This window comes from Papaver somniferum, chromosome 10, assembly GCF_003573695.1.
Source record: "Papaver somniferum cultivar HN1 chromosome 10, ASM357369v1, whole genome shotgun sequence".
NCBI classification, from domain to species: Eukaryota; Viridiplantae; Streptophyta; class Magnoliopsida; order Ranunculales; family Papaveraceae; genus Papaver; species Papaver somniferum.
Window position 1 is genome coordinate 67,447,787 of NC_039367.1, and position 72,089 is coordinate 67,519,875.

At 36.9% G+C, this 72,089-nt stretch overlaps 3 protein-coding genes, 1 non-coding gene and 1 pseudogene across 5 annotated transcripts; 1 reads left to right on the forward strand and 4 right to left on the reverse strand.

Annotated features, from left to right (window-relative positions):
- Positions 1 to 13,355: 13,355 nt before the first annotated feature.
- Positions 13,356 to 20,897, reverse strand: LOC113318351 (two pore calcium channel protein 1A-like). Its single transcript, XM_026566500.1, has 23 exons — positions 20,666 to 20,897; positions 20,364 to 20,507; positions 20,168 to 20,275; positions 19,952 to 20,047; positions 19,598 to 19,728; positions 19,339 to 19,399; positions 18,985 to 19,151; positions 18,574 to 18,679; positions 18,328 to 18,405; positions 17,750 to 17,811; positions 17,520 to 17,595; positions 17,232 to 17,297; positions 16,965 to 17,108; positions 16,462 to 16,519; positions 16,245 to 16,352; positions 16,073 to 16,133; positions 15,212 to 15,380; positions 14,974 to 15,038; positions 14,640 to 14,730; positions 14,300 to 14,386; positions 14,025 to 14,102; positions 13,766 to 13,794; positions 13,356 to 13,674 (listed from the first exon to the last, which is right to left on the reverse strand). The coding sequence occupies exons 1-23, from the start codon at positions 20,798 to 20,800 to the stop codon at positions 13,512 to 13,514; spliced, it is 2,283 nt and encodes a 760-aa protein (XP_026422285.1). The 5' UTR covers positions 20,801 to 20,897; the 3' UTR covers positions 13,356 to 13,511.
- Positions 20,898 to 31,469: 10,572 nt separating this feature from the next.
- Positions 31,470 to 31,937, reverse strand: LOC113315747. Its single transcript, XM_026564004.1, has one exon. It carries the CDS (start codon positions 31,935 to 31,937, stop codon positions 31,470 to 31,472), a length of 468 nt encoding a protein of 155 aa, XP_026419789.1.
- A 1,036-nt stretch (positions 31,938 to 32,973) lies between these two features.
- Positions 32,974 to 39,814, reverse strand: LOC113318014 (callose synthase 12-like). 2 transcript variants are annotated; one of them, XM_026566142.1, is made up of 4 exons: positions 34,692 to 39,814; positions 34,316 to 34,599; positions 33,507 to 33,577; positions 32,974 to 33,376 (listed from the first exon to the last, which is right to left on the reverse strand). In XM_026566142.1, the coding sequence occupies exons 1-2, from the start codon at positions 39,701 to 39,703 to the stop codon at positions 34,542 to 34,544; spliced, it is 5,070 nt and encodes a 1,689-aa protein (XP_026421927.1). In that variant the 5' UTR covers positions 39,704 to 39,814; the 3' UTR covers positions 32,974 to 33,376; positions 33,507 to 33,577; positions 34,316 to 34,541. The 2 variants fall into 2 exon arrangements, with proteins under 2 accessions (XP_026421927.1, XP_026421926.1); XM_026566141.1 differs by having other exon boundaries at positions 34,316 to 39,814.
- Positions 36,603 to 36,681, reverse strand: LOC113319832. Its single transcript, XR_003345814.1, has one exon. It is a non-coding gene; the product is annotated as a small nucleolar RNA J33 (small nucleolar RNA).
- Positions 39,815 to 61,398: 21,584 nt separating the features above from the next.
- On the forward strand, positions 61,399 to 61,498 carry LOC113319807 (annotated as a pseudogene).
- Positions 61,499 to 72,089: the final 10,591 nt, after the last annotated feature.

Below are 72,089 nucleotides of genomic sequence, written 5' to 3' on the forward strand. Positions count from 1 at the left end.
AATCTTCAACGTTCCCTAAAATCTTCGTCCTTCCAAGTACTCCAATGATCCCAAAGGTTGTAAGTTTAGCATCACCATTGTTGAAGATCCGTAGCTATAACAATGAGAGAAATCGAGATTCTCGGTCATTATTATACAGTGTCATAGTATTATTATGTAATATCAAAGTCCAATTGTATCACGACTTTAACAATAATACTACGGTGATATGTATCACTCCCCCTTAGTCAATACTCCATCTCGATCATGAAACCACTCCCCCTTACACAATGATCCGAAGACCATATGTATTTGTAGTGTGAACTACATTATTTCTCCCCCTTTTTGTCAATAAAATTGGCAAAGGTACAAGAACGGGATCATAATGAAACTTCCACAAGAGACATTTCATAGACTAAAACAAAAATACATACCAACTTAATTTAGATGCAATCATAAAGTCGAAGCTAAATGCATTCATCAAGGAGTTTTAAGATACAAGATAACCCCTATAAAATTCCACAGCCGCACACCCCGCAAGATATTACCATTAAGCACAAGTTCAAAAGAACTCTCCCCCATTTGATGTCATTCCCGAGAGAACAACAAGAGCGACCTTAATTTCGAAAGAAAAGAAGGATTTTGAAACACTAGAGAAACTAAAAAGCCAAAAACGACAATCCTACAGAAACTGAACTGCAATGTTCCTATTGGAGTTTCAGACTCAATTTCCCAAAAGAAAAGGATAAGCAAAGGGGCAAGAGTCAATGAAATGTTTTAATGAACCAAAACAACACCAATAGACTGTCGCAGGTGTTGAAACGTTGCAGTGTCTAGGGGTTTGGTGAGAATATAAACCAATTGTTGTTCGAAAGGCACAAATTCCATACTGATGATACCATTTTCATAAAGATCACGAATAAAATGGTACCTTATGTCAATGTGCTTTGTTCTTGAGTGCTCAACAGGATTCTCAGTAATTCGAATCGCACTGGAGTTATCACAAAAGATCCTCATTATTCCAGTATAAATTCCATAATCAGCAAGCATCTGTTTCATCCATAGGAGTTGAGTACAACATGATCCAACAACAATATATTCTGCTTCACATGTAGACAAGAATTGAGAATTCTGCTTCTTGCTATGCCATGCTACAAGATTGAGACCTACATAGTAGAAGCCCCCTGATGTACTTTTTCTGTCTTCTACACAAGTTGCCCAATCAGCATCAGAATAAGCAGAAAGATCAACATTAGTATCAAAAGTGTACGAGAGATCATACCCAGCAGTGTGATTTATATATCGTGTGATTCTCTTTGCAGCTGCAAGATGAGATTCTCTTGGATCCGCCTGAAACCTGGCACAACAACCAACACTGAAAGAAATATAAGGTCTAGTAGCTGTAAGATACAAAAGGCTACCGTTAATAAATCGATATAGTTTTTGATCTACTTTTGCTCCTTTCTCATCCCTGTGCAATTTACCAGTAGTAGGCATAGGAGTCAACTTAGAAGACGACTTATCCATACCAAATTTTGACACAAGGTTACGTGCGTACTTCTCTTGGGATAAGTAGATACCCTCCTTATGTTGTTGAATCTGTAATCCTAAGAAGCATTTTAATTCACCAACATTGCTCATTTCGAATTCTTTAGCAAGAGAGACTTGAAATTCTTTTGCAAATTTTTCAGAGGTTGATCCATAGATGATATCATCTACATAGATTTGAGCAATGACAACATTTTTCTCACTCCATTGGTAAACAATGTTTTATCAGCTCCTCCTCTTTAAAATCCTTTCCTAATAGGAGAGGTAGTGAGTTCTCAAACCAAGCTCTTGGTGCTTGCTTCAAACGATATAATGCCTTTTTGAGCTTCATCACATGATCAGGGAAATCAGGGTTTTTGAACCCCTTAGGTTGAGCGACATAGACTTCCTCTTTTAAAATTCCGTTCAGAAACGCTGATTTTATGTCCATATGAAACAACTTGATCTTGAGAAAGCAGGCATGATCCAATAAAAGTCGAATGGACTCAAGACGTGCCACAGGTGCAAAGGTTTCGTCAAAATCGATTCATTCAATCTGTGAATATCCTTGAGCGACAAGTCTAGCTTTATTTCTGACAATTGTGCCAAATTCATCAAACTTGTTCTTGAATATCCATTTAGTACCAACAATATTGACGTTTGGAGGGCAAGGTACACGTTCCCAGACATCTTGTCTTTCAAATTGATTTAAATCTTCATGCATCACATTTACCCAGAAGGGATCTTTCAGAGCTTCATCAATATTCCTTGGTTCCACCTGCAAAAGATAACAACCAAAATTGCATATATTTTGAAGTTGACCCCTTGTTTTGGCTGTAGAATCCCTTCCCCCAATAATACTGTTGGGGTCATGATTCCTTTGAACCCAAAGATGTCGTGGAGGGACACGTTCTTGTTCATCAGGAATGGCTTGATCAGTGCTCTTCTCCTCGTCACTATAAATGTCAGGATCAGTAACAGTAGGGATAACTTCAACTGATTCTGGAATTTCTTTGACTTTCTCAATCGTCTCTGTTGGAGGCAATTCAGCAGGAGGACTACCTTGACGAAAATTGCTAATGTCGTCGATGATAACATTAGCAGATTCCATCATGACTTGTTTTCTGAGATTATAAACTCGAAAACCACGACTATCAGAAGCATAGCCAAGAAAGATAACTTCGTCACTTTTGGTGTCGAATTTCCCTTTCTGTTCTCGATCTTTCAGAATATAACACTTACTTCCAAACACCCTGAGATAGTGTAGGTTGGGTTTCCTTCCATACCATAAATCATAAGGAGTGTTAAGGGTTTTAGACCGCATATACACACGGTTGATCAAGTAACATGTTGTAAAGACAGCTTCTCCCCAAAATCTTAAAGGTAAGTTTTTGTTGTGGAGCATTACCCTGGACATTTCCTGGATGTTCCTATTCTTTCTTTCAGCAACTCCATCAGTACCCCCAAACTTATTATTTGCTAGTCCTCGAGCAAAACTAAAAAATAAATAAAACCGAGTTAATCTCGGGAGGGTTTACCAGAGGTGTACCCACAAAACCATTACTTCTAATTGGTCACAAGTATCCAAAGAGCTATGAGGACATACATATTCTCAACCTATCTCCAAGTAACTAGAATGCCAGAGAAATTAAAGGTGTCAGCTCTAAAGCTGACTGAAGAAAAGGGGAGACACATCCGCAACACTGCTAGATAAAGAGATATCCGCTACACAGCTAGATAAACATTGTAAGATGTGTCCGCTGCTTTACAGCTGGATAAGATTAGGAGAGAGATAAAGATGAGAGGGACATCTGCTACACAGCTGGACTAATTACGTGTGATGAGTTAAACCAGTGCTAGAAAGATCTTGTGCCAGATTGAAAGCGGACTAACAAAGCAACCAAATGTATCTTTCTTCGACTCTCTCATAGTGCTCAGTAGAAACAACGTCTTCTTCGGTCTTCAACTGTTGATGATAAACTATCGAACCTCATAGAGCCTTGAAAATTAACTCTTCTCTTCGATTTCTTGCTTAACTTAAAAATTTCTACTTCCCTATGGCCTTATTGAACAAAAAATAAAAAACTAATTATATAACAAAAAGAACGCAATGATGATTTTCTTTTATTTTTTTTTCTTTTCTTTTTTTCTTTTCTCTTTTTTTTCATTTTTTTTTCATTTTTTTTTCGTTTTTTTTTTGTAACAAAACAATTACAAGACAAAAATTTATATGTCCATGAGAGAAGGACTTAGAACTTGGATCTTCGCAACTTGTGATGTCTTGGTATCATGAACTTCAACAACTTAAATCGTTTGCTCTTATAGCTTTTTGTAACTAAGTCTTCAACTTTGATTTTTGAATTATTCTCTTCTATTATTGCTTCTAAACCTTAAACGTGAACGTCTTCAACTTTTTTCATTGATTTTGATGTCGCCCTGCTTGTTGATGATGATAAGTTTCTACTGAGAGAGAGTCGCAATCCAGTAACTAAGACTACATTGTGAGGTTGCTTTGTCTTTCTGGCATTTCCTGACCTACTTGCCTTTCCATCTTGGATGGTTAGGTCCATCACGGTTACCCTCTAAAAGGAACAAGTTCTCTCCTGAATTTTAAAGATCTCAATGTCTTTTTCTCTAATGTCTCAATAGAATGTTATCCCTAGCAATTCCAATTTCCATCTTTTCGGTGAGAAACAATATGTAAACTTAGCTAACCGGATACTATGTGATGCTAGAAGTTTCTCCCTTACCCCCAAACTTAAATCTAACATTTTCCTCAATGTTCAAAAGATAAAATTAAAAAAATGAACAAGGATAAACTATTACCACTTGAGGGAAAAGAAATAAGGAAGAATATTACTGTGTCGCATGAAAATGGGTTACCTCCCAAGAAGTGCTATGTTTAAAGTCTTCAGCCAGACATTGGAAGAATTAGTCACCTCGTAGAATCGTATATCAGTAGACGAAATAATTGTGGGTCATCTGGATCAAAAAGTGTTACCCACAAGAAGAGGAAACTGCAACAGACCAAGAAGATACCGAACATACCCTTGCTTAAGACAACTACATCTAGTTGTGGTCCAGGTTCAGGCTCTATAAAAGGGTCTAAATAAAAGGTTTTTATCGGTTGGATTTCATCAAAGATAAGATCCGGTTCAGGTATTAGAGTCTGGAAAAACTCAACTAAGAACTTAGAAGCACATAACAACAACCTGAATAAATGGGGATCCTCTAAGTCAATTAGATTTGTCTGACAAAGTTGACCATAATAATGGTCATTCTTAAGAAAATGTGTCGACCCTAATATCCTAAAGTAATTAGGTTTAGTCTCAAAACTTAATAACCAACACATCTGAAAATCATATGTTCCCACAATTGGAAGACAAGTTTTTGGTGGGAAAACAAAGTCAATTTTGGTATCATAGCCTGGGTTAACCACATCAACCAGAGGATGGGTTTCTAACGACTGAGCTTCTTTCTGGACATCATTAGGTTCGGGAAAACACGTATGAAGATAATCTTGTAAGATGGTTGAGGCATAAATGTCAAGTCCTACACGAGGGAACTTTCTAAGAGTTAAAGCACATGGAGAATGATAATCACCCCCAAACTTAGAGTTTTCTGTGTCTCCAGAAAGACTAGTCACAACTTCCCTAATTTCTAGGTCATCAGATTCCTGGAAACGGTCAATTGATTCTTCTAAGTTGGGTTCATCCTCACTCATTTATACGAGTTTATCATCTTCTAAGACTAGAATTTCTAAATCACTAGATTCTAAAACAGTATTCTCAGGGTAAACTCTTTCCTATAAACCATCATCACAATCATATAAAGGATTATCAACGGAATTTTCTAGTAAATGTTCATTAACTAAGGTGTTAATCATAATAACTTCATCTGATTCACTGATAGGCACATCAAATAATGGATTATCCAACACACAGCAGGCTAAAGGATCATGTACGACATTGTCTAAAACGGTGGTATCTCTAGTCAAATCCTCATCCTTTTGAATAGGTGAATAATTATTAAAATTATTTGGATTTGAACTAGAAACAACACTATCATTATAAAGCTCAATTGGAGTAACAAATTCCTGATCACTATGCCTACATATTCCATGTTCTTCATCAATACTATCCTCATCATAGTCATCATTATTATAACATGAAAATAATCGAACCTCATCTAAAAAAGTTGTGTCACCAATTCTAACCTCTTCATATTCATTATTATAAAAATTATCCTCATTTTCACGGGTGAGATAGGAAAGAATATATTGGCAATCACGAGTAATTCGAGCAGTTCTTTCTTCCGTCTCTAATTTATGCATACGTGTTAACTCAGCAAACTCACGTGTTGACTCAGATAAATTACATGTTGACTCAGCTAACTTCCTGAGGTTATCTTCTAAAGAAGGTTCACTCACCGTTAAAGTTCTTTCGTCCATAACTAAGTCATCTGTGTCCGCTAACTTATGTGTCGACTCAAGTAACTTACGCGTTGACTTAAGTATCTTACGTGCTTCATCTAGAGGAGAGGAATTATAAGAATCTTGCTCGCATGACTGGTATGCATGTGGATAGTAATTTGGCTTACCATGGTATGACCCATATCCTTCAAAAGGATGGCGTTCCCAACCACTATTCACACTTTGGTCATAAAAGGAATAATGTTCATACTGCTCAGTCGGATACTCATTGTATTGGCTATTATAATACCAGTTCGACATCCTAACTGCAAGGGAATTCTAAACAAACACAAAGAAGGCTGACTCGACCACAACAAGCCTAATTTATCTAGCAAACAAAAAGCATGATGGCTCCACTTAGATTGTTTCTAGACCAGCTTCTAATCCTTCGAAAGGGAATTCGTTACAATTTAAGCAAACCCCTCTGGAATCAATCCGAGTCAAAGTAAGTTGAATAGAGGCGAGGGAAGCTGCGTGGAACTTTGATACCCAAGGGCTCACCGCATTACAAGGCGGCGCAGTCACACATTCAACTCACAGAAACCATCATGAACTTTGAAGTATGCTTAAAAGAGTAACCAATATTTTTCGAATGACTTTCCTATTAAGCTCGTTACCCTATCGGTCTCGTTCTAGTCAGTATTTTAAGCTTAGGTTCACGTAGGTTACGTGTTCCTAAGACGGGCAAGAAGGAAACGGTGATGAAATCCGAGTCCTTATCTTGATTTGGCCAGGCCTTGCCCTTTACTGGAAAATTAAATCCGATTTCATGTCCTCAACATATATGCATACAAAATCATCCAGTAAACCCGCTGACAGGGGATTCGCGGGTGTTTAGAATTCTTATCTCCCGTTCCAGACGGGGATGAACCATTGAAGTCGACTCGGGCCACAACTCCAATGTCGTGTACGAACCCGAGCGTCCGAGACGATATCGTAATAGTCGTCCTTCTCTGCAAACAGTTTATATTTAAAACTACCCTTCCGTAGGGTTTAAAAAATAAATAAAGTCCCAAAGTTCAATGTCCGAAAATAAAAAAATGTCCAAAAATAAAATATTACAAAAATAAGAACCTTAATTACAGTTTCTAAAAAAAATAAAATAAAATAGAATATCTATATATAAAAATTTTCTTTTTCACTCCTTTTGGATTCCTCCTTTCTTTTCTTCTTTGGCTTCGCTTTTGTTTTCAACACTTTCTCCCCTTTTCTTTAGCTCGGTTCCAAATATGAAAGCAAACAAGAAATACCAAAAAGCGTAAAAAGGAACAAATAAAAAAAAAACTAAAAACAAATTTATAAACAAATCCGCGTCGGCGGCGCCAAAAATTGATGTGATTTTCAATTGAGTTGTAGTAAGATGATTCGTTCACTCAGACTTGTTGAAATTGTTTTTAGGATTAATAAAGGAAAAACACTAAAAATATACAAATTATGTCACAAGATGAAGAGACGCTGAGACGCGGGATTCCACTACTTTTCATATTGTTATGGTTCAGTCATTAACTCTAGACAGTATAGCTCAAACAAAAGAAGTCGTGACTCTAGTTCTTTGCCAAAAATAGATTTCGTAAAATATATTTGTAAGTTAAAAGCATGACGCATCTAAAATATGTAAAACTAAGCATGCGGCATCTAACAAAATAACAAATAATTAATAGAAATCATAAAGCAATTAAATCTATGCAAAAAGTCAATAAAAGAATTAATTCATTTACCACAATCATGAAATGTTGCTTCCTCCGTTGTCCCAGTGATGGGGTCTAGCTCATCATGTTGTTGGAAACACGCTCAAAAATCATTATTATTGCTCAAAGGGTGTTTACAAATGATGAAAAGGGAGAAATAATTCAAAACCGGGTTTGTAACAATTATATTTGTTACAAACCAGAGAACTACGACCCTCGGCTGTGGGTCGTTACCACTGTAGCATATAAGACTGTCTTGCGACTGTCGTATTCACTGTAGCATAAACGACTGCTTGTGTGGGTCAATGTTCTTCGTCTTCTAGGGTTTCTGCAGCAGCAGATTCAACTCTGCAACTCGATCAAACTCCTATCTTTTCTTCCCCTAACTCTCCATCCCCTCTCTCTGAGTCTAAGCCTCCAATTTATACTCAACAGGTACAAGAATATCGCCTCATTACTTCCAAAAATCTTTCCATCATTCGGCAGTAAATAAGAATAAACTCGGGATATATTCTTTCCTTTCTTGCCTTCTTACGCTGTCAATCAGTGTCTACACGCTCCAAACATGCTCCCAGATCATCAAGGAATGGGTCAATACGTTCAAAACGCATGCAATCTTTCCATATCAGCATCAACATAATCCCGAGAATCTTCCTCCTCTGTTTTGCAAACTCCACGTACACAGTCCCTTTTTTTCACGTTTCTAAGCCTCATACAAATCCTGTTTTGACTAAACAGGATTATTCCAACCCATTCCTCCTAAAAATTCTCAACAGAACTCGTCAAAAATCGACACAGGGAATAACGAGTTAACTGCATTTTCAAAACCATATTTCCCGCCAAAATCTGTATAACCGTGAAGAAGAAGGGGCTTCCCGCTAACCAGCTGTGGGGTGCGAATAGCCAAGAAGTTTCCCCTTAGTAATTGAGGTGCCCCTTATCCAAACTGAGAGTCCGAATAGCAAAACTCCTCCCGGGTTCCAAAGAGCACTTTTTGAGAAACTTTTTCCACACAAGTGTATTTCTCCAAAAATACCTACACAAACATAAAAAACACCATAATAAGTACAAAATGGAGTACCAACAATACAGAAAATTAAAGACAATGTAGACACAAAAATGTGTCTATCAAATAGCTTGAGGAGTAATTGGTGGTGAGTATTGTTGAATGATTCCCAGTTCATCACAAAACTCAAATACCTTGGTGTCTTTGAATTCAATGCCACAATCACTTCTAATTTTCTTTAGTTTGCGACCTTGTTCGTTCTGGATCCTTTTAACAATAATCTTGAATTCACCAAGGGTTTCATTCTTATGAGATAGGAATGCAACCCAAGTAAATCTGGTGTAATCATCTACCATAACTAAAGCATACTTCTTACCGACAACAGTGGGTTGTTGAATTGGTCCGAAGAGATCCATATGAATTAAATCAAGTGGAGCTTTAGTGAGAATATCTCGTGATGGTTTGTGGTGAACTTTCGTTTGCTTACCCTTTTGACAGGCACCACATACACCTTCAATCTTTGCATTGATATTGGGAATGCCTCTAACAAGTTCTTTGTTAATGATCTTAGTTAGAAGGCAATAATTGATGTGACCAAAACGCTCATGCCAAAAATGTGTAGATTCCACCTTAGTCAAATTGCAGCGGTTTCTGAACTGAGTATCAAGAAGATAACAGTTGTTTTTACCACGAGTTCCTTGAAAAATCGCTTTTCCGGATTTGTCAACAATGTCACATCCATTCGTATTGAAGACAACTCGATGGCCCTTGTCGCAAATTTGCCTAATATAAAGGAGATTAGCGGTCATACCTTTAACATATACCACATCGTGAATTTCTGGAACACCGGGTAGCTTGATCGTTCCCTTTTTGCTGATGTAGCAACAACTTCCATCTCCGAACGTTACAGGACCTCCTTCATAGTCAACAGAAGAAACAAACCAAGTGAGATCACCTGTCATATGTCGACTACATCTACTATCAAGAAACCATTGAAAGGGAGATGTAGATATTAAAGCAAAGGTACCCATACTACTAGTACTTCTCGATTTAGAGTTTCCTGGTAGTGTTGTATGGACCTTAAGAGAATCAAACAGTTGTTTAGCTTTCTTACAAAGATTACTTGCAACGTTAAGACTCTTTTGAAAGGACATACACGCTTGCTGTATATGATTGGATGGATCACAACATGAGCCTATGCTTTGAAGATTATCTGAATGGTTCCTTGTCATATCAGTTTTCTCAACATCCTGTCGTTGATTACTATCTGACCTATGACTTTTCTGGAAAGAGGAACAACTGAGTTTTCTCAACTTCTTAAAGGGAGTATTTCCAGATATCAAATCCTTAAGAATTGCAATTACTGCAACAAGATCATGGTTGATCCGAATTTGTTCATCCAACCCTTTTTGAAGACATACCAGTTTGTCAGACTTCTTCTTGCGGTTGTTTTCTAAACCTGGTGAAGCGTCAATTGAGACTTTATAGTCCATCTAGTCAGATAGATACAAACACATACTTTTGAGGTCTTTAAAGTGTTTTCCTGCTCTGATACCAATTGAAAAAGCGGGGGTCTAACAAAACCACCTAATAATTTGATTAGAAATATGTATGGACTAACTCCGAAAAACTTTACTAGAGAATCAACTAGACAGTCAGACTCAATCTAGAAAAAAGTATCTCAAGGAGTTAATATCTCTCTCTTGATTTGATTTTTACTCAAGCTAAAAACAATAACGAGTCTTTATCAAATACAAGGAACAACTTGGACGGTACCAAAGACCAATGTCCAAGGATCAATCAATATCAATCAACAACCAAAGGTTGGATTTCCAATTGATGATCACGAACGCACAACCTGTATTATTTCAATTATATAAAATATAATGCGGAAAAGAAATAACACGGACACCAGAAATTTTGTTAACGAGGAAACCGCAAATACAGAAAAACCCCGGGACCTAGTCAAGATTGAATACACACTGTATTAAGCCGCTACAGACACTAGCCTACTCCAAGCTAACTTCGGACTGGACTATAGTTGAACCCCAATCAGTCTCCCACCGATCCAAGGTACAGTTGTACTCCTACGCCTCTGATCCCAACAGGATACTACACACTTGATTCCCTTAGCTGATCTCACCCACAACCAAGAGTTGCTGCAACCCAAAATAACAGACTTGATAATAAACAGATCTGTCTCACACAGAAAAGTCTATCAAAGGATAAATCTGTCTCCCACAGATAAACCCTAGGTTTTGTTCCGTCTTAAGATATAAAATCAAGGTGAACAAGAACCAATTGATAATCCGGTCTTATATTCCCGAAGAACAGCCTAGATTAATCAATCACCTCTCTACAATCCTTCCTGACTACACAAGCGGATTGTCGAGAAATCACAAACAGTGAGACGAAGATGTTTGTGACTTCTTTATCTTGCATATCGGAGAACTCTCATGATCTCAAGACAATCAATAGATTGTACTCGTACGATAGAAGATGCAAGATCATATCACACAACTACGATAAAAGTAGTATCGGTCTGGCTTCACAATCCCAATGAAGTCTTTAAGTCGTTAACCTGATTTTAGAGAAGAAAATCAAAGGTTAATGGAGATCGACTCTAGCGGGCGCACTAGTAGCACACAGACGTGTTGGGGTTAGTTTTGCACAATGCTAGATGTCTCCTTTATATAGCCTTCAAATCAGGGTTTTGCCTTAAGTACAAAGCAATCCATATTCACCGTTAGATGAAAACCTGATTTAGATTCAAGCTAATATTTCTCAACCGTTAGATCGAAAACTTAGCTTGTCACACACACTTTGGTAAACGTTTACTGGGTTCGTGAAAACCATGCCCAAACGTGTACGTGTATGTTGGTTCAACATAGTAACCCAAATGGTTAACCATATGAGCATTTCATATTAACCTTGTTCTTCTTCACCATAACTAGTTCAATTGACTCAAATGAACTAGTTAAAGAGTTGTTCAATTGCTATGAGATCTTATGTAACTACACAAGACACAGTTGAAACAAAGATGATTCGATTCGATTGAATCGGCTCATGAACATTATAGCCACGGTTTGCATAAAGCATTCCTTAGTAATTTAATGTTTTATGTTCAGAGCACATCTTTAGATCATAACCTCTTAAGTTCACAAACAAGTTTGCGGACTTAAGTTAATCGGTTGAGTTTTCCAAACTCAGCAGAAATTCTCGGAAAGAGAACTTCCGCCAGTTCGCGGACTTAGTACACAAACGAGTTTTGGAAAATCCAGCAGAAATTCTCGGTCGAGAAGTTCCGACAGTTCGTGGACTGAGTCTGCGGACTGGGTTCGTGGACTGAGTCTGCGGACTGGGTTCGCGGACTTGGAAAGACAATTCCACAATCCTCCCGATTTCTCTTGATCAACAAAGTTCGAAAACTTCTATTCAAGGAATACATGGTTATGTAATCTAAACTCTCATTTCAATCATTGAGACATTCTCAGAGGACGCTATGTAGCCGTTATTCACATACCGATTCACGTCAGAGCAATTCTCAAAGTGATTGAAACTTTTCATGACTTTCGTCACTAGGTGAATATAAACTTGATCAAAGCGAAACGCTTTACCAACACATGATTTCGAGATAAAAGATAAGCAATGAATGCTCAGCTCGAAATGTCAAATGTGTATGGTTTAGTCTATATAGCATACGACTTTTGTCTCATAAGAAGTATTAGGTAGAATAGATAGACTTTTGAGTGATAGATAAGTTCAAGTCTCCATATACCTTTTTGTTGATGAAGTTCCACGGTTCCTTGTATAGATCTTCGTCGTTGTATGATGAATCGCCATGAAGTCCTTGCGCTCAACTACACTTTTCTATCCTAGTCCGAGACTTGGCTATGTAGGCTAGAAATCAAGACTTATAGTTTTGATCACTAACATTGACAAACATGCTTGAGATAGCAATGCATGCGAGGTCGACCGAGCTATGCTCTAACAGATTCATCCGCCGAAACTTCAGCCAATCAATGCAAATGCAAAGTCTGGGGTCACGATCGACAGGGGGCTTCGGTTGATGTATACCCGATGCTACTAACAAAGAAATCAGGAAGACGACGCTCCAAGAAAAGAAGATCCGCAATCATGACCAACAGGGGCTCCGAGGAAGGCAAGAGGAGAGACCCGGAGTCATGACTAACGGGGGACAACCAGAAGACGCATTCCGAATACAAGCTATGACTGATTGCCAAGTCTGTAAGCCTCGACAACACAGTTAGGGGGCTAATGTAAACATGGGAATTTGACCAAGCCCAACGACAGTGATGGAAACCCCGAGTGTGACCCAGTGTTGCCTCTAATAATGTCGGGGTCACTATTGCCGATGACACAGCATGGGTGTGCCGATAGCAAGGAGATGCTGTTGTATAATAAAACTCATATTGTAAGGAGGTTGTTCACTTGAGGTCAACACTAAGCCAACTTTCCCTATAAAAGGAGGTTTCCCAAGAGGATAGAACTAGTAGAATACCTTAGAAGAAAGAGAAAGGGTTGTATTGTGTATTGGGATTAGTCTCCACATTACCCTATGATAATTTATGGGTGTTTACAATGGTCAAAGTCCCTAATCAAACGAGTTGGCGAAGTCATACTCGTTTTTCATTTTGTAAATGCATCTGCTCTTTTCGTTGTCTTCAAATGCAAACTCAGGTGTTTGTTTACTTTCTATTCAATGACAGATTTTCAAAATTTACAGTTTTCACTTTCCCAATTGTACCACAATTTCAGTAGTAATTAAATTCATAACGATTCAGTTGTTTGTTATTTGAATACAAAGCGAATAGTAAACTTAAGGGATGGATGCTTCAGTTTCCGCTATGGATGTTTGAGCTTCCGCCATCTTTTTTTTGGATTCAATCTCTTTAGCTTCTGCAATCTTGTTTTCGGATTCAATCTCTGCGCTTAAAATGCTATGGAGAAGAGCATCCACTCTTTGACTCCTTGTTTTTGAACTGCAGTATTGATGAAATTTTTTGTTCAAATCATTGATAAACCAAAATGGACTTACTAGTACTTTATATCTGAGATAGAGAGAGTTCATACCCAATAGCTCGTCTTCCTCCGCCTGGTTCCTGGATGAGGATGTAAATGTACATATGTATTAGTTTGCGAAAGATTAAACTATGAAAAATTAGGGAAAGCTAGTATCTGTCTAATGTAACGATTACAGATATTTGATAACAATCAAATAAAGGGATGCCATTTTCTGATGGATTTTGCACAACTTCATACAAATTACATTCTTGCTATTTCACGCGTTTCTTAAATTACGGTAATGAAGAGCAATTAGGAGGGTACAGACCTGGCCTTCTCCTTCAGAGACAGCTGACTTCTCCATATCTCCTTCGGCAAAGAAAGCCTCCAAGACGAATGCAACGACCTGGAAAAAACAATTGATAACTCAGTACTGGAATTTTATCTACGAATTTGATGAAATTATCATTTTACTAACCCTACCGATCTCTAATTTTATAGTACTTCCCTATGCGCATTTCAAGTTTGCATCTATTTCTGCTCAAGCAAAAGACTGGTTCCTACATCTATGAATCAATTTAATAAAGGACGGATGAAACTCACCAAATTCAAAAGAAGCAAGACGGTTACTAGGTAAAAGCTGATGAAGTATAAAAGTGACCATGATGTTCCTGTCAATTCCTTGTATCCCTGGAACAAGTCATCAAGTAATTAGCAAGCTCACATCCGTTATCTGAAATAAGACGAAGTAACTGGCACGCTGACATCCAATTTTCCATCCACTATGATTTTGCCACTCATTATAATACTCGGAACAATATACCAACCAATAATATTAACAATAACACCGACAACTATACGAAGTAAAATGACAGAAAAATATAGCCAACCGATAATATCAATAAAAACACCGGCAACAATACCATGTAAAAGGACAGAGTACCTGCATCCACACTTGCCAATTTCCCATGACGAGCAAGTTGAAAAGTGTCACCATTCCGCTAGGGTAATCATTGAAATTGAACAGAAGATAGCTGATCCTGTCAAGGAAACTGATTTTTGGCACAGATTTTTTTTACAACAAGTATTAAATCATATAAAACAGTTAACAATCACAGCATATTGGTCGCAAATGATGCATAAGATGCTGTGGCGTATACAATCCCTTGGCTAAAGTTTGCGATCTAGGATAATGCACCTTTTTAAATGCAGAAAAATCGTCATGCGGCTAATGCATACTAAATGTACTGAAGAGAGCCTCATAAAATAAAGGATACTCATTACTGTAAAGTTCTGATGTTTCCAACTTCGGATTTCCGTAGTTAACGATCCCGCCGAAGAGCTACAATTTAGAAGCCACATAACATTTTAACAAAATGTCCAATCAGTTAGAATCATTGGGATGAATCCAGGTTTTTGTCAAAATTAAAACGACGTTTTTGTCAACTCCCCAAGAGTAACACATATGATGAGCCAACAAGACAACAATCTATTATGCAGTATTACCGATTATACCTGTAAACCGAGGGTGCAGTACATGCAAAGGATGCAAAAGATCGTTCCGAGATAGGGCATTAAAGTAGGAATAAGGGTTAAGAATGTTGAAATGAAAGCTCTGTAACGTTCGACGTGTGTTAGAAGCCTTATTAACCGCAACATTCTTGCAATCAGAAGGTACCGAATCCTGTTAACAATAGCAAAATATAATTAAGTAAACAAGAAGTGTACTACAGTCTGAGAACCCAATTATAATGTGTTGAGCCAAGCCACTGAATCTCTCAGTTCTTAATGAATTATGTAGACATGAGATTTTTTTTTGTCTTGGGTTGGTTTTGTTATTATATCCTTGGGTTCAGACTGGAACCCGAGATACGTTGGAGAACTTTCATCTGCTTCCCATGCATCCATTGATTTCTGCTTCCAACCAAGCAATCAAACACAACAACCTCGTACAGCCTTCCTTATTACTTTCGTGGATTGCAGCAATCTTAAGCTGGCATAGAATCATATAAGCACTAGAAGCTCCTTAGCTAGTATTCTAAAAGTACATTGGGACACAGATCAACTTTTCCTGCTCTGAAGTTCCGCGATGGGACTGAGTTTTCAAGCTTGTGTCTAACAGAAAAGCAAGTCACTTAACTTGCATGATTATATACATGACAAAAGTATATAGACACAACATTTAGGCATGCTATAAGTTTCTTCAAGAAATAAAAAACTCAAAATCAAATAATTTGTCCGATATAGAGAAATTTATCCAGAAATATTAGACCCGTAAGGAATCATCACGGACAAAAGTATCAATATGTGATACAAAATAGAACAAGCTAAGAACCATAAGAATGAGATACATAATCAAAAAAACTCAAATCCTACCATTCACCATTAGAAAGGAAACCAACGTCAGGGAAGGCAAAGGTTGCTGTTTCACCAATAACTGCAAAAATCATATTTAGGTGTATTGATAACTTGATTGATCTGCATCGCAATACATTAAGACATAATACTGTCCCGCAAGTAAGAACCAAATGAAGTAGTTTGAGCTCACCAATTATCCACGTAACAACAAAATCAAAACGATTTTGTCCTTCCGTCCAGTAATTCTCAAAACCATATGAAAATACTTTTAAAGCCATTTCCAGGACATAAACCCATCCTGTAGAATAGAACAGACATGACTAAAAACAATGGACAGGCCAAAAGCAAGAATTTATCCATACAGAATTAGTTGCGAGAGCATAGCTCATCAACATTCAACACCTTACCGAATATGAACTCAAGCTGCTGCCAAACTTTCTGAGCTCCACTGTTTTGTAAATCAAGCTGTACCCGAAATACATAATATATTAGCAAAGAAGAAAGCTGCAGATAGCAAAAGCACGAGGATTGCTCATGCTTGTATAAGTAACAACTGCACTTTTACGTATCTGTTTGTGATCAATTACTCAATTACGCAGAAGGTGTGAAAATCTCAACAATAGCTTTTCTCAACCCTTTCCGAGCCAGAGAACAACTTGGTTTTCTGGTCTTTTCCCCAGAACTCATGCATTATGGTACTAAAATTCTTATATTGTTCCCTGTATTACTCAATAATACTCACTCATAATGCGACTCATGCGTCTTGAAACTAAGTCCTTCAGGGTTAGCATCAGAACAAGTGGATTTTGAGCATGGGGCGAACATATTAACAAAAATCTAGTATTGTGAGAGTATTTAGAAACAATAGATGCAGTCAGGCAAAGGAGCACCTGTAAAGTTTCAGTCATACCGTGGTTTCAGTAACTACAGCGATCAGATTCAACACCAGAAAGAAAACTATTATATATCCAAATGTGGGGCTCTTCACGAAACATTTCAATTTCTTGCAGAGAAAAGAATCATAGAAGCTTGGATAGTAATCAAACCAAGATGGCTGCAGAGAGATATAAAAGCACTATGCATCAAGATTTTGGATAACAAAATGTACGCATACAGCAAAGTCTAGCCAGTAGCTTAAAGTAACTCATTACTCATAAAAATGCACAAATCCACTTACAATTTCCTCCTTTTTGAATCTTATTGCAATCGCATTAGTGAGGTCGTAAAATTCTTCCAATTCAATCTGCAAGTGAAAAAATCGGGAAACTAATCAGTGTTTTGTGATAAATAATCAATCATAGACTTTACTAGTCTATTAACTTGAGACAAACTGTAATATATCCTCATGAAGATAGTTGGTAACAGGCTGGGTCCTTCATGGAGAATGTTGTGCATATTCAGGTAAGAAAGCGTCTGACCATTCACTCAGCATATAAACCAAACAACTAAATCAAAAAATAATTACCTTAAAGTTACGAGTACCATCATCTAATTCATGAAAAATGAGCCCGAATTCTTCCTCAGAGATTTTCGGCAAAGATCTAGAAAGATTATGAACATGTGGATAGTAAGTTTGTTAACATAAAATATTGTGTTCTTTAATACTAACAGTATGCATGCGCTGCTTTCAGAGGATATAAATTATGGCAAGTGAAGCTGTCACACTTCACATGAAGATGACTGAAAGAGAGTTACCTATATTTGTTAAGTTCCTTGAACAGATGATAGCATTGCTCTTCGTGAAGAGCGTTGTCCTTCTGCTCATGCGTATAAAACATAGCTACTTGTAAAAGTTCTCATAAGATGCAGTATGCCCTTCTCAAAAATGACGAAATACTTCCACAAGTAAAAAGGTCAAAACATTAAAATCACATTTCAAAACTTTCGGTTGTCTTAAAAGATTAGGATGACTAGTCTCAGATTTCTATTTATATGGCAACATCCTCTTAGTACTCTATTTCAAAAGATATACCCTTGTAGAAAAAGAATATTTATTTTTTATATAAAAATAGCTTAAGCTACTTAAGATTTTTTGTTTTGACACGGCAAGCTGGGTAAGCTACTTAAGATTAATGAGTTCATTACACGAGTTAGGTTTTCAATGAACTCTAACCACTTCAAATGAGCCTCTCAAAATGCACTCCAAAAATCTTATCAAATTGCACAGACTAGACCATAGTACAGCTAGTTCAATTCTAACAGTATGTAAAACAACTACTGTTGACCATTATCATATCCGGCATCAATATCTCAAGAGTAACATGAAAACTTACATCTTTATCCATAAGAGTGAAGGCTTTCTTCAACACCCTTTTCCTCGAGCTATCTCTCTCGGCAATTTGTTTCGCGAGCTGGAGCAAGAAAAAGGACGTATCAAACCAAATTGGTGATCTAGCAAACAGTTTTACCCAAACAAGGTGTAGCCTTGATATCACGGAGGACTAGAGGAGAATACAGCTCTCATTTCAATTCTGAACAGCAAATTGCCTGCGTCTAAAAATGTGATGCACAGCACGCACCTGTGCTTTGAAGCTATCGTACACAACAGCAAGAATCAGGTTTGTGACAAAGTAAACTCCCAGTAAGACATAGAGAACGAAAAACAAAGAATACCACCGAGATTCCCTGAAGAAAAAAAATTCAGATTACTAAATTTGGATAAGGCGCACAAGTACTTATAAATATAACTAAAGATGAATGAACTAAAAAAATAAGACTATATGAACAAGTCAACCCTAAGACTCGAACAGTGTGAAGAATTAGGAATAACCAGGAACAAAAAGCTTATTCTGATTTTTTTCTAAGACAAATAGACAAAATAGACTGGAAAATAAGTTGGCTATTCAGTCATAGCTTGTGAAGTAGCCAGTGGGATAAGCTTCAGGAGGAACACTACCATTCGTTAGTGAAAATATCCCAGCACCACTTACTTGTATGCAGGTATCCAAACATCCGGGTTATTTGATGTGGTAAACAGAACAAACATTTGATACATTGTAATACCGAATGAATAAAACGTAGTCTTTCCCTGTTGTGTATCTTCAAATATGACATACGCTAACCAACTAGCGAACAGAAGAAACACGAGGGAAAGAGCCTGCAAGTCAGAAGCACCAAGAAAGTGGATAAGAAAATATTGTGAAATATTTAAAGATGCTTAATCAGAACGAAATGCAGACAGTATAAACTAAATTCCCTGCAACGAAAATCACAGAAGGTTTCCATTAAAATATCTCAAAAGGTGAAAAAATATAACTTCAGTTAACAAGGAAACGGAGACTTACCATAACGTTGAGGTATGTGCCCAACATTCCCCACAAGGTGACGAAACATGCTCGTAAGTCCCTAAAATCCAAAATAAAAAAAAAAATAATCAGAGAATACCCCGTAACAAGTTTTAGTCATATGAATGTCATACTACATCAGTGGTAAAATCACCACCATTTACAACTCACATGAACTAAATACCCCTGGTAAAATTATAAACTCGAGTGATACATCAAATAATTTGCAAAGTAAGGATTAGAGCAGTTGATATCATACCTACTGTTCAAAATAACAAAGAAGACACGAATATATGGAGCAATCCTCAAAGGTAGATTATTAACAGGGAGCGGCGACAGAAAGAGAATATAAACCATTAAATCAGCAGCTAAAAATAACAGGAAAACAACCTGCAGAAGCAACAAAAGAAAAAATGCATGACTAAACACAATTGAAGTTGCTCATACAAAAATGTTCAACCAAGCAGTCAGCGACATAAGAAATGACACTTAAGATGCTCCACACAAGAGTATAAATAACACATCAAGTGAGATTACATTGGCATCAAAAAGTATATGTCCCAGATTGAATAAATAAAATTGAAGGGATAAAGTAATTACATAGATCTCGTACCTTCAACTTGTTCACAGGGTTCCTCCAATAAATATTCTGTCCTTCATACACCAACGGGAACAAACTGTGCACAATGAGTATGGCGAGAGTTATGCCCTGCAGAGCAATGGATTATATTATATTAGGCAACACTAAAATTGTCTAGCGAAACTTGTTGATGGAAAATCTAATGATTTTTCATATGATCAAAAAAATCAAGCATTATAACTACTTGACCTCATAGGTGATAGACTCAGCAACAGTTAGATACGGCAACTGGCCAAGGAAAAAGTACTCTCTGTCCTCACAAGGGTGTGTAGAATAGCGTCCACACCATAAAGGCTTCTGCAAAAGTGAAATAACAAAATAGAAATTACAGCCATCTCCATAATTGTCGATACAGATAGAATTCATCAAAATCTCCATGAATTACCTCGAGAAAATTGAGTGCTAACAAGGCGAATAGATTAAGGGACCATAGGATATTAAACCAAATAAAAATGAAATATATTTTCGCTGCTTTCTCGTAACCTTCAGAATCAAGAATTTGCTCAGGTAAACCAATTCCATCTTCAGCCCAACAAAAATTACAATTAATCATCAGAAATCATAATTGAAAAAAAGGAAAACGGAAACAATGTCAACTATCCCAAATTCAAGACTAAATCAATAACTGGAGATAGAAATTCAGTGATTTAGCAAACAAATCTAGAGACATGAAGAAGAAGTTCATACCAGATCCACAAGCGCAGCAGCTTTTTGATAAGTATCTCCATATTTGATTGCATCAAATCTTCTTCCAAATGGTAATGGATGCCTCTTATTTAGGCCACTGGATTCTCCTCCAGATAGCAACGGTTGTTTGGACATAATGAATGAACTTTTCTGATCAGAAACGGAAAAGCCTAAGCAGTTACTGAAACTAACGAGAAAAAACAGAAACTCCAATCCCTATAAATGAAATTAATGAGTTCATTCCAGATTAAGGATAATAATTAATAATTAATAATTAATTTGTTAATGAGCGAAAACGTGGTAGTGCCCGAGTGCTACTAAACTAGTAAAACTAAATTAACTAAACTAACACATTGAACTGGTTAAAAAGGAGAGTCTAACGACAAGGAGTATCGGGACTTTAGGGTAGTTAAGCTTGAAAGACGGCGACCATTTCTTTTTTAATTACATTTTCTTTTTTCAAATATTCTTCATGGATTGGGAAGATATAAAACCCGCCCATCACAAAACATCCATCTTAAAAGGCCCGCATTCGTGTATAACGAACAATTCACGCCAAAAAAGAAAAGAAAAGAAAAAGAAAGATAAAAAGAATTTTTTTTTTCAAGACTTCTTCTTATGGCCGTTCACAATTCAAGATTCAACATCTGTCACGTAAGCTTGATTTAGCGGTCAGCCGTACTATTCATCATTTAATAAATAGGCGTCATATATAATACCGATGGGATGAACCGTTTGGCGTTCAATGCTATATACCATTAGATTGAGAAATCAGTTATTCAATCTACCATATAACAATGATAACGACTAACAGTTAAGCGCTTGTTTGCATTTTTGTAGCGATATTTTTTGGGGCGCCAAACCAAATGGCGCGAAAGTAAAATTCGAAACGCCAAACCATATGGAGTTTCAGAGTTGATCCTTGCATTAGATGGAAGTGGGGCTTTAGTCCACCCTTTTGTAACGGTTCAGCCGATAAAAATTGAATGTAGAACAACCGTAAGACAAAGCCTAAAGCAGTGTTAGAATTGTTTCCAAGGCAATCTGTTTAGAGTTATTTTTTTTTTCTTTGAATCTCGCTACTTTTGTGCAATTTACTCTTAAATTCCAAGCTTCAAATAGATGCAATTTTATACACACGGGATGTACTAGTTTTTTCCTAGTGTTGTATTGTATTTATTTAGGACATATTTGGTAAAAGTTAGGTTTATCTAATTATGATGATTATCTATAAATGAAAAAAAGGATTGTCGTATAATTATTTTTTCCAATAGTAATTAACAGGTGTAAATGAATGTAGAATTAATTATGAATTTTTAAAGACAAAATAATTTTTATCGAAAACATTATGCAGTAATAATTTTTTTTTTTTTTTTTTACAATATGTAGATATAAAGGAGAGAAAATACTCAACAAAAAAACAAATTCTAAACTTCAGGTACTCCCACATCATAAGAAATGAAGTTTGACATTTGAAAAGATGTCCACCAATCTTGGACATTGTTAGTAATTGCAAACGTGGGCTATAATATTAGTAGCTCTCTTGTACGCTAGTGATGATATCTTAACAATAGAGGCTTTACATTATTAATAATCTTTCAAATCCTCCATAGGGTGTGTGGACTTCGTCTTTCCTTCCGAAATCTTTATGATTATTATGACTTTACATTGCATCATAGTATTTTCTCAGAATGTCTCTAGCAATAGTAGCACAATCATATTGACGATTGTGGAGAGATGCATCTACATTGATTTTGATTGTATGTGGTGGATGAAACATCCAACTAATCTACGAGTCATAGGCTACACTTGAGGGAGGCAGTGAGTTATGTCACATCGTCAACCTTTTTTGCATAATTAAAACTCTCCGGAAATTGACCTATTTATCTCCAAAGACCATTGTATCTCATAGTCTTCAAATATATATTCCATCGTATTGGAACACCATTGAGAAAAAGTACTTATTGTCTTGATTTAGTACCCATTGTTTAACCATGCCACCGAGGGTCATATGAAGTTCCACTTGTAGCCTTAATTGGACCAAATGGAGAGGCAAACCACATTTCTTAAGCAATAATGTAGTGAAAGAGAAGATAATCTATACCTTCGTACAATACATAAATCTATCATTTGGTTATTAATTTGTTGAGGTAGATCGAAAAAATTTGATTGACAGTATAATGGTCGAAACTTTGATAAACTGATTCAATATTTTAGGAACCATTAGTTGGCTAACCCCTAGTAATTGGTGTGGTCATGTCTTATGAGAGTGAAGTTTGATATTGTTGGATTTCATGGATTTGACGGATATATATACTCCATTCGTCCTTATTTACTTGTTGCAATAGGGCTTCCCACACATATTAAGGAACGCAAAGAGGTATGATTTTTTTTTATTTATACCCTTGATAAAAGTTTTTATATATTAATTGTCATTAGTATATTAAAAAATGAAACTTGCATTATCAAGAAGAAATGCAAGGGTGTTGTTGGAAATTTTTTGACTCGACTCTAAAGTAAAACCCTATTATATAGCAAGTAAACAGAGATATAGTGACCAGGAAGTCTTTCATTACCAATTAGCGAATGATATAGCCCCTTCCAATTTGTTTCTGTTTTCAAGCATGGCTGACCAAACGTGGAAATACTTTTGAAGTTTCTTTGCTCTCCAACAAGAACCTTCTCTTAGGTAAATAATTCTGCACAGAGAGTTTTATCAGTTATAAATCTTCATGTGATTTTCAGCATCAAAGTTTGATTAAGATCTGTCAATGACCTGATTCTTAGCCCACCTTTTTTTGAAAGATGGAATTATTTTCACTTGAGATAATGTATATTCCTGTGTTGTATCTTAACCCATTAAAAATCTCTTATGATTTGTGTAAGCTTGTTAAAAATGGTTTTAGAGATTGCCGAGGTTTTTTTCCAACCTGCCAGTTTGTCATCAAATTATTCAATGAGGAATTTATAATTGTAAATTATATTTCTTCGTAATATTATAACCCCACCTGCCTTCTTTAATCATTCTACAATTACCTCTTGTTGTTTTCATCCACCGCGATTTTACTACATAAGTGATTTGTTATACTTCGCCAACTGCATGTTAACATTGTACCACTATTGTGTAACTGATGAAATTGTGTCGGTGTTGATGGTTTCAGCGAGCATTACATCATCAACAAACATAATGTGATCACTTACATTTGGTGCCCTAGCCACTTAAACCATCTTCCATTTTGTTAACGAATTCAGATAAAGTGTGAAAGCAATGCATAAATAAACAGGTGAAATAACACATCCATGACGAGATCATTTTTCACCCGTGAAAAAAAGCTTAAGGAAGACCATTAAAAAGGATTGTAAAAGGGGTTTTAGCGTGCTTATAAAGAGGTTATGGGTTGCATCAGTTGCGCCAATTCCGTAAAGTGCTTGGTTGAGGAAAGTCCAGTCTATCATGTCATAAGTTTTTCATGTAAAGATTAAGTGCAAAGGAACCTATGACATTATTAGAGTTGTACATGAGCTAAATATTTCTTTAACTGCAAAATGTTATCCAAACTTTTTATACCAGGGAAAAATACGGACTAAGTTTTCTCAATAAAACGGCCAAGTAAATAGTTGAGTCATAAAGGGAAGAGGATAATTATGTCTCTTTTGGAAAACAATGAGGAGTATCAAGTCATTAGGCTATAAGACTATTTTATATGAAGTATAGGCGTCTGCCTAGAGCCCCATATTTTAAATTCGCCTTGAGCACCCAAATACGTTATGACGGTCCCGTTAGGGAAAGTACAATGGGATGTTTGCCCATTTTCACCCCAGAATGAGACTGGCAAATACTCAAAACTGATTGAAAAACCTTTAAATAAAAGGGTTTGTCCATCGAGACTCAAGTTGAGCCGACCGTCTCAACCTGAGCCAAGCACATCAAATGGGACGACTAGCCTCAACTAAGACGAGCCTCATATCACTCTGAGACGAGCGTCGTCCCATATTGAGCTAAACATACTTGATTGGGACGATAACGGCTTGTCCAATCTAAAGGCTCTAATTCCTTTACCTATAAATACAATCAATTTCAACTCCAAAACCACGCCTTCTCCACCTATAATTTCTTATAATTTCACTTCAATCTTCATCTTTCAATCTCAAAATTTGTCCAAATAAAAATTAAAAAAATATCGATGAGAGTTCGTGATCCTAAGTTTACTCCGGAAGAAGATTTAACAATTTTCACAAATTAGGTCTTTCAAATAAGACATAATATCCACGGTGTTAAGAATTTTGCGCAATCTACTTTTGGCATCAAATTTTTGCAGCGTTCGCTGCAGAAACGAGGAACATGAGAAACTGTGATGCTAATGGATTTTCTGCTCGTTTTCAATCAGTAAGTCATGTTGTCAACCAATTTCTTGGTATGCTAATGCAAATTAACCGAAATATGTTTAACCGTGAAACTGAAGCTGAAGTGATCCAAAGAATTACAGTGATATTTCAGCAAACTAACGGGAGAGCTTTTCAGATTTTAGCTTGTTTCAACATCCTTAGAGATCTTCACAAGTTCAACCCCTTCTGCCTTCTAGATGCTCCACCAGCCAGTATGTCAGCCGCTCCACGAATGAGGATGTGTATTACCTTGCTTTTATGATTCAGTAGTAATGAATTTTATTTAATTTATTGTACTTTTATTTAACATAATAAATGTTTAAATTAGTTATGCTAGTACACTGATGGCGCAAATATAAATACATTTCATTAATCAAACACTGGATAATATAACGATAGTGAAATCATTTTATATACTTGATCAGTCCACTCAAACTTAAAACACGATGGACATTTCCAAAAATGTTTCCCATATGTGTCATGGTCGTGTTGTGGCTTCTTCAACCTGGCTTTAAGTTTATACTTTTTACATGATGTTGCTTTTCGTCTTCTTGCTCCTTTATAACATCAACTAACATTTGTGGTTCTTCACGACAGTTAGGATCTGACATTGCAAATACCTGAGATTTTCTAGTTGTGATTCAATAACCATTTTGTTAGTTGAACAACCTACTTGTGGACACTTATAATACATCCAACGGCATTGCATCATACTATGTTCGTCCATGAAACATAATGGACAAACTTCTTTTGTTTCCACATATAATATTTGTTTTTCTTCGCTTTTGGAAAACATGGTGTTGGTTGAGAACGTTTTTGTTTGAGAATGTTTGTGGTTGTATTTGGAAAATATTAGTTGAAATTTATGATTTATATATGGAAAATATAACCGTTATAATAAAGTCGTTATCTAAGATGATCGGTCTTGGTTGAACCGGAAACGGCTAGTCTCGTCCAATGACTCTTATCCCGCTACCTATAAATTCAAACGATTTCAACTCCAAAACCACACCTTCTCAGAACGAATCTTTCATTCTCAAGATTCTATACAAGAAAATCTCAAAAAGATGTCTGCCAAAGTTCGTGGTCATAAATATATTCAAAAAGAAGATTTAGATATTTGTAAAGCTTATGTTTTTCATACTCAATGAAATGTTATTACTGATCAAGCCATGTCGCACACGTCTTTTTGGTAGAACATTTTCACAATATGCGTTTCAGAAACGGGGAACACAAGAAACCAAATTGTATGCTCGTTTTCAAGAAATTAATCATGCAATCACGCCATTTCTTGCTACGGTAAGGGAACTTGATCTAGAAAAATTTAACGGTGTAACTGAAGCTGAAGTGGTCCAAATAGCTCTAGATGAATGGCAGGAAACTCACGGCAAACCTTTTCTTCATGAAGGTTATTTCAACATTCTTAAAGATGGTCCATCTCAATCACATTTGTACTGCACCCGAAGGGCTCTCCCTGTCTTTACTATGGAAGAAGATGTTACTCTTATTCGATGTTGGCTACATACTGTGGCGAGAAATATGACGAGTGATTATTTATGGGAAAGAGTGTTGCAAAGGTTTGTGGCATTGCTAAATGAATATTTAAGAAACAACAAGAGCCTAAAACCAATATTTTCATTCATCAGTAAGGATGTCAAACGTTATATAAAAGTTTTGTGGATGGTTCACTGTGATAATTCTGGATTGTCCAACAAAGAACCGGTGAGTATCTTAATACCTTTGTCCCATTGATCAACTACATCATAGTTTAATTAAAATCATATTAACTAACTTGTTGTTTATCTGTTTTTATAAATACCATGGTCGAAGCCCAGTTTATTGAAGAAAACGAATGAAAGCTATGAACTTTATAAAGTTAATGTCGCGGGATTTGATGTAGTTTGATGTTATTGTTGTTGTTATGAAATCAAGTTACTATATATGCAAGTCTAAATGTAATGAGTATCGTTTAATATAAAATGGAAGTCTAACTTAATGTCTAAATATTTTTATTACACCCTTCGTTTCAAAATAATATTTACACATGAAACCATCCTATTATTTTGAAACTGAGGGAGTAGTTATTATTACTGCCACTTCTTTTAGAAGATATAAACTTAGACAATAATAAGAACTTAAATAATGACTTCAATAAAAATCTAATACAACCTTTGGCCTCGTGGTTTTCTTCATCTGACGTATCTTCCATTCAACGTGCTCGTGAACTGTTTCTCCTTTGTTTTTGAAACTTTGGTTGTTAACTTTCAAAACTGGAGCTTTTCTTTGCCTTTTAGCAGAACATTTTCCTGGATTAACTTCTAAAACTTACACGACTCTTTCCTTTTTACCATTTTCAATTTTCTAAAATTACCACACATCTTATTTACAACAGCCTCAAGTTTGGCTTCACAAAAAAAGAGAAATAGCCGTATGTGACATTTCAAGAGAAAGATTTATAGTAGAAAAAATTCAAGAGAAGATTGAATTTGATGAAACTACCTGTTGTAAATCTAACCGTTGTCGGATCCTTATGAGACGGTCGTCCCATACTGAGACGAGTCTCGGCTCAAGACCCGCTCTGCTTAACATGTTTCGTGTAAAGTTTTCCCCATTGCCCAAAGGTCAGTTTGTCCATCCATGTGGACAAGCAAACCAATAGATTTGATGGTCCCCATTGGAGTTACCGTCGGGATACTTACTTGAGCTTAAAAGACAAAAACGATCTATTTTTTCGTTTATTTTCTTAAATTTTGCTATTTCTATGCAGTTTACACCTTACATCTAAACTTCAAATATGCGATTCTGAACACACTAGATATTCTAGAAGAAAAAGATTGCCATGTGAATTTAGTTTATGCATAATATTGTTGAGTCATATTGTATTTGTTTGAACGGTCCCGAGTTATAACCCCAAAAGTGTCACTATCCATCCACAAAAAACCCATGAAAATAAAAGTAACACAAAAACCTCAAAAAAACAAAAATAACACAAAAACCCCAAATTTCAATATTGGTTTCATCATAAAATTTGATGAAACCAAAATAAAATTTGATGAAACCAATATTAAAATTTGGGGTTTTTGTACCAATTTTTAAAAATTTGGGATTTTTGTATCAATTTTCTTTACGATGGAGTTTTAATGGATCCCAACATTTGAGTGGGATTTTTGTACCACAAGTTTGGTCACCTTGAGTTTTTATGACTAGCTTTGTTGTTTGAAACACATTTGGTAAATTTTATGTAAAAAAGGATTGTCTATAAATGACAAAAAGAATTGTCATATCATCATTTTTTCCAATAAATTTTAACAGATAAGACGAATGCATATATAAAACTGCTCGAATATTTTTGATCCGCCAACACAACCAAATACTCATGAATCAGTTAGAAAAAGCTAAAAACTTGGACCACGACAATAGGAGGCTCACTATGTAATGGCTTAGTTGGCCTAGTAGTCGTGAGGCTGAGTGGAGCAGTATTTGGGACCAAAAAGAGGTACACTGAGAGCAACTGCAGTGGTGCGATCAAAACCAAAGATCAAAGATCAAAAAAAAGACCAAAATTTGGGTTTAGTCCGTGTTGTGACGCAACGGTACATGATTAAAATTTCATCAGACGGACTTTAAAAGTCCGCCCCATTTTTTTTTTGTAAAATTTCATCAGGCGGACTTTAAAAGTCCGCCCCATTTTTTGTAAATTTCATCAGGCGGACTTTAAAAGTCCGCCCCATTAAAATTTCATCAGGCGGACTTTAAAAGTCCGCCCCATTCTTTGCAACTTTCATCAGGCGGACTTTAAAAGTCCGCCTCATTCTTTTTTTTTTATTTAATTAAAATTTCATCGGGCGTAATTTAAATCTCCGCCCGTTAACAAGCGTACTTTAAATTTACGCCCAGCAACAAGCGTACTTTAAATTTACGCCCGACTATATTAGAATTTGGGATTTGGTCGCGACCATATTTGGTCTGGAATTTGATCTTTGGTTGGGATTTGATCTTTACTCCGTCCCACTGTGTTACGATCTCATCCCAAATTTTTGGTTATACTCGCCCACTGTGGATGCTCTGACTGACCAGATCTTTTTCTGTCGGCAATGACGGTTTCTCAATATTTGTTTTTATGCTAGCCAAGCTGCAATATGAATAGTTGAGTTAGACCCAGCATTGATGGGATGAGGTTGGGTAGTAAGTTCGCGAATGATTCGCGAATCATTCACGAATTTTTCCGTATCACAAATTTTACCGTCTTATTCGCGTACGTTTGCAACTCCGAACCCAAGTCGCGTATTATGTGATATTCCCGGATTATTCGCGAATCGTTCACGAATTTTACGTATTCCGAGTGATACACCCACTTAATTCGCCAAAACTTCTTTAACTTTAACTTTTCAAAGACTCCACTTTTTGGGCTTTACTGACTCCCGAGCATACACGACCGAATATTAGACGTGTTGTAATTTTTATGAAACAAAAACGACTGAAGATATTTGAAGGTGAAGGTGAGAGAGATCTCAAACTCACTAACCAAGCATCTAAACCACCATACGACGTCCTCTTGGATAACTAATGTTGTATATATTATTAATATCATCATATTAAGTTTATTTTTTTTTAAATAACTCACACATATGCATAAAAATTGGTCTATGACCTTATAAATACAAATTATTTGTTATATATAGATACCGAATTTTCAGAGCCGAACTCACATTTATAAATCGAATTATACCGTATGTCGTTCCGAATTATTGACGAATCACGTCCCGTTGACCGAATTTTGGACCGAATTTGGCTTTTACAAAACTGTATAATACTCGTACGTTTGCCGTTCCGTACGTTTGTCGAATCCCGAATTGCTAACTAGGATATGGATATGAGTGATTATCAAAAAGAAAAAGTTTGAAAATGGATCAATGCGTACGTGGAGATGTTTCACACTTCATTAGTGACGCAAATTCGTGGAAAGGTTAATGCCTATGGCTTTGTCAAACCAAACCGTATTAATCATGTAAGACTAAATTAAGATTAAGGATGAGATTTACCCACATCAGAGCAATACCAACTAATAATTCCATAATTTAGAATTTTGGATATTCTTAGTACCATATCCGTCAAGATGAAAACGAGGCACGATGCCGATATCCTACAATAAGCATCAATGGAGTATGTGTATTTAATTAACTATCTCCAGACTTCAGCCAGACCTAAACCTCGCCCTTGCACACCCGAAGAATTTCGGGATTTGCCAGGGTGTCAAAAAAATTCGCAATTGTTAGGCCCCTTTCTATGGGTGTGGCAAACATGAATGTTTGCCATTTAAGCACCCACTATGGAGGTGGCAAACCGGTCTGGTTAGGTGGCAAATTTGTCACTTAGCCAGGCCAGGTCAAATAATTACCGAGCGGTCGAGTCTCGACCGTTCGGTGGAGTTTAGATCTCTCGGTGGAGTTTAGATCTCTCGGTTTTATCTCCTCCTCTAACGGTCGACACTAAATCGCCAAGTAATTTTTTAGTTTTTATTTTACTTTTATTTTTTCTCTCTTACTTTTTAGTTATTATAACATATTTTATTATAAAAGGGTTCCACAAAATATAATATAATCCCTAAAGCTTAATCATGACCCCACCAAATCCAAATAAACAGATTTTTTTTATTAACAAGGGTCCCATAAAATATAATAAAATATACTAATTTATTAGAATTCGCGAGTTTTATCATAGCGGGAAAACTAATTTATCATGCCACGTGACATGGCAAAACAACTTTTATACCCCTCCCATAGGACCGGGCCTTATACCTTAATCTAGACTCCATCTGTATACAGTTTGAGTTTAAATGCTTTTCGTAATTGTTAGCAGCACTTGGGTTATATGACCCATTAGGCGTGTATGAGATTATTATTCAAATCAGATGTTCATACTAACGGAACTACTATAAAACTCAAAATCAATGAACACAACATGTTTATGATTTTTTTTTTTTTTCGTTTTTATGGAAGTTTAGAAATCAGATACGATATAACAAGAAAGAAAGAAAAAAGTCTAGATTAAGCCGATCTTTTGGTATCATGATTAAACAATTGCTATATAAGAATTTCAACCCTAGACTACAATTTGGTGTCCATAACGTGTCCCATTTCCAGTAATTTGGAGTCGTATCAATCAATGTTCACCAAATAAATAAGCGCTCTAAAAAAAACTGGTTAATGTTAATCGAAACGCATATCATTGTCATAAGGTTTTCATTTATTCCGCCCATGCAACTATTATATTCACCCCATTTATTTATTTATTTATTATTATTTTATTTTTTGATAAGCTGCGAAACAGCAAAAGAAACTAGAGCCTAACAGTACGGGGTAGGCTCTCCCCATAGTATCCTCTTTTAGGAGATTACAAACCTCTGAAGGTGGTGTAGCTATTCACTCTCCAGACAAAAATTGCCAGCGACAGATTTGGCTAAAAAATCAGCTACATGATTAGTCTCCCTATAGTTGTGAATAATTATACAAGTACAAAAAAGAGACTGTAGTTCTTGGATGTCCTTAACTAGCCACTTGATATGCCAAGGAGGGGTGGAGATACCTTGGGACCAATGGACAACGAGTTGAGAGTCGCACTCCACTTCAAGATGTCGAATTCCCAATTTGTTTGCCAAAATGAGTCCTTGACGAACTGCACAAACTTCTACCAAATTGTTGGTTGCTCGGTGAAGATGCTCGGCATAAGCAGCCACAAACTGACCATTGTCATCTTGAAGGACACCCCCCATTCCTGCAAATTTACGATCATTAACAGAACCATCAGTATTGAGTTTAAAATGATAAGGTTGTGAAGGTTTCCATTGAACATGAATGCGCTGCTTATGATCATGAGTGACAGGCATAGTATTCTGCAAAAGAGTTTGGTATTCTAAAGTATCCTGGATAGCACTGTTAATGATTTGTTGACAGTTGATCGGAACATTGCAGAACACATATTGATTTCTAGAAACCCAAATATGCCATAACAAGTGAGGAAATAAAGAGTTCCAGTGCATTGAGTCTACGGACTGGCGCAGAGAACAAACTTCCTTGAACCAGGTAGGTCCAAAAGGTTTGAGGGGAATTTGAATACCCCATCTAGAATGTACCTATTGCCACACCGAAGAAATGTTAGGACAGTTAAAAAGCATGTGGAAAATATATTCTATTATATACACCCCATTGACTTGTTAGATTGATGCGCGTAGCAAATAGAGCTTGTCTTGTTAAGGGTAAATCCCTGCTTATTTTTCAAAAACGTCTCTGATTAGATTAAAAACTGCTTTACTATACGCCCCAAAAAGAAAAAAAAAAAAAAAAGGATAATATGAATTTCCGCACAAGGATTTTAGTGTTGTAAGATTGCCATACATATACTCTTTCGGTTTCAGAAAGATAGGTTGGTTTCATGTACAAATTACACATAAAACAAGCATATCTTTTTTAAACGGTTTCCTACCGGCACATATCTGTCTACAGCTATCCGATTGACATGGGTCCTCAACAATCAACCCAACCAATAGGCTATACATGGATTTCCAGGTCTCGCAGTTATTTTATTGTATCAATTTTTGTGGCATGAAATTGAAAACAGTGTTGTCGCTATAAGTTGCCACTCCAATACGATTCCTTTTTCCAGGTAGCTATGGCTCACAGGATAACAAGAATTCCACCAAGAAAATCCAAAATGATACTGGAAATTTGGAACCAAAGAAACAGGGACCAAACGAACTTTATATTCATTGGGTACTGGACTCGCTAGCCCCGTGCACTTTCCTTCTCACCGCTTTTTGTTTTCTCGATTTCCTTTTCACTGTTTCAAAAGCACTTTTGTGACCAATATAGAGTCAAACGAGGAACGATAGTAAAACTGTAAGACAAAATGCATAAGCAAAACACTGCAGAGGAAAAAAATAGACTAATCTTCTTTGTGGAGAAAAGATTAGTACTAACTATACTGTCAATGAATTGTTTGTTTGTCATGAGCAGAATAAACAACACTACACTCCAATACTACCAATACTACGAGAACTACAATCAACTTGACCACTCCTACTTCTATACTGATAATAAATTTACACTGCCAAGAACCTCCCGTACGAAATTGAAAAACTGTAAATATCACATTTACAACCATTAAAGGGAAGATAAACAAAAAGATAACATACAGAAAGAGTCTGCTTTCTTCCCTCCTCTACGAAGTTTAATATATAAAATGTAGGACAATTACAAGATAGTGATGCACAAGACAAAAATTCTGGCTGCCATTAGGTTACTGAACTTCACTCTCTTTCCCAAGCCTCTGAAAACATATATTTTTTCATACTTTTAGTCACCAGCTCAATAACTGGGGGAGATATTACTGAAGCATATTCCACATAAAGAAACAAGTTCGCAAAGCTCTTAGGAAACAAGTAACAATTAAACCTCACCTTCTAAAAGAAGAAAGGGCTCCAAAAGAGAAATTTCGTTCAGCTGTTTCATCTATTTCTCAGACTAAAATCTGTACATACAGAAACATAACAGCAACTAGTCAGTTTTCCGTGTTACCTTAACATGGAAAACAAAGAATAAAACATGACATTAACAGTCTTTCTAACAACATACAGAGGCTAGTTATACTGAAACACACTACAGTTTCGCAAGTCATTTCATCACACTCACAGAGAAGGCATGTGACAAGAGTGAAGGAATGAGCTTACTTGTCAAAAAATAAACTCATTATGTTTCTCAAAAACACCCTATTTTGATCATTTTTTTGTTCCTAATAAACTACTTACAGTCTTTATTCAAATTACAACCTGCCAATAGCAAAGAGCAACAAATTGTAGTATTCACCGAATAGGAACCCTAGAAGCACATTAACCACGATACACGACATCAGCCGTAACTTAGGTGACTTGAACTGATAGACAACTATGGTTAAATGGCAGCCAATTTAATTACTGTATTTATTATGCGAACGGTTCTGCATTTTCCAGTCTGGAACTAAGAAGCAATTCCCATGCCCAGTGTTACCTTTGATAGATGTCAAGGGATGTCCAGGGTCCCCAACCCCCACTAGTTCAAAAGAGTTAAACTTACACATTAACAGAGAAGAATAAAAAACGACGGGTATCTCATTTTTCAGTCTCGTATTTATAGGCAGTTTAACTAGAGATTGATTTCTACTTGAGTATTAAACCATGAAAGAGATATAATAACAAATAGCTGCTGGAAAATGTCAGCAAAAAATAGATACCTTCTGTCATAAGTCCTTGGTAGATTTTTTGCCTTCTAAAATACGAGATATCTGGAGCCCTCTGCTAAATGCTTCATTGAAGAGGATCCTTGTCTGCATAGACTGGAACCCAGGCAACCAAGATAACGTTGCAACAGGGACCATGACAATCACTCCGAAAAGGATATCGTACATCCGTGCCATAGACACAACAGTTCCCCACAGCATTGTGGACTGGAGAAAGGGTTTAAATACTTGGGCAATGGATATCAAACCCCATCCCGTTGGAATGAATGCTAAGAACCCTGTAAAGATATCGATAAATTTGAATTTTGTGAATTCCAGCAAGAGGACAATCACAAGCACAGCAAGGATGACGACAAGGAACTGAACCATCCTGTAGTAAATGTGTTCCTTTGCAGCATACTTATCACGGGCATATGCCATGATCACGTAAATCCCAACAAACACGACCACGTAAATCCACGAAAGTAAATATACTGCAATATGGGTGCTTCCATTGGCAATCCCCAGCTGATATACGACACCAAACTGGAAAAAGAAATAACGCAGGTCTAGAATTATTTCTAACAGCTTCCCCCAGAGACCTGTCATTCTGAGATGATCCTGTTCTTCATTCCACCAAGTTTCCCAGGTCTGCTCTGCTTTAGTGAAAACCCCACCACGACACCATATCCAGGTCATAAAATTGTCGAAGTCATAGACAGTTTTCAACCAGTCAAAGCCAGAGGGATTAAACACAAAGGGAGCCAGGATCCATGATATTACCAGAAACCAACTCGAGATCGTCATGGCTATGTACACAAAAGTATCCTTCGCCAAGGGGCTGTATGCAGCATACAATATCAATATCAGCCCGAGCTCAACTGCTTTCACAAAATGGCTACGCGCATATAGTCTATAGTTCTCAGCAAAACTCTTGTGTTCCACAACAAAACCACGGCCGGTAGCACGGTATTTAGCACCCCCATGAAGAACGGTCCGGCCAAAATAATGAGTACGTGTTCCCATTGAAAATGAGTAAAAAACAGATGAAAGCTGCAGCTGCATTGTCAGGAAATCCCAAATTGCATTCAGGAATCCATGCTCGAGAGAGTTCTCCACAATCATCGGGAGAGCGGTGAAGAGACCAAGCTGGATTATGAACTGCTGATTCAGTATGGCACCAAATGCTTTGTTGTTAGTAGAAGTTTTCATCCCTTTCTCAATTCCACTGAGAGCAAGATAAAGTCGACCCCATACAAACGCATAAACAGTGAGGATCACCATCATAGTGTTAAAAAAGAACCCCACCGTGGTATAAAAGAATGACAGCATCCGAAAGAAATCAAGTCTATGACCCAAGCGATACACATCCCTGCTAAGAATCTGCTCACCATTGCCACTGGCAACCTTGGCCTCAAACATGGATATCTGATTCAAACCAACATCCCTTCCCTTACCAACCTGAATGTACTCATGGTGTGTAACATTGCCACCTCGCAATGTACAATTGAAACCAGCAAAAATGTCTTCACTAATATTGATAACTCGAGACGCCTTACTTATACCACCCCGAGTCAAGAACCAGAACCTATCAAACACATCAGGGTGGCCATAATGCATTCGTACCTTTAGGGGGTTTGCTAGAACACGCTGCCCCAAGGTGACAAAGCTCATCTCTTGAGCAGACATGAACCAAGCAAGAGATGAAACAGAACCTGTGAAGATGTGCTCCCGGACTCCTAATATGGTGGGCTTCCTGATGCCGTAATACTTCCTATATTCTTCCAATAGATTCCGCATTTTGAGAGCCTCCTCAAAATAGTTGTCTTGGTTCATGTCAATGGTTTGCACTGCATCGCCACGGGTGAATATGAGAGCATGATTTTGATTCTCTGGTTTACCTTCCCCGATTTTCAAGGGACCAGGCAACCTAATCCTGTAGATCTCAACTTCCTTCTGCAGGTTCTGGTCATATTTTACTAGAACGGAATAATATTCCACCTCTTCCCTCCCTGTGTAGACCTCATCAACATAGGCAACTCGAAGGGCCTCATTGTTCTTCATTAGGTATAAGATCTCCTCTGCACGTGGATCTTTCTTTGCCTTCTGAGACCCGTAGACCTGGCAGGCGACCACATATGTGTATTTCATTAAAGCAGTTCCATACTCGTGACCTTTGAATAACACATTGACTCCACTACTTGCCCTGCTGAGATTTCTCGAAGAAGGTTCCCTGCCAGAATCCGAACCATCAATAACTCTGTCGTCCTGTCTCACCGAAGAAAGTTCCTGTGATCCTTCCCTGATGTCCATCTCTGATGCAGAATCAAGGAATGCCAGCATTTTGAGAGCCTTGTAGTAGTACATCATTCCCCTGACAGTGCGAGATAGAGTTTGGCCTCGATATGATGCCCAAAGCCGCAGCTCTCTCACCCTGGTTGTCCACATCTCTTCCTCATCGACCATCCCATCTCTACGCATCCTCTCCTTAAAGTTCTTCCACTCGTCATCATAAATCTTCTGCAAATAATAAAGGGTAGAGATTCCATCTTCATTCTTTTTTTCAAGTTGTTCTTTGCTGTAGATGACCTCTTCGGTATAGTAAGGAGTCAGAACACTAAAAGCCATCATTTTTTCAACTTGGGGAGCATGTGGCATGTTCATAAAGAGTGAGTTGCTAAAGAAGGCTATACGGCGTCTTGCCTCGAGATTTATGGGGACTTTGTGCATTGAGTCTCTGGATGTTAGAATTGTCTGCAAACGACGCACCTGACGGTAGAAGGATGTGTTCTCGGCAGCAGGAACCTCAACAACATTCTCAAACGGCAGAACTTTGTTTTCGTCTGGATTCTGAATGGCCAACCCATCTTCCCTTAACTGCTCCGATGTCCTCTTCTCCTTTGGAAAATCTCGAATCAAGATTTCATACAGAGCCTGTATTGTATTTACCAACTTACTCACATCCTTCTTTGGCTTATTTAGGAGTTCAACTAGAGTTATCAACTTGGCATGGATCTGAGGCAGTGCAGTCATGTCGTATGTTTTTGTGAACTTCTCAATCTCGACTGCATGATCAATCTCCCTGAACAAAGTCCTTATGATGGAGTTCTCTTCCGTGCGATCCTTGACTATTTCAAGCAGCATGCGCTTGATACTATCGTAAGCTTCAATTACAGCACACCTCCTGTACTCACTCTTGCATATCTTCTTCCAGAGCCACCTGTCAGGTGCATCCACCAATTCTTTTGCTTGGCTGAGAGCTAGCAGAAGCTCATTGCAAAGGAGTAAACATGGCCATCTGATAACTCTAATGTTCCACGTGTTTGCCGGCAGTTCAAGTAGCTCAACCTCCTGGTCACTGACTATATCTTCTTCCCTGAACGTCGAAATAATCTCATTCCATATCAAAGCGAACTTGTGTGCCTCCACCTGATTCGACTCAAGCTTCTTGTAAGGTGAACCCAGTCCATACCGTAGCTTCAACCTGCGAACTGCATCATTGAACCTGTTCTTCAGTGACCCTCTAGTCCTGAATAATTGCTCCTCCGGCATGAGATTAAACTGCATTGCGCTCGCAAAGAACTGAAACCTAAGGGTTAGTTGTTGGATATTTCGAATCTCACCCAGATGTGCGAACAATCCGACCATTGCCCCAACAAAAGAAGAGTATATAGAATACCATATTTGTATATCCATAAGATAAATTAAAACCACCGGAAGCCATAACAAACCAACTGCTAATCTGTTACCGTCATTGAAGAACTGAGGCCAATTCAACTGAACATCCCTGAGTCTTAAAACTGCCTTTGTCGGCTCAATCAATGGCTTGATTTGGAGGAAGTAACTAAAGCAGAATTTTGTTGCTAAAACCAAAATCCAGAAGAGTGTGTACTTGATGTTATCCCAAATACCTTCTCTCAGACCACGCCCAACAAAAGTTCGACTTTGAAACCACCAAGTCAACACATAGAAGACACTCCAATTGGTTCCTTCAATAAAGTTCCTGATCCAAGGAAGAATGAAGAAAGACAGTGCTAATAGTTCTGGTACAATAAACACCAAAGCTGCGTACAAGAAATTCATCACTAGCCGATTTGCTTCACGTGACCATTGAAGGCCCTGATTCTCACGATTCCTCTGGTTCCAAATTCTTCCATACATAGCACCAAAAGCAATAGTCCACGCTGCCGCAACAATGCTCTTCATCAACATTCTCACCCCAACCCCCAAAGTTTCCCTAGATATCAACGTATACTGTGTCCCTACATCAAGTAATGATTGAATAAAGCGAAGACCTCCCCACGTTATGAATACCGTGAGACACTTAACTTGCATATTTCTCTTTTTCAACGCTTCCCAAGGATAAGTGGAGTTACTGTCCCAAGCTACAATGATAGCAGCTTGCAGAAACAATATATGCATTATCCAAAGTCGATCAAAACTTCGAAATAAATTCCAGAAAGATCGTTGCTCAACAAACCCAGTCTTTCCAACTCTCTTATTTTTACCAGAGGTAACAAAAAAATTACTCCCAACATCAATTGGCCATTTCAGACGCTGAAAACAACGTTTACTCCAAAAATATTCATTAATATCATCATAATTCCTCCAAACAGAATGAGGAGCAGTACCATTCCGACTATTCTCAACTTCAGCTTTAATCGTTTGATAAAGTGGAGTAACCACACGATTTAAGAAAGCATTTTCACCAGATATGGACGGAAGTACAGGACGACCAGTATTTTCATCAATATAATCTTCTAAAATTTTATTAAGTTCCATAGCCATATTATGAAAGATATAACACAGACATTCAGGCACAAACCTAAGATTAGCTGATTCACCCCAAATCAACAAATATAGAGACGTATAAAGCAACTCACGGCGATGATCAGAACTAGATATACCACTACCACGTCGATCTGAAATCCAGACATTAGACTTATGCCCTAAATAACCACACCAAGAAGTATAATTCTGCAACAATTTCTTACGAAATCTCCTCAACACAGTAGGATCTAGGGCATCAATATTATCAGGAGGAGGTTGTGAACGCATCTGAGCATTAGCTAAATGAAGAATAATGTGTTCTCTTTGATTTCTAACATTATCAATTTGAAAGCCAAAGAAAATACCAAGCCAATCGAGAAGGTCCATATCATTCCTCCATGGTCTGAACGGTGGTTTACGAAGGTCACCAACAGCACGAAGAGCAGCTGTAGCAGCACGAACTTCTGGGTAACGTAGAGATGGATGGTCATCTAACAGGTTATGGATTGGAATAATATTGTAAACTTCTTCTGCTTCTTCTTCCGGTGGTGGTGGTGCGGTGGTGTTACGACCTCCTCCTCCACCTCCTCTGTCTCTTGGTAACGGTGGCGGAGATCGTTGATGAGAACTCATCGCATAGAAATTGAGCTCAGAATCTCACTGTTGTAATCTGGATCGGTTTTTCTTCTTCCTTCTCTGCAACTGTGAGTTTCTTTCTTTCTATTCTTGTTTTCTTCTTTTTAGTGCCAGTCTAGAGAGAGAGAGAATGAGATAGAAAAGGAAAAGAATAAATTTGAAAAAGGAACATTTTATTTTATTTTATTTTACTCCCTATTTCTTAGCTGGAATTACAAATCGATCCCTTCGTTTGATGCAGTATACTTATCAGCCCCTTGAGATTTTGCGCTTCTCTGATGAGGAAGAGGGGTGTTTTTAATTGTACAAAATTGGAAGGCGTCGAATTGTAATTTTTGAATTAAAAGGGGTCTTTGTTATAACTACTAAAAAGCAAACATGGGGTTATACCATTCAAAGTGCTCAGTTTTCGAGTTTGGAAACGTCCGCGAATTTGAGCATTATTGTAGACACTTGTACTTTTTAATTTAGATCCCACGGTTTGACTATAACCAAGTCTCGGTGGATACTTTAAACAGGATTTCAGATTGAATTTATACATATACCCGTCTGTAGATCTAGTGGGGCCACGCTGAAAAGTGGGCGTTTTGCCGTTTTCTCCTCGTCAATTTTCTTGGGGTCAAGATGTCTGTTTACAAAGATTGACAAAAATTGGAAACTCCGGCTACAATTTGCACTACTTTCTATAGGTCTTGAAGCAGTACGCGTAAATCATTGCAATCACAACTTATCCTTCATCATCCCCGGGTTGACTTCAATCCTCAATCATGACCAATACAAATTATACAAGGCTGCTAGCGGGGTACCAATTTGAGTGTACCAACCCCCAAGGTAAATATTGTTTTGTCTTGTTTGTATTTTGGTACACCCCCAAGCAAATCGGTCCCCCTATTAGCAATTTTGAAGTTTTAGAAAAATAATTCATTCCTAAGATTGGTTCCTATGGGTATAGCAAACTGGTCAGTTTGCCAGTTTTACACTCATTATGGAGCTGGCAAACTAGCAAACAAGCCTGGCTAAGTGGTAAATTTGTCACTTAGCCAGGCCAGGTCTAGTCTTGACCTGGCGGTCTAGTCTTGACCGGGCGATCTAGTATGGACCGCTGGCGGTTGAGACTCCACCGCTCAGTAGTTTTCTAATGTTTTAAAACGTATTCTCTCCTGCTTTTTCTTATTCTAATATTACTTTTACTCCATACGGGTCCCACTAAATATATTAAAACCTTAAAAATATGCCACATACACATATAAATAATTTTTTTATTAATAAAGGTCCCACTTATCATAACAAATATATTATTTTATCCAAGATTTGCCAGTTTTCCCATAGTGGAGAAACAAATTTGCCATGCCAAACAACTTTATGCCCTACCCCATAGGAACCGACCTAAGAAATTGAACTTTCTTTGCTTACATTTTCGACAGATTTATTAGGATGTAATGTATTTATCAGGCTTGGAAAGTCCCGAATATAAACACTCTAAAGATCAATGTAGATGCTACTTGGATATCTGAATCATTATCATCTACTTATGCTTTTATCTTGAGAAATGACACAAGAGATTATGAAGGAGGAAGAGCGGGACAAGCAGCATGTTCAGACCCACAAGAGGCAGAGGCTATAGGAATGCTGCAGGCGGAAAGATGGGCTAAAGGAAAACAACTTCAGAACTTCAGCATAGAAGGAGACTGTGAAAGCATCATCAACTACATAAATGGCAAAAATGCAGAATCTCCTGGAAAGCTAAAGCTTGTATTAATGAAGCAAATAGAATAGTGTTAGAGCATAGCTCGGTTGAACCCACCAAGCGTTGGTATGTCAAGTTTGGTTGTCATATTTTAGTGAATCAAAACTCATTTAAGAGACGCTTGATTATGTACTAGAGTTAACTTCGTATAGGTTAGCTTGAAAGTATTAGGATATGAGACATTACAAGTATTGCGAAATCTTGAAGAAGTGAAGAAGTAATAAGCTACAACGACAACATCATCTTTCCGCTTGAGGTTTGTGATATTTGACTTGAACTGTTTCATTCCCTAACGTATCTTTCAAGTCGTGCATATTGAAAACAAAACTGCGAAGCATGAACACTCTAGATAGACATAGTATTAAGGAATACGATATGAAGTTTATTGCTTAACCATTAAAATTTGTAGATAAGACATCGACATAATCGTTTAAATGCTATTGTGATTATGTATGGGTATGATGTGAGGATTTCATCCTAGGAAATAATGTTTTACATGTGTTTTAAGGAAGTAAGTTCATAAACTTGTTTATGAATCGAAAAGGAAATTGCCAGGTGTTATTGGAATTGTTATTCATTGCATATCTTGTGAACATCCAATATGTGTGATTTAGTATAACCGCTCACGACTTGTTTGTGTTCTTGGTAGAACTATTCACAAAGGCCTGACTTATGTATTGGTATGACTTTTATTAGTGAAACCGATCTTAAGTAATCACCTGTGAGGTATGATCGAGTTTGTGATTGACTGGACCGAATCTGGGTAAAGGGGAACCGATCCTATGAAGAGGTTCGGTACATCACAAAGGGGAATCGATCCTTGTATGAGGTGTAGCAAGGTTTATAACAGAAAGGGGAACCGATCCTATGAACATGTGCAACACGTTTTTAGGCAAAGGGAAACCGATCCTATGGACATGTGCAACACATATAAGTTAGATACCATATATATGTGTGGGAACCGATCCTAGTACCTAGTCAACCGAATTTTGGAAAGCTAGTGCGACTATGCACAGTACTCACATGGAGGTAGAACCAAAACTTGTTTTGGTAAAACCGTTAAACCCATGATTTGTGATTGAGTGTTTCTTAATCAATCACATAGTTCTTGAAAGTCAGATGAACCAATTCTAAACTTGTTTGGAAGTGTGGCAAATCGGTTTCAAGGGTGTAAGTATGAAAGAGGACTTACAAAGTAAGGATGTCGACACACTTTGAACACAGGCAGTATTGTTTATCTTTTATTGTTCAAAGTTATTCCTTAATAGCTACACGACGAAAATCTCAGGATCGAAATTAAATAAGTTAAGAATATTTTAATTAAGGTTGTTAATTTTATTTTAGGAAAATGAGAATTAATAATGTGCATTTACTAGTTGAGATTTTCCAAAGAGATTTTTGATCATTATTTTGGACAGAGCATTTCAAGGAATTATGAAAACCGAATTTGGAATGTATGGAATATCTTTTGAAAATATTTTCGGTTTTGGAAATTCCTTGGTGTCCAAACTTCCTTGTCTATAAATACTTGAAGTTCGCATTTCTAGCAAACTAATCCTTCGTGACAGCAAACTTCCTCGGTTGTATTGTTACTGGTGTAGCCGCCTATTCGGAGAGGAGAGTAACCTAATTAGGCGAAATCTCTTACGACCGCTCAGTTTAAAGTCTTCTTTGGGATTGAGAAGCTCTACGAGTACCGTTGGTGGGAAACTAGATAATTGCGGTTTATCTTGTGTTTTCGATTGATTTGATTGACTAACGGTGGTTGAACTTTGATTGCACCTAGTTTGTTTATGCTTGAGAATCTTCTCTTCTGATATAAGATCCATTCAAACTAGATCGAAGTTTCGACAGGGATCTTTAGACTGTTGTTAGTGCTAAAGACGATCTTGTGATAATCCATTGTTAACAGACTCCGTTCTGTGCGTGATTGATCACAAGAGATTCAAGTTGTTGTGTGCAGGTGTTCATTGAAGATCTAAGAAGATTTGAAGACAAAGAAGAGATTGAAGATTTCTGACTTGGGTTTATAATCTTTGGTGAGCACAATACTTGTTTCGGTATAAGAGGATCAAATTATAACCGGTTTATCCTTATGGTAGATTAGATTGATTAGTTGTGCAGATCGGCATCAATACAATTCTTTGTGATTAAAAGTATTGATTACAAAATCTTAACGATTACCTTTGGTAATTGAACATAAGATAGATCTAAGAACCTGACGAAGGAGTTTATGTTAAGATAAACAGAAGAGCCTTTGTCCGACTCATATCACTTGGTTGAATAGAGTTAATACCAAACAGATTTGTTGTTCCTTTACTGTTTGGAATACGAACCAAAGGAATTGTTCCAAGTACGTGACTTATTTATAAGTTGGAGGCGTGGGAATACAAACGGAACTAGGTGAACTATAAGTTTAGTTGCTTGGTCTCAACTATACGAAGTTGGTGTAATTTTGTGTAGCGGCTTAATCCTGAGAGTATTTAATTCTGGACAAGGTCCCGTGATTTTTCTGCATTTGCGGTTTCCTCGTTAACAAAATCTTGTTGTGTCATTTACTTTATATTTCTGCATTATAATTTTTTTATTATAATTTAAAGTAAATTACACAAACGTTAATTCCTATTTACTTGATAAGCAATCCTATTGTGTTTGGTTAAGTCTGAACCTTTGTATCAAGTAAACATACTTCGTTTTTGTATTGTCTCGATCTCGTATCCATAGTCGATCACATAAAGTGTGAACCGATTAGTTGTATTGTCTCGACTCAGTCCATAGACAATCACTTTCGGAGAAAGAACTTATAGGTAGGAAAAGTTTTTGCTTGAAGTATATTTGGGTACCCTCGCCTTTTCAAATAGCTCATCTATGTGACAACTTTTTGGGTTTTCTTTTTATTCCCAGATTAGGCAACCAAGTAGCTGATATTTTGGCAAAGCAGGTTAGGTCTTTAAATCAAACATTGAATGGGGAACTTCTCCACCAGTTTTTTGCATGAAACACTTCATAGTAGATAAATCTAATATTGAGAACTCTCACAATCCCATATTAGATGCCTCTGCTCTCTCTAAAATCGTGACTCGAGTCTTAAGCCTTTAATGAAATTTCTTATTTACAAAAAAAAAAAAAAAAACCCTTATAGGCTGTGTGGTTAAATAAATTTTGTTCCAACGTTCATAAATTTTTTTTTTCCGATCCGTATTACGTACTGTTTAAAATAATACGGAAGTTCTCATGATATAAAAAATTACCACTTTCACTATAACATTTAGAGATAGCACCGTTAACCCAACTTTGGATACATCATTTGTAGTACTTCCAAACTGCACACCCATACATAACCACTAACCATATAATTGAGCATTTTTCTAACTTCATCATAAAATACTCTTTTCTAGCGCTTCACAAGCCATAGATTTTGGATTTATGCCAAAATTAAAGTTGTATTGTGAACTGAATTCAAGGTTTAATAGGATGTTGTGCTGGACTAAAAATTAGCACTTATATGTACTATCTTAAAATGCTTATTTTAGTACGGTAACTGAGATGAATGATTAAAAAAAAAATGGATCGCGACGCAGATTTTTTACCATTTGCACCCACAAGACAACGACATTCCATAAAACCCAAGAACTTTCTTCTTAAAATCCCAAATCTAGGCAATACAAATGAAGATTGAATAAGAGGCAGATATACACTTTATATGTTCAATCATAAAATTAAAGATAAGTCAGGGAAATGAAAACTTATCAATATCAAATCCTCAAAATTGTCAACAAGAAAGGTTAACACACCATGGGAAACTGATGTAGCTCACTCCCAAAGTATAATTTCCAATCCATCTATTTTTCTTGAGCTGAAACGTGTTTAAATGTGATCACTTGTACCCTCTCCCTCAGTCCCTGCATCAGATGGTCCTTTATATAGGAATAGGACATGTAAAGTAACATTAGACCGAAGCCTAACGTCTATATGATAAAGTAACATAAGTTATGTTGTAAAACAACAGAGTACTATGAGCACAACTCACCTATGAGACAAAGCAAAGAAAGATACATAAAATGTAAAATAGTAATACTCCAATATTCCCCTCAAATTGAGCAGGATGTGTCACTGCATAAGTTTGTCTGTGATGTTGGTGAAGGCTGTAACAGAAAGGCCTTTAGTAAATATGTCTATCAATTAAGATGACGAAGGAACAAACTCCACTTGAATGGTGCTTGCTGCAATGAGATCACGCAAAAAAATGGTGGTCCACTTAAATATGTTTTGTGCGCGCATGAAATAAATCTGCCACCCTTTTGAAGTTGCAATAGTAAGAACTGTCCTAATAGTGGGCGCTTTCACCACTGGACTAAATGTATCAGTATAATCAACACCATTAACTGATCATAACCCTTTGCAACCAATCTAGATTTGTACATCTTAATGGTCGTATCTGCTTTGAGCTTAAGTTTGTAAACCCACTTACAACCCAAAACATTATTTCATGCATGATATGGTACTATGTCCCATGTACTAGCATCTTTTGATGCTCCGTGTTCATCCTTCATAGACAAGACTTATTTATGATTCTTCATAGCTTGTTTAAAGGTTTTTGGTTCTTGTTCTTGTAGAAGAAGAGAAGTCAAATCTGCAGCTACATGATGCTCTATAACATGGTTAGTCACAAAATCAGGTAATAACTTAGGTTTTCTAATACCATAATGAGATATACTGACAGGACCACGAATAGGTGCGGACAAATAACATGTTCACCTGAAGGAGAAGACAACAATCGAGTTGTTGCTGCAGATGAATAAGCAATAGGACAACGGAGTTGTTGACCAGACAGAGAAGTAATAAATGAGTTGTTACAGGAGTAGAAGAAGAACGACCACCAGGTTATGAAAAAGGAAAAAAATGTTTATCAAAAATAACACGCCTTGAAGTATAAATCTTATCAGTGGACATATCATAACACCTATAGCCTCTATGAAGAGTACTATAACCAATAAAGGTACACAAAGATGACGACTTGTCTTTTCTATAAGCACCTAAATAAGGATAACAAGCTGATCCGAATACATTAAGAAAAGTATAATCAGGTGGGTTATGAAATAGAACTTCAAAAGGAGACAAATGTTATAATAATCTATTTATAAGAAATATAGCAGTTTGAAAGGCATCATATATACCAAATATGTTTAGGTAAATGGGCCTGAAAAAGAATAGTGAGTCCTACTTCAGTAGTATCTTTGTGTTTCCTCTCAGCCAAACCATTTTGCTGAGAGGTATGAGGACATGACAGTCTTAGAGTGATGCAAGAAGAATCCAAAAATTGTTTAAAAGGACCTTTTGTTAGTAATATGCATTATCACAATGAAATAGGACAATTCTGGTAGCCAAAAGATTTTCATTTATCTGTTTATAATATTGAAAAGATACAAGAGTATCAGACTTATATTTCAAACGATATATCCAGTGAAATCTGCTAAAATCATAAATGAAAACAATATAGTATCTGAAACCTAACGAAGACAATTCAGGGGAAGGAACCCATACATCACAGTGGAGAATCTCAAGAGGAGTAGTTGTGACTCTATTTAACAACCTAAAGGGAAATTTTTTCTTTCTTTTTCCTAGTTGACAAAAACTACAAACAGACTCTAAAGAAGAAGGAGTAAGCTTATTGACTTAGCTGACTAGAGCTTAGTGCAGAACAACAGCAGGATGATGGCCAAGCCTGTCGTGCCAGAGTGTTGAAGGAGCAGTGATGGATGCATGAAAAAAAGTAGATGAATTTGAGATGGAAATGATTGGATATAAGTTGTGAAGAATAAAACCTATAGCTAGTACATGTTTTGTAACAACATCCTTAATCAGATATCCCCAATCATGTAACTCAAAATAACACTTATTATCTTTAGTAAACTTAGTTATGGAGAGTAAATTTTTTTTAACTGCAGGAATATGTAAAACTTTATTTAGTCTAAAATTCTTACTATGTGTAGATAAAGCATCATCACCTAGAAATATGCAATAACTTACCATTTCATATCATAACATTTGTAGTGCCATTGTACGGAACAGAGTTTGTCAAGAGGAAATCATCACTGGTCATGTGATTGGTAGCACCTGAAATCTGGAATCCATTGAGTAACAATTGGTGTAGTAGTGTTCTCTTCAGAAAGAGTATTCAACTCAATTCCAGCAAATGCTCTTTTCACAAAACTAATAGAATTGTTATCTGGTCGATAATTGTAATAACACCTACTAGTAGAATGACAGGTTCTTATGCATATTGACATTCAGCAGTAGACCAATAAAAAGCCCCAGAATTATTCCACCACCAGAAGCACCATTACTGCTGGAACCAGAACCACATCCATAAGAATACATATTATTCTTGAAATTACTCTTGTTCTTGCTATTATTGTTCTTCTTAGAATTGCCACCACCTGAACTAGTATTCTTGCTAAACATAGCAGTGGAATTTTGATTATCAAACAAATTGGCCATCTCAGAATCTTGATCTTTGAGCCATTGTTGATGGTTAATCAACCTAGCTTTGATTTTAGCAAATGTGAATGACACTTCTCAATTTTATGCAGATATTAAAAAATTATTGTAATCACGACAAAGACCATTAAGGACATGCATAATGATATCAGAATTACTTATTTGTTCACTGATAGCTGCAAGATTATGAATAATTAACTGGATCTGTTGAAGATACTCCTCCACATAAAGATTTTCCCTCTGAATTGATTGAAGTTGATTATGCAACATTGATCGACGAGCAACAAATTGTGTTGTAAACGTTGTCTCAAGAAACGCCCAAATCTCATGTGTTGTAGTCAAGCCAAGAACATCTCCTGAAACTGATTGAGTGAAGGTTACCTTTAAACAACTAGAAACAAAATGATCCGCCTTTCTCCAGTACAACCAATCAGGGTTCTGCATTTGAACACCATGAACAGTAATATAACGAGCTGGTTCTTGAATACCTCCATCAACATAATCAAACAGATCCACTTATAGAAATACAGATTCAAACTGATCTTTCTACAGAAGATAATCTGCATGATCTAACTTCAAAGAGATGAAGTTTGCAATATTAGTAAAAGGTAATCGAAAATTGTAGCAATCTTGAGTAGATCCATCACCAGGTTCACCTTGTTGTTGAGAAGCGGAGCAATAGGATGCATAATGATCTCAAGAACTCAACAGATGACGAATCAAAAAACTCAAGGAACAAATCTTGAAACAAATCAAGATTCAGAAACATATATGAGTAGATGAAGTTTTGTATGAAATTCTACAAAGAATCTGAAAATATGCAATAGTTTAATCAAAGATCAAATTTGAAATATGAAATGTTATAAAATTGAAGAAGAAATACAATTTTTAGAATTTAGAATCTAACCTGCCCAGATACCATTTAAGATAATTTTTAAGAGAGGGAGATGACGAGGATATAAAGAAGAAGAACGTTTAGTATGTAGTGATAATGACGAGAACTACAACGATAAAGAGAGTAAGGTTAACCCAAAGAGGTGTTGATAGGATAATGGTGAAGTTTTTGAAGAAAAAGAAATTATAATAGTGAAGGATGGGGATCATGGATGCAAGGCTGTCATCACTAGTGATTTCGGTGAGGGAATGTATGAACGTCCGTATGGCCATTGCTTATTTGCTTGGCTGCAAGGATTAACAAGAATCGCAAGTAGGTAAGTTGCAAGCTTTCTGGCAAGAAGATTACAATTAAAAATTAGCAGTGTGTATTTATCATCTCCCATTAATGTGCTCGTGCTGGATCACAAAATGCTAGTGTCGAACTGTCGATCCAAAATGGTGGATACTCTAACTTGTCATTTTATGCCTTTTCGTTATCTGTACGATCAACACAGCTCTGACGTCTGTGTCCATATCATTAATTTCATGGAAGGAAAGGGGGAGAAGATCAGTAAACCCCGTTTTAGGGTTAGGAGTTTAAAAAAATTTGATTAATCAGAATTTAGAGGGACTACATAACAAATAAAATATAATACATGGATATATAAAATAAAAAAGAAGAAATAAAATAATAAATATATATTTAATTTTTAATTTTTATGTTGAAATATGCACGTGCAAATGATATATTGTCCAAGGGCTAAAATGTGAGCCCTTATAGTAGTTATCACGAGGGTGACCTCGTCACAGCACGACTCTATCATAAATTGATTTATTTTATGACTGTTATTATAAGAAACCTATTATAGGGGCTACAATGATTGGTTTGAGGGTTCCTACGGATTCAACTATCCTAAATATGGATGACGGGTGACCTAATTTATTATCAAAAATACAAAGAAATTCTTTGATAACCAAAATAATTACCAAACCTAAATCTAATTAAATCAAAAAACTAAACCTAATCCAAAAAAAAAACTCGTATTCTTCTTCTTCCTCTCTTCTTCTCCTTTGTCGCCTCTTCTTCCATTTTTTTCAACGACAATTAATCATCGATTCTCCAGTAATAACTTTAATTGGGTAAGAATAAAAATCCAACCCTTTTTTATTGCTTTTGATCTTATGAATAGGTTAAATTTGATTAAATTAGATGATTGAAAAATAAGTTCCAGAACTAAATACGGTTGGGAAAATATTAATTTCTTCACCATATAAATTTTGTACGGTTGGAAAAATATGAACTCCCAGCCATATACAATGTTTAACGGTTAGTTTCCTAACCGTAAGTTACCCGACTTCATATACGGTTGGGAAACTGAGTTTAGTGTGTTGCAAACACATACGAAAAATCTGCCCGTTGATCCTACTACAACAAATGGGAAGATGTCTGAAGTTGAAAATTTGGAGGCAGTGACTCAAACCATAGAAAAGCAGTGGACTTATGGTAGAAGGACTAAGAAATTGGGCAGACATATAGTCCTAAATCAAAGCAAGTGGCAACTTCATATCTGAATCCTTTTGATATCTTATATCAGGATGGTGAAGCTACTAGTTTGAGGGTGGGAGCTCTTGGAAACAAGGATGGAGAACTTGTCACGGAAACAATGGACGATGTGGCAGTTGAGACTTGTGAAGAGTCAAATGAAGATTCTGATTTTGAAAGAAGACTATTATTGGGGCGTCACCATCCAATAGAGGGGCTTCACTTGGATATTTAGTGACCAAAAATCTGGTTATGGGGTACTTTTGATTCAATAGCAACTGTCCAAACTACCCTTCAATTAAAATTAAAACTTAAAAACAGAAACAAAACCTAATTTCTATTCTTCATTCTTCACATTTCAATTGCTCTTCTTCTTCTTCCTCTCCTCTTTCTCTTCATCCTTTTCATCGTAAATCCATTTGAATTCATTTCATCGAACAAACCCATGGTGTATGTAAGGTAATAATCAAACATACCCATCTTTGTTTACTTGTTTTTGTGCTTAAAATAGGTTAGATTGAATGAAATCGAAGTAAAATTAGGGTTTTAGTTACTTTTTGCTAGTGTTACGTCTGGGTACGTTACTATATTTTTCAACCGTAATTTAGTTTTTGAAGAACTTACATCTAGGTTTAGTTCAATTCAACTGTAAACTTTGATTTTCATGTTGTATTACGTCTAGGTTTAGTTGAATTCCAACCGTAATTTTCAATTTTACGTCTAGGTTTAGTTGAATTCCAACTGTAATTTTCAATTTTACGTCTAGGTTTAGTTTACTGAATTTTCCTTTCGTCAACCTAGCCGTAAATTTCAATTTTACGTCCAGGTTCCTTTTAATTCCAACCGTAGAAATTGATTTTACGTCCAGGTTTGGGTTGATTCCAACCGTCGAAATTGGTTTTACGTCCAGGTTTGGATTGATTCCAACTGTAGAATTAATTATTATCTAATAAAATTAAAATTAACTAAAGGGTTGTTCGGTCATTATAAAATTATTTGAGATAAGGGGTTTTTGATATTACTTCTAGGTGACCCGTTTTTGTCCTATTAGGTGACGCCCTTCTAATGGAATGTGACGCCCCAATAATAGCCTTCTTTTGAAACAGACAAACAAAACAAAATTTCTTCAAGTGATGAAAATGGAACTAGAAAATTGAAGACTCTCAAGGATATTCCACTTAAGACAACCAATGACAAAGAAGAAACATGTGGACAAGCTCTTGAATGTAAGTGCATTACTTACATTGAGAAATCGTTCAGGATACTAATGAAGATGAAACTAACAACATCTTTAATGAAATCGTTGAGAAGCATAAGAGTTACAAACCAACGACTGATAGAGAACTTGCTAAGCTAGGTTGGAAAGGCGAGCAGTCAAATGAGAATTTAGGCAGAGGTAAGAGAACTTGTGCTAAAAAGAAGAAATAGTCGTAGGCATTGGCACTTTGATGTAGCTTGTTTTAGCTTTGATTTTGTTGTTCAGGGAGGCTTTTTGCCTTGGGGTTGGTTGTTTTGGCTAGCTTTTGCTTAAGCCTTTGTGCACCTAGTGTGCTTCTCCTGCTGTAACTTCTATTTTCCTTTTGTAAGATCATAATCTCGCAACAATAATGTCTCAGCGAAATTATTAACAACACAACACAACAGCGTCGCAGAACAATTTCAGAAACGATATAATAAACGACGTCAGCTAAAATCATGAGAAAGATGTGATGGTCCTGCGAAAATTAGAGAGTTTGCGAGATTAATATTTGTAAGGTTGCGAGAATGTCTCAAGTCATATCCGAAAATAAAGGACGGATTAGCTGTCATCCACTATGTATTTCCCTATAAATAGTGGTTCAGTTGTAAAGGAGGCAGAGAGATCTTTTTTGAGGAAGAAACCAGTAAATAGGAGAGAGAAAATCTAGAGCAGTGGTTATTCTTGATTCCTTTATCTTTTCTTGTAAGATTATTCAAAGATTCATCAATAAAATTAAGATTGTAATCTAAAAATGAGTTGAGTGTTAATGAAATCATATGAGGGGTGTAGTGTAGGATTTCCTGCAACTACATAATGGCGCTAGAAACAGGGAGCTGAAGATCGAAAGTTGGAGATTGTTGTTGAGATTGTTCAAATCAAGAAAGTGATTAAATAAATCAGTGAACCGGTTAAAAGAAAAATGATTAGAGTCAATGAAGATAACAAAAGATTAGAGTGTAATATGATAACAAAAAAAATGGTTAATGAATTCCATGAAAACATCAAAGGAAGAATACATAAACGAAATTTTGAAGGAAGGAAGGTTATGGCGGTAGAAAAGACACCACCCTTGAAAGATTGGGAAAAGCAAAAAATTACATTCATGACGGCAGAAATACCGAAAGAAAATTTGAACCACACATATCCATTGGTTATTACAGTGCCTATTACGCGAAAAGAGAAGGAGACAACAACAAAATCCACGGGAGAATGGATATTGAACATAACTTTAATCGATACAGGAAGTTCAGTGGATATAATATTTTATCATGCATTCAGGGGAATGGGATTTAAAGATGAAGAAATGTCAAGTTCAACATATTTTGTTCATGGCTTTGGAAAATCCACAACAAAACCTAAAGGAGAAATAGTGGTACGAATTCCACTTGGAGAGATCGAAACACACGTAACACTATGCGTGGTGGATATGGAATCACCATATAATATGTTGCTAGGAAGACCATGGATACATGCGATAAAAGCTGTAGTATCAACATTGCATCAATGTATTAAATTCCCCACACCAAATGGAATAGGTGAAATCAGAGGAGATGTTGACAATGCGAAATCATGTCATCAAATTAAAGTAAAGCGTTATGAAGGACAAAAAATAAGGAAACAATTTCGCAGAAAATTGGCAAAGGAAGCAAAGAAAGAAGAAGAATTTAGAGTATATATGATAAGGGAAAAAGAAGGCAAGGGAATACCCAGTGAAATTTCGTAAGAAGGAGAAGGACCTGTGAAAACAATAAAAGAACCAACACCAATGGGAGAACCCAAGTCCAGTTACACTACCACAGAACCAACAAAAGAAATAAACGTTGGGACTATAAAAGAACCTCTAATATTGAGAATTGGAACCAAGATGGATATAGAAGAAGAAGAAAGAATTGTTAACCTTTTGCGAGAATATAAAGACGTTTTCGCAGGGAGCATGGATGAGATACCGGGAATAGATCCATCAATTGCATGCCATAAATTGGAGATTAACAAGAATGTGAGACCATTTAAACAAAGAATAAGAAAAATCGCAACAACTTACCATTCCCAAATAGAAGAAGAACTACATAAAATGCAAGATGCGGGAATCATAAGAGAAGCTAAATACCCAGAATGGATAGCGAATATGGTCATTGTTGATAGTATTTTCAATGATGTTGTAGTAAAGAGTTCGTTGAGGCTTGTGAAGGCAATGAATTCTAGACTTAATAGAACTTAAAAATATAGAAAACTTAACTCAAAATTGATTTCAGGTGATTGGAAAATAACCAAGACACTAGAATCCACTATTACACATGAATGATGTCAAATATTTCATAACTCTAATTATCCTTTTAATCCTTTATTTCTTAATCCATAAATAATCAAACATATTCTCAAAAATTAATTGTATCCCCTAAGCATAGATTATCTAACCAAAGCATAACCTATCTAATTGAATCACAACTAATGAAGAAAATTATGTAAACTTTTAAGAACTCTGCAAAAGCAGTGATTAAGTGAATTATAATTAAATATTAGAGAAAATGAAATAGTTACCCATTGTTCATGTGTGAATAGCTTCATCCATTGCCTTGGTTACGAGAGAATTAACCGCTCATCATGTTGGAAACACGCTCAAAAATTGATTTCATTTATGCTCAAAGGGTTACAAATGATGAATAAGGGAGAATTATAATAAAAATCGGGTTTTCAACGCTTATAACTGTTGCAAAAACCGTTACAAAGAGCCGTTATTGTTGCTGTTGCGTTTTTAAGTCTGCCTGTAAACTGCGACCCACAAAATGAGTTGCTGTCACTGTTCAAAAACGACTGCTGGTGCAGGTCCGTTCTTCGTGTTCTTCAGTTTTGCAGCAGCAGAAATGGCAGCTCTGCAAATTTGATTTTTCGCTCTGTGGTGCTCTTTTTCTCTCCCAATCTCTCCGTCTCCCTTCTCTATGATCCCCTCACCCTATATATACTCAACAACAACAAAATATCACGCCATAACTCTCACAAATTTTCATTAAACTCGGCAGTGAAGAAAAATATTCTGGGAATATTTTCTTCCCTGTTTTAGATTCTCACGTGTTTCCACAGCTGCAAAATCTCCTCATTTATCTTCTTCACGGTCCAGAGTGTTGCTAGAGTCATCATACACGAGCAGAACACACATAAATCTTCCAAAACCTGTGAACTATTCTTCTCATGCACGGGATGCCCTGATTCCTTGTCACGGATTTTCCAGCCAAATTTGATCGAAACAAACACCCATACCAGCTCTTTTATGACATATCACAACTACCCATGAAGTTTCAGCCCTTTAGTCCACCTAGAACATCTTCAAATTTCGATTGAAACATTCTCAGAGAGCTGCCACATTTTTCCCGCCAATTTTTAAGTTTCAAATGAAGAAGATGGTGTCCCCCTAACCAGCTGTGGGGTGCGAATAACATCTGCCTTTTTGGGGGTGCCCCTTAGTAATTGAGGTGTCCATTAACCAAATCTGGGCTCCGTATAATAAGTGTCCTCCAGGGGTGTTCCGAGTGATTTTTCGAGCCGATTTTTCCAACAATATTTATTTTCCAAAAATACCTAAAAATACACAAAACACCATAATAAGGACGAAAACGAGTACCAACGATACGAAACATTGAGGACAAATTAGACACATAAATGCGTCTATCAAATACCCCCAAACTTATTATTTGATAGTCCTCGAGCAAAACTAATAAAAAAATAAAACCGAGTTAATCTCGTGAGCGTTTACCAGAGGTGTACCCACAAAACCATGACTTCTAATTGGTCACAAGTATCCAAAGAGCTATGAGGACATACATATTCTCAACCTATCTCCAAGTAACTAGAATGCCAGAGAAATTAAAGGTGTCAGCTCTAAAGTTGACTGAAGAAAAGGGGAGACACATCCGCAACACTGCTAGATAAAGAGATATCCGCCACACAGCTAGATAAACATTGTAAGATGCGTCCGCTGCTTTACAGCTGGATAAGATTAGGAGAGAGATAAAGATGAGAGGGACATCTGCTACACAGCTGGACTAATTACGTGTGATGAGTTAAACCAGTTCTAGAAAGATCTTGTGCCAGATTGAAAGTGGACTAACAAAGCAACCAAATGTATCTTTCTTCGATTCTCTCATAGTGCTCAGTAGAAACAACGTCTTCTTCGGTCTTCAACTGTTGATGATAAACTATCGAACCTCATAGAACCTTGACAATTAACTCTTCTCTTCGATTTCTTGCTTGACTTATAAATTTCTACTTCCCTTTGGCCTTATTGAACAAAACGTAACGATGTTTTTTTTTTCATTTTTTTTTTGAAACAAAAATTACAAGGCAACAATTTACATGGCCATGAGAGAAGGACTTTCAAAACTTGGATCAACTTGTGATGTCTTGGTATCATGGATTCTAACAACTTATATCATTTGCTCTTATAACTTCAACTTTGACTTTTGAATTATTCTTTTCTATTGTTGCTTCTAAACCTAAAACGTCTTCAACTTTCTTCATAGATTTTGATGTCGCTCCGCTCGTTGATGATGATAAGTTTCTACTGAGAGAGAGTCGCAATTCAGTAACTAAGACTACATTGTGAGGTTGCTTTGTCTTTCCATCATGTATGGTTAGGTCCATCACGGTTACCCTCTAAAAGTAACAAGTTCTCTCCTGAATTTCAAGGATCTCAATGTCTTTTTCTCTAATGTCTCAAAAGGTTGTTATCCCTAGCATTCCAATTTCTATCTTTTCGGTGAGAAACAGTATGTAAACTTAGCTAACCGGATACCATGTGATGCTAGAAATTTTAAAAGTGCAACTAAAAAGTTCTTCCCTACCCCCAAACTTAAATCTAACATTGTCCTCAATGTTTCTAATGAAAGAGCAATACCAAAAAGTAAAGTATCATGAGGAATCAGTAAAGAGGGAAGTCGGAAAGATAGTACCTGGGTGAAGAGAGAAATCAAAAACTAATATACAACATACAATCGCCTCGATGGTCAATCAAGGGTAAACAGGGTCCTCCAGAGGGACCTCCTCAACATCACCTGTAGGAAAGGGATCTAAAAAGGGTTTCAATCTCTTACCGTTAACCTTCGAAGAACTACTACCATCCGGCGTCTCGATCTCAACAGCTCCATGAGGAAAGACAGTGCGAACAATAAAAGGACCCGTCCACCGAGAACGTATTCCCAGGGAAAAGATGCAAGCGGGTATCATATAGAAGAACTTTTTGACCTGGAGAAAATGACTTCCTTAAAATATTTCTATCATGCACAAGTTTCATTTTGTTCTTATACTCCTTCGCACTATCGTAAGCATCAATACGAATCTCGTCCACCTCATTGAGCTGGAGTTTCCTATGGGCTCCTGCCTTGTCAAGAGAAAAGTTTAGCTGCTTAACAGCCCAATAAGATCTATGTTCTAACTCGACAGGTAAATGACATGCCTTGATATACACAAGCCGATAAGGCGACATTCCAATGGGGGTCTTAAACGCAGTACTGTAAGCCCATAAGGCATCAGTAAGCCTAGACGACCAGTCTTTCCGATTAGGATTAACTGTTTTCTCTAATATATGTTTTATCTCCCTATTGGAAACCTCAACCTGACCACTAGTATGTGGATGATACGGGGTAGCTACCTTATGTGTAATACCATATTTCTTCATCAAAAGCCTAAAAGGTCCATTACAAAAGTGCGACCCACCATCAGTAATTTTAGCTCGCGGTGTACCAAAACGTGTAAGAATATTATTTTTCAAGAAATCAATCACAACCCTATGGTCATTGGTTTTAACCGCCTCAATCCACTTAGAGACATAGTCAACAACGACAAGGATGTATAGGTTACCAAAAGAATTAGGAAACAGACCCATAAAGTAAATACCCCACACATCAAATACCTCAACAACTAAAATAGGGTTCAAGGGCATCATGTTCCTACGGGAAATGGTTCCTAATTTCTGGCAACGTTCACAAGTAACACAGTAACTGTGGGAGTCTTTAAACAACGAAGTCCAATAAAATCCACACTGCAATATCTTAGCAGCAGTCTTCTTAGCACTAAAGTGATCCCCACACGCATGATCATGACAAACGCAAATAATACTGGACTGGTCACTCTCAGGTATACATCTCCTAATAATCTGGTCTGGACAATACTTACACAAATAAGGATCATCCCAAAAGAAGTGCTTAACCTCAGCTAAAAATCTAGAACGCTCTTGTTTACCCCAATGTTGGGGCATTCGACCAGTAACAAGATAGTTCATTATATTCGCATACCAAGGTAATTGGGTAACAAAGAACAATTGTTCATCAGGAAAGTTGTCCCTTATAGGAAAGGAATCATTAAGTGTATCCACAACAAGTCTATACAAGTGGTCTACTACTACATTTTCTGCACCCTTTTTATCTCTAATGTCCGGAGAAAACTCTTGTAACAACAGGATCCACCTAATCAATCTAGGTTTCGTATCCTTCTTAGAAAAAAGATATTTCAAAGCAGCATGATAAATATATATTACGATCTTAGAACCTAAGAGATAGGGTCTAAACTTGTCTAAGGAAAACACAATGACTAACATTTCCTTCTCTGTAGTGGTGTAGTTCAACTGGGCATCATTCAGAGTTTTGCTAGCATAGTAAATTACATGAAGTAACTTGTTTTCTCGCTGACCTAGCACAACACCAATAGCATAATCTGAAGCATCGCACATGATTTCAAAGGGTAGGTTCCAGTTGGGTGCCTGGACTATGGGGGAGGTAGTGAGTAAAGTTTTAAGCTTCCCGAAAGCCTCTAAACAAGCATCATCAAAGACAAACTTAACATCTTTTGCAAGCAAATTGCAAAGAGGTCTAGAAATCAAGATAAAATCCTTAATGAATCGACGATAAAAACCAGCACGCCCTAAGAATGACTTAATACCTTTTACGGTTTTTGGGACCGGTAAAGTTTTAATAAGGTCAACTTTGGCTCTATCTACCTCTATGCCCTTTGAAGATACGATATGCCCTAGAACAATTCCTGAACGAACCATGAAGTGACATTTCTCCCAATTAAGCACTAAATTCTTTTCCTTACACCTAGTCAAAACTAATGACAAATGATGCAAGCACTCATCGAAAGACGAACCAAACACTGAAAAATCATCCATAAAGACCTCTAAGAACCGTTCTACCATGTCAGAAAATATGCTCATCATACAACGCTGAAAGGTCGCAGGGGCATTACATAGGCCGAAAGGCATGCGTCTATACGCAAAGGTACCAAAGGGACATGTAAAAGTGGTTTTCTCTTGGTCTTCCGGGGCAATAGGAACCTGATTATAACCGCAGTATCCATCTAAAAAGCAATAATGGCTACGTCCAGCTAATCACTCTAGCATTTGGTCGATGAAGGGAAGGGGAAAGTGGTCCTTCCTAGTGACCTTGTTCAATTTTCTATAGTCAATACAGACACGCCAACTCGTGGTCATTCGGGTTGGGATTAACTCATTGTTATCATTCTGGACTACATTAATACCGGATTTCTTGGGAACAACCTGAACGGGGATGACCCACTTACTGTCTGAAATGGGGTAGATAATGCCTGCATCTAACAGCTTCAGAACCTCGGTTCGAACAACTTCTTTCATATTAGGGTTCAGTCGATGTTGCATCTCCCTAGAAGGTTTGGTGTCACTCTCTAAATAGATATGATGCATACAATCAATAGGACTTATACCCTTAATGTCTGCTATGGTCCACCCTAAAGCTTCCTTGTTATTCTGAAGGACAGTCACTAGCCTACTTTCCTGATCACTATCCAAGTCGGATGCTATAATCACAGGTAAAGTTTCAGAGGGGCTTAAAAACACATACTTCAGGGTATCTGGTAATGGTTTAAGGTCCAACTTGGGAGGCTTTTCCAACGAAGGAACTAGGGTAGACTCGGGAACGGGTAAAGGTTCGAACTTAGGTTTCCATCCATTACTAGTGTCTAACAAAGGGGTTGAATCTAACAAAACATTCACCTCATTAATCACATCATCATCATCAAAATCAATCCCAAAGTGAGCTAGGCATTTCTCTAATGGATCTTCTATCAAAGTGTTTGGTAATGACTCCTCTACTAAGGTGCCTATCATGTTCACCTCTTCTATGCTCGAGTCGTCCAGTTCCTGGGGTAGCTTACTAATGTGAAAGATGTTCAACTCAATAGTCATATTACCAAAAGACAAATTCATAATACCAGTTCGACAGTTAATGATCGCATTGGATGTTGCTAAAAATGGGCGACCTAAAATCACCGGTATCTGGTTCTCTGGGTCAGGGACAGGTTGGGTATCTAGGATAACAAAATCCACTGGATAAATAAACTTGTCGACCTCAATAAGAACATCCTCGATCACACCACGAGGAATTTTAACGGACCTATCAGCTAACTGGAGTGTCATCTGGGTAGGTTTCATCTCACCAAGTCCTAGCTTAAGGTACACATGGTATGGAAGTAAATTCACACTGGCTCCTAAGTCAAGCAAAGCTTTATCAACACGGTGTTTACCTATTGTGCAAGAAATGGTAGGGGACCCTGGGTCTTTATACTTAGGAGTAGTGGTATTCTGAATAATAGAACTCACGTGACTAGCTAGGAAGGCTTTCATTTGGACACTAAGCTTACGCTTTCGTGTACACAAGTCCTTAAGGAACTTGGCATAAGCCGGAATCTGCTTAATCGCATCCAACAATGGTAGGTTGATAGTAACCTGCTTAAAAACCTCTAATATATCATTAAAGTTGGACTCCCTCTTAGTCGGAACTAGCAGCTGGGGAAACGGGGCTATGGGAACAAAGCCGGGCTCAGCAGGACCCTCATTGGTCTCTTTGGAGACTCTAACAGTCTTATCATTCTCTGGATCATAAGGGTGAACTACATCATGTTCACTATTAGGCATGGAAACCTTGTTGTCTATCTCTCTACCGCTCCTAAAGGTTTTAATAGCATTTACATGATCAGATGGTCTTTCACCTATTTCATTAATTCCTCTAGGGTTTGGTTGAGTTTGACTAGGAAACTTACCTCTTTCTATTAAACACTCATTTATATGACTAACCTGGGTTTTAAACTCGGAAATAGCCTGAGAGTTAGCCTGACCTATTCTCTTATTTTCTTCTAAACCTTGAGCAACAAATTGCTGAAACTGCATAGTGTTACGAGTTAACAAAGCAAGAGACTCTTCTAAACTCATAATCTTCTTATCCGAAGGGTTATGAAACTGTGCCGGGGCTGAAGGATTCTTAGGATAGCCAAAACCTGGGGGAGCTTGAGAGTTACTAGACTGACCTTGATTCTGGCCCTTAGACCAAGAAAGGTTGGGATGGTTTCTCCATCCAGGGTTATAGGTTTCTGAATAAGGGTCAAACTTCTGACGGTTATCGAATCTAGTGTTGTTATAAAGAGCATTGGCTTGCTCTTCAACAGTATGGTCTTCCAAAAAAGTCTCTATTCTACCACTAGAATGACCTAATTCCAACGCTTCTAACCTTTTGGCTATGGATGCTATTTTAGCATTTGACTCATAGGATCCTTCTACCCTATTGACATTTCCTCTACTTAGAAGAATTGTTTTCTGGGGTTCCTTATTATTTTCCCATTGTTGGGTCTTATTGGCGATTTCATCCAAAAATGCCATCGCCTCATCAACAGTTTTATTCTCAAACCCACCTGTGCATAAGGACTCAACCATGGTTGTTGTTGAATAATCTAAACCCTCGTAGAGGATCTGAACTAACCTAACCTTCTCTAAACCATGATGAGGACATTGAGATATTAAGTCATTGAACCTTTCTAAATACCTATATAAAGATTCTCCCTCTTGTTGAGCAAAAGTAAAAATTTGTGTCCTAATAGACGATGTTTTGTGCCTTGGGAAAAACTTATGTATAAAGGCAGATGTAAGTTGTTCATAGGTTTCAATTGACTCAGAATCCAAACTATACAACCAAGATTTGGCTTTATCTTTTAAGGAAAAGGGGAATAACCTAATTTTCAGTGCATCATCACTAAGGTTTTTAATTTTCAGAGTACTACATACTTCCTCAAATTCCCTAACATGAAAATAGGGGTTCTCATTCTCTTTTCCTAAAAAAGGTTGGGAGCATCTGTAAAGTCCCAGGTTTGAGTTCATAATTTGCCTCGGTTTCAGTTAACTTGATACAAGACGGACGAGAGGTCCTAGTTGGGTTCAATAAAGCTTTTAAAGTTTCCATTTATGGCACTACCAAAGGACTAGGAGTACTTTCTTCACAAAGAAGCAGATTCTCAAAACTGAAGTTTCCAAAAACGGGGCTCTCTAAAGAAGAGTCTTCGAGCACCCCGCCTTCACAAGAAGAACTACTAGGTTTATCACTAATCAGACGACCTAGAGTGTTTCTTTTCCAAGCCCGTTCTCTAATGACCTCGGGTATACACTAGAAAAACAAAACTAAAACGAAAATCCCTAAAAGGGAAGGGAAGTTCTATGCAAACACAAACAAGGCTGACTCCACCACAGCAAACCTACTGAATTCTAGCAAACAAAAAGAATGATGGCTCCACTTAGATTGTTTCTATACCAGCTTCTAATCCTTCGAAAGGGAAGTCGTTACAATTTAAGCAAACCCCTCTGGAATCAATCCGAGTCAAATTAAGTTGATTTGAGGCGAGGGAAGCTCAGTGGAGATTTGATACCCAAGGCCTCACCGCTATCACAAGGTGGCGCAGTCAAGCATTCAACTCACGGAAACCATCATGAACTTCGAAGTATGCTAAAAGAGTAACCAATATTTTTCGAACGACTTTCCTACTAAGCTCGTTACCCTATAGGTCTCGTTCTATTCCAAATTTTAAAGCTTGGATTCGCGTTTGGTTTCATTTTCCTAAGGTGGACAAGAAGAGAACGGTGATGAAATCCGAACCCTTATCTTATATGGCCAGTCCTTTCCCTTTACTAGGAATTTAAAACATCCGTTTTCAAATCCTCAGCATATATGTAAACGAAGGAATACATTAACTCGCTGACAGGGGATTCGCGAGTGTTTCGAAAAACTTACCTCCCGTTCCAGACGGGGGATGAACCGTTGTCGTCGACTCGGGCCACAACTCCTATGTTGTGTACGAACCCGAGGGGCCGAGGTGATATCGTAATCACCGTCCTTCTCTGCAAACAGTTTAATATTTAATCTACCCTTCCGTAGGGTTTAAAAAAAATTAATGTCCAAATGTCCAAAGTCCAAAAGAAAGGTCCAAAAAATAAAGTGCAAAAAGAAAAAGAAAAATACAAAATAAAAAGAATTCCTAATACAATCTAATAAAATAACACTCTTTTTTTTTCTCTCTCTTTTCCTATAAAATAAAAAAAAAATCTTCTTCTTTAACTCCTTTCGCTTTGCCTTTTACTTCAAGTCTTTAAATATTCGCCAAAAGCTTTGGAAAAAATTTCTTTCGCTGCAAATTCCAAAAATCTGAAAGGAAAAGACAAAAACCCAAAAACGTAAAGAAGCACAAAAAAAACTAAAAAAAAATAATCTAAAAACTCTATCCTAAAGACAAGTCCCCTGAACCGGCGCCAAAAATTGATGGTATTTTCAATGATGTTGTAGTAAAGAGTTCGTTGAGGCTTGTGAAGGCAATGAATTCTAGACTTAATAGAACTTAAAAATATAGAAAACTTAACTCAAAATTGATTTCAGGTGATTGGAAAATAACCAAGACACTAGAATCCACTATTACACATGAATGATGTCAAATATTTCATAACTCTAATTATCCTTTTAATCCTTTATTTCTTAATCCACAAATAATCAAACATATTTTCAAAAATTAATTGTATCCCCTAAGCATAGATTATCTAACCAAAGCATAACCTATCTAATTGAATCACAACTAATGAAGAAAATTATGTAAACTTTTAAGAACTCTGCAAAAGCAGTGATTAAGTGAATTATAATTAAATATTAGAGAAAATGAAAGAGTTACCCATTGTTCATGTGTGAATAGCTTCATCCATTGCCTTGGTTACGAGAGAATTAACCGCTCATCATGTTGGAAACACGCTCAAAAGTTGATTTCATTTATGCTCAAAGGGTTACAAATGATGAATAAGGGAGAATTATAATAAAAATCGGGTTTTCAACGCTTATAACTGTTGCAAAAACCGTTACAAAGAGCCGTTATTGTTGCTGTTGCGTTTTTAAGTCTGCCTGTAAACTGCGACCCACAAAATGAGTTGCTGTCACTGTTCAAAAACGACTGCTGGTGCAGGTCCGTTCTTCGTGTTCTTCAGTTTTGCAGCAGCAGAAATGGCAGCTCTGCAAATTTGATTTTTCGCTCTGTAGTGCTCTTTTTCTCTCCCAATCTCTCCGTCTCCCTTCTCTATGATCCCCTCACCCTATATATACTCAACAACAGCAAAATATCACGCCATAACTCTCACAAATTTTCATTAAACTCGGCAGTGAAGAAAAATATTCTGGGAATATTTTCTTCCCTGTTTTAGCTTCTCACGTGTTTCTACAACTGCAAAATCTCCTCATTTATCTTCTTCACGGTCCAGAGTGTTGCTAGAGTCATCATACACGAGCAGAACACGCATAAATCTTCCAAAAACCGTGAACTATTCTTCTCATGCACGGGATGCCCTGATTCCTTGTCACGGGTTTTCCAGCCAAATTTGATCGAAACAAACACCCATACCAGCTCTTTTATGACATATCACAACTACTCATGAAGTTTCAACCCTTTAGTACACCTAGAACATCTTCAAATTTCGATCGAAACATTCTCAGAGAGCTGCCACATTTTTCCCGCCAATTTTTAAGTTTCAAATGAAGAAGATGGTGTCCTTCTAACCAGCTGTGGGGTGCGAATAGCAGCTGCCTTTTTGGGGTACCCCTTAGTAATTGAGGTGCCCCTTAACCAAATCTGGGCTCCGTATAGCAAGTGTCCTCCGGGGGTGTTCCGAGTGATTTTTCGAGTCGATTTTTCCAACAATATTTATTTTCCAAAAATGCCTAAAAATACACAAAACACCATAATAAGGACGAAAACGAGTACCAACAATACGAAACACTGAGGAAAATTAGACACATAAATGCGTCTATCAATTGTCCCAAAGAAAAACAAAGGAATAAGGATTTGCATAGATTTCACTGATTTAAACAAAGCTTGCCCTAAAGATAGTTTTCCGTTACCAGATATTCCCTAAATGGTGGAATCCGCAGCGGGAAATGATAGGGTATCGTCTTTAGATGGATACAAAGGGTATAACCAAATCCCTCTCGCTGAAGAAGATCAAGAAAATACTGCTTTCTTCGCCCCTAGAGGTTTATATTGTTACACGAAAATGCCATTTGGTTTGCGAAATGCGGGAGCGACATACCAAAGAATGGTAGAGAAGGTGTTCGCAAAATGGATACACAAAACATTAGAAGCATACGTGGACGACATGTTAGTAAAGAGTAAAGAAGCCAAATACCATGTACAGGACTTGAGGGATATTTTTGAACAAATGCGGCGGTATAACATTAAACTGAATCCTGAGAAGTGTACTATTGGAGTTGCATCGGGAATTTTTTTAGGCTACATTGTATTAAAGGAAGAAATACAGGTTGTTCCAGAAAAAGTGCAAGCAGTTCGTGACATGCCAACACCAGCAACAATAAAAGATGTACAGAAGTTGAATGGGCTTCTAGCTTCGCTGGGGAGATTCATTTCGCGATCATCAAACAAATGCAAATATTTTTTTCGATATACTCAAGAAGGGTGCGAAATTCAAATGGACTGATGAATGCGAAAAATATTTTCAAGGGATCAAAGAACATCTTATGAATACAACTATTTTACAAAAAGAAGAATCAGGAGAAGAATTATTGATCTATCTTGCGATGACGTCGCATGCATTAAGTGTTGTGTTATTGCGAATAGACGCAGGAGTGGAGAAACCCATTTATTACATTAGCAAAACTTTTAATACTGCCGAGAAGAATTACTCAAAGATTGAGAAGTTGATCTTAGCATTAGTTTATGCATAATTTAAGCTCCGCATATATTTTCAAGCGCAGAAGATAAAGGTATTAACAAAAGTACCAATTGAATCAATGATGAAGAATTCTAAAAGATCAGGAAGAGTGGAGAGATGGAATGCACAAGTATGCCACTTTGACATTAAATATGAAATTTTGTCTTCACCAAAATCACAAGTTATTGCAGATTTCTTGGCAGAATTTCCTTTAGAAGAAAATGAAGCGGTAGAAGAAATGATGGATATAGAAGAAGAACACGGAGATCCAAAAGATTTATTAACAGAACCAAATAGATGGGAGATGTTGGTAGATGGATCATCAAATGGAGAAGGCAATGGAGTTGGAATTGTTTTAATTTCTTCAGAAGGAATAAATATGGATTTTTCATTCAGATTGGAATTCGCGTCCACTAATAACGAAACGGAATATGAAGCTGTGATACATGCCTTAAAATTCGCAATAGAAATGAAACTAGAAAATGCCAGGATCACTAGTGATTCGCAGCTAGTTATTCGCCAAATAAAGGGAGAGTATAATACAAATGAACCATCCTTGAAGAAATACAAGAAGCTCTTTGAAGAATTGTCAGCGAAAATCCAAAAAATAAAATGGAGTCATATTTCAAGGAAGGATAACAGACTCGCAGACGCTTTTGCTTTCATCTTAAGCATGATGACAGATCCAACTGCGAGATGCATAAAAATACAAACACTACTGTCACCATCAATCAATAAAGAAAAAGAAGAAGTGGACGTGATGATAATAGACGGTGAAGAAGAAGAACAAACGAACAATATCGCAGATTGGAGAACGGAACTTCATGCATATTTGGCGAAAGGAGAAACACCAAGAAATAGATTGGAAACACACAAGTTAAAAAGCCACACAACAAATTATGAATTAAGAGATGGGCTGCTATACCGAAAATCCTTTAATGGACTATCACTCAGATGTTTGACACGAGAGGAAGGAGAAAAGGTGCTAAAAATGTTACATAGTGGAGATGCTGGCAATAATAGCGGGGGAAGATCTTTGGCACATAGAGCAAAAATTCAAGGCTATTACTGGCCATACATGCACGAAGATGCAAAACAAATATCAAGACGTTGCGAAGATTGTCAGCGACATGGAAAGAAAATACATGCACCTGGAGCACCATTGTCATCTTTAACCAGTGTGTGGCCTTTTGGAAAGTGGGGCTTAGATATTGTGGGGCCATTTTTACCAGGTTCTGGACAAATAAGATACTTAATAGTCGCAACAGATTATTTCACAAAATGGACAGAAGTGAAGGCAGTACATCATATTCGCGACAAAGATATTTCTACATTCATATTCGAAAATATCATTTGCAGATTCGGAATTCCTCCGAAGTTGGTATCCGATAATGGGAAACAGTTTGAAGGATAGAACATAGAAATGTTACTCAATGCATTTAAGATAAAATGTGGAAAGTCTACTCCTTTGTATCCACAAGCTAATGGACAGGTAAAAACAACAAATAAAACAATTGCAGATATATTAAAGAAGAAATTGGAAGGACATCACAGAGCATGGTACGAACAAGTAGATAATGCAGTATGGGCTTATAATACAACTAGAAGAGAAGCTACTGGAATGTCACTTTTTTGTTTAACATACGGAGTTGAAGCGGTGTTACCAACAAAAGTTGTTATTCCGACAACAAAGAGAGAAGCTTGGGAGAAAAATCTTAGTGCGGGTTTGATCTTAAACAAACTTGATGAATTAGAAGAAAGAAGAGAAAAAGCTTTACAACATATGGAGAATTATCAGCGAAGATTAGCCCGAGAATATAATAAACGTGTCAAAGTACGCGAATTCCAACCAGGAGATTTAGTTCTGCGAGAGACACCAATATATCAGCGAGAAAATGGTGGAAAATTAGCGAAAAAATGGGATGGACCTTACATCATTAAGGAGATAGTTGGAACAGGAGCTTATAGATTAATGGGTCCAGAAGGTAGAGATGTCGGTCATAGACTTGACATACCATGGAACATGTTGTACTTAAAAAGATATTATCCGTAAGAAGCTTTGAGAAGTTATGGATTCTGAAAGAATAATTGCAAGATTATTCATATCAAAACAAGATCATGATGTGCGAAACTTTCGCAGAGATAATCACAGAACAATGACATAAAAGAAAGGGGCGAACCTTCATGGCGTACACCCTAGTTCGCGAATAAAATTTCGCAAGAGGCAAATGTAAGACCTAAAGTACGTCATATAAGGGGGTACCTGCTGCATGACTCGGGGAAAGGCTACACCACCACCGTAACCTGAGTCTTGGAGATTTGGGGTCAATAAAGCCCATCCGGGAGAGGCACCTTGGATTCTCAGCTTAAGTATATGACTTAGGTTGGGTGACTAAGGTAATAAGGACTCTCCTAAGGAGTGCAGATCTGATCAAGGCGCCGAGGTACACGGTTGAGTCAAGAGTGCCATGGGCGTATGAAGCGTACCTTTCCATTCTTGACAAGTCTTGGCTTATACTGCACTCGGCCTGAAGAAAACCCCACTTAGGGTGCAGTCTCGTAACCATAAGCCCTATAGGTAAAAGGGATAAGAGGATGTGAAAACAACTGGTTGTTGTTAAGACTGGATGGGAGGAACTAACCTTGTATGGTAGAAGTACGCCTCCTTGAAGGGGAAACCAGGGGGGAGATAAGGGCGGCACCCTCCATTAGGGAGCTGATAAGTGTCTTAAGACGCAAATTTCATGAGGCTTTTTATTCGCAAGGGTATTAAGGCTTGTCATATTTGTGCAACAATCCTGAAGAGGCAATAATACAAAAGAAAAAGATAAGACGAGATCAATGGGTTTTCGCATGAAAGTGCGAAGACGTCATGCGATTTAGTCGCAAGACGGCAATGTCATGGGGATTTATTTTCGCAAGAATATTTAGGCCTGTCATATTGTCGCAACATTCCTGAAGAGGCCATAATACAAAAGAAAAAGTTAAGGCAAGATCAATGGGTTTTTGCATGAAAGTGCAAGGACGTCCTGCGATTTTGTCGCAATGACAAGAGGTGGCATAATAAGACCTTTAATTAGGAAGGAAAAATAAGACCACATGACGAAACAAAATATTTATATGTATTCATAACAGATTATTTTTCGCAAGAAAGATAATGAGAGGCAAGTATGGGAATCAATAAACAAGAAGCATTATCTTTCTCACCAGCAAAATACTAAAAGGGAAAATTGATTCCAAAGTTGGTTGAAGAATACTATTCGCAAAAAGTAATAAAGATAAGAAGCTCATGCTTCAATATTAATTCCAGTAGAAGGAGATAATAGACGTTCTTCGCCAATGTTTTCATTATCGCAAGCCTCTCCTTCATTTCGATTCTGATCTTCGCCTTGATTAGCACCTTGATTATCGCCATCAATTAGTTCTTCAGAAGAGATTTCTTTTTCATTCTCATTTTGGTTAACACCAGAAGATGCTTCCTTAGAAGGAATTTCTTCTTCATCTTCCAAAATATTATCCTCTGCACCACTTTCATAATCATAATCACTATCAGCAGGACGAGGAACTTCATCATCATCTACTTCCAAAGGTTCGATTGATGTAGGAGGAAGAGATTTAGAAAATAAAATATCATTTACAAGGACTTCATCCCGGAGATGAACTTGACGAAGAAGTGCTCTCTGATGATTCCTATCTTGAATATCCTTAAAATAAGCAAGATAATCAAGTCTTCTTTCTGCTCGGTCGCGAGAACCAGTAAGGACAGAGACGAGCAATGCATTTTCTTTGCGAATTTTGGCATATTTAGCCTCCAAAACATAAATGGAGGAATGAAGATTCTTCTCAGACTCTGCGAAAGGTAGAATACAAAATTTCAATAAGATGAAGAACTCAAATAGATATGACAAAGAAAAAATAGTTAAGGCAGTCAAACTATTATGACTACCTTCCTTTTGCGAAATAAGGTGTTGAATCAAGGTTAGACAACTATTCTCCGAACGGTCCATTACATCATCAAATTTATCTCCAACTAAACCTTTAAGTCGAGAATGAAGATTTTTTTCTTTAGAAATAAGAAAGGCATTTTTCTTCGCAAGAGAAGAATAAGATTCTTCTAATTTGGAATATTGTTCTTTAAGTTGATTCTCCTTTACACTTAAAGCTATTCTACCTTGAATGAGTGTATCTCTTTCCGCAATAGATGACTCTGTTACTTCTTTAAGTTCATTTCTCAAAGAGCAAAGAGATTGTTCTTGGTCATCACATACTTTCTGAAGAATGCTAAGTTGTTGCGAAGATATCGTCATCTTGTTTAAATAAGTTCGCTTCTCTTGAGATAAGGTTTTATTCTCATCTGATAAAGTTTCCATCCCTAAATTAACTTTAGTTAAAGAATAAGAAAGGCGAGATATTTCATTACTTAATAAATCTTGCCTCTGAACTAATTGGGTATTTTCATTGGTAAGATTATTTATATGATCAAGAGAATATGAATAAAGGTTATCTAATTGGTTATATTGATTCATCAAAATCTCTTTATCAACACGGGATTCTTCAACAACAGATTTACATTGATATATCTCCATTATTCGTTTCTGGTTTAAGGCTTAACATGCGAAAGAGGGATTTCAAGGATAATTAAATATGGGAAGGATAAAACCATTAGAAAGGCAAATTGAAGACACAGATAAGAAAATCATACCTTTCAATTCATCATTCTTATTGCGAAGGTTGTCACGATCCAACAAAACATTCTGAAGCTTTTGATTTTCGAGACGAAGAGCATTACACTCTTTTTCCAAAGCTGTTTGCGAAGCAGCTCTGTCAGAACCGAAATACTTACTCAGAATTTCGCAAACACTAAACTTGATAGGATCAATGGAAGACTTCTTTCCATCATCCAGGACTTCAGACAAAACTTTGAAAGCAATATCTATTCCTTCCACGGTTTCTTTCGAAAAGGGAAGAGACTCAGGTAGAGAACTGGCAATGATAGAAGGTTGAGAAACATTATCAATAGGAAGAGAAGAAGTTTCATTCACAGAAGGATCAATAATGGGGGTTTCAATCATTGAAAGGTCAGTTGAAGAAATGAAGTCTGAGGCAGCTTTTTCGCGAATTGGAGATGATGGTTTATCTTGCGAAGATGTCGCGGGAGATTTATAAGAGATAAGTAAGTGGAATGGAACAGAGGTTTCAACAGTTTTAAAGTGGCGAGATTTCTTGAGAGGTTTATTGACCTCCTTATCACCCTGCGAATTACAATCCAAATAAGAAACAGAGGCAACAATATTGTTATTAGAAAAGAATAATGTTTCTTATTACCTTTTGATTCGCAGACTTTCTTTTATGCACAACAATCTTATGCTGCGGTTTAGGAATATTAAGGTTCTGAACCGTAAATTTAGTGTTGGAGGCGCTTTTGCTGAAATAACAAGAGTATGGGAATCACATAAACAACATCAAATAAGGCAGTAAGCAAGATCAATTTCAACAAAACCCATAAAAAAAAAAAAAACTAACCTTGATGAATCCATGGAAAACACTAGCAGGAAGATTATTTCGAAGAAAATTACGAATGATGAAGATCTACAGAGGGAACAATATGAAGATGAAGAAGAACTTAAAAAGATTGAAAGAAGAAGAAAGAAGAAAAGTTGCAATAACGGAATTTGCAGAAGAACGATGAAGTTGCAGAGAAAATAAAAAGAAAGAAAAAGAGAATGAGAAAGAGTATATATAGAGGGAATTTTTCCTCGAGAAGATAAACACGATTAATACAGAAAGATATAAGCGGTTAAAAAGCAGCAGTTACAAAAGACGTGTCAAGAAACAGATGGGAAAAAGGATACGTGTAATAAATGCAGAATATGAAATGATGGATAACTGCGGCATTTCTCACATCATTCTCTACTTCGCAGAGAAGATATGAGAAGAGGCAAGTTGTAGGATCATAATCTTGCAGCAATAATGTCTCAGCGAAATTATCAACAACACAACACAACAGCGTCGCAGAACAATTTCAGAAACGATATAATAAACGACGTCAGCTAAAATCATGAGAAAGATGTGATGGTCCTGCGAAAATTAGAGAGTTTGCGAGATTAATATTTGTAAGGTTGCGAGAATGTCGCAAGCCATATCCGAAAATAAAGGACAGATTAGCTGTCATCGACTATGTATTTCCCTATAAATAGTCGTTCAGTTGTAAAGGAGGCAGAGAGATCTTTTTTGAGGAAGAAAGCAGTAAATAGGAGAGAAAAAATCTAGAGCAGTGGTTATTCTTGATTCCTTTATCTTTTCTTGTAAGATTATTCAAAGATTCATCAATAAAATTAAGATTGTAATCTAAAAATGAGTTGAGTGTTAATGAAATCATATGAGGGGTGTATTGTAGGATTTCCTGCAACTACACCTTTTTAATAAAATTTAACCTTT

Coding starts and splice junctions, on each gene's coding strand:
- LOC113318351 (XM_026566500.1), bottom strand. CDS start 20,800: ATGTCCAAACAACCGTTGCTATCTGGAGGAGAATCCAGTGGCCTAAAT. Junction 17,812..18,327: donor TCACTCTTATGGATAAAGAT/GTAAGTTTTCAT, acceptor ACGCATGAGCAG/AAGGACAACGCTCTTCACGA. Junction 14,731..14,973: donor TCAGAACTTTACAGTAATGA/GTATCCTTTATT, acceptor TGACAGGATCAG/CTATCTTCTGTTCAATTTCA.
- LOC113315747 (XM_026564004.1), bottom strand. CDS start 31,937: ATGCCTGTCACTCATGATCATAAGCAGCGCATTCATGTTCAATGGAAA.
- LOC113318014 (XM_026566141.1), bottom strand. CDS start 39,703: ATGAGTTCTCATCAACGATCTCCGCCACCGTTACCAAGAGACAGAGGA.